Below are 72,089 nucleotides of genomic sequence, written 5' to 3'. Positions count from 1 at the left end.
GGAGCGGCTTTGTCTCATATATCGATATTTTGATAATGTGAGGAATTTCCTTGTAGCCGGGAAGAAATGGGACTTCCCAATTTTGAAACATCTGATCTGGAACGAGTAGACACAATTTTGAGAAATTTCGGTTTTTGAGGATGTACATTGTTGCTTAGGTAGATGAATTTGGACAGGCGGATGTGGTATGTCAAGATTTGGTGGGAGTCTAAAACCTAGCAATTCCGGAAAATATTTCACAAGGAAAAATTAAGAACCTTTTACGAATTCCTTGTCAAGGAACGAATCCAAATCATTTGGTGTGGAACTGAATTCAAATGTTCATATATAATTATTTTGGAAGATAGTTGGTAGTGGATGCTTATCGATGGAATAAATTTGATCTCTTTTTCATCCTTTTTGGGAAAGGTCTTATAGGTTTCCTTTAGATGGGCTCAGGCTGAGTTTAAATTTTAAATATTGTTTACTTCTTATGTCCTCACAGCGTCAGCTTGGTATTGTTCTTGAACATACAATATGGAAGCACGTATATTGCTTTTTTTGAACCTTCTTTAATAATATCCTCTTTTAAAGTACTGGTAAAACACTCTTAGATGACTACTGGTAAAGTTGTTTCTAAATGCTTCTTTTTTGTTGTTTGAACTTTGAACATTTTCTTTGTGTCCTAAAATTCTTAGCGTCTGGTTTAACAAAAGCTACTTTTTCGTTGCAGTACTAGTCTTTCAACATATGAGAACATCAATATGGTCTTTCGCTGTGTCACTTGGTAGATATGATGCGTAGACATTTTGATCGTACTAGACAAAGATGAACGTTGCTGCGCTTTTAACTTCTGTAGGCATTAATGTAGGCCTGTGTATCATACTCTTGTCATTGTATTCTATATTATATTGAGAAAACAACCGGGAAATGTCAGTGTTTACTTTGGGCGGAGGTTCTTTCAAGAACGAAAAGGGAGCAATGATCCTTTTTGCTTTGAAAGATTAATTCCTTCAGCGAGTTGGTTAGTAAAAGCTTGAACGACATCTGAAGAAGAAATCTTGGCAATTGGTGGCTTGGATGCTGTGGTATTTCTCAGATTAGTTGTATTTAGGTGAGAATATTACTTTTGAAGCTTCTAACTAAGAAAAGTTGTCACATTGTGGTTGAGATTACTCCACTAGGTACCCTTAGTTTCAGTGATGTTTACTAAAGATTCTAGCTGTCAATCTTTGTTCTTCTTTAACTATAGATCTAGCTGTCAATCTCTATTCTTCTATAAATCGATAGGCTTTTGTTCTTCTTTATGGTCTTTTATTTTTTTTAATGTTTTTTTTTCTCTGAAATGGTTGTTAACCTTTGAGGCTTTTTACTGTTTTAGCCTTTTAGGATGTTCCATGGCTCTGTTTGTGCCTTTTCTTTTTAAAATATTTCTATTTTGCTTGTGTGTATTAGGCTGTACTTCCCTAGTTAAGTGCATTTAACATGTATTTAGTATATTAGTAAAATTGTTGTCCCAATTATATGAGCTATGAACAATTGGACTATGAACAATAAGTGTTCATAGTCCATACTGTACTATGAACAATCAATGTTCATAGTCATGAGCTATGAACATTCTTTGTTTTATCACAATTGGACTATGAGCGGTGATTGTTCATAGTCCATATTATCTTATGAACAATCAATGTTCATAGTCATGAGCAATGAACAATTTATGTTCATAGTCATGAGCAATGAACATTCTTTGTTCATATCACAATTGGACTATGAACAATGATTGTTCATAGTCATGAGCTATAAACATTCTTTGTTCATATCATTCAAAAAATGAGTTGGTGCAATATTGTCAGCATGCGCCTATATCCCAGGCACTATAAGAGGGTGGGCGCCTATTTGGGTTTAGGGGCGTATGCCTATAGCCCAGACACTATAAGAGGGCGGGCGCCTATTTAGGTTTAGGGGTGCGCCTATATCCCAGACACTATAAGAGGGCGGGCGCCTATTTGGGTTTAGGGGCGTGAGCCTATATCCCAAGCACTATAAGAGGGCGGGCGCCTATTTGGGTTTTACTTTTCAGTTGTTATTTTCGGTGAGTAGATTGTGGGCTTTGTGACTATGAACATTGATTGTTCATAGTCATGAGCTATGAACATTCTTTGTTCATAGTCCACAAATTGTTCATAGTCCACAAAGAACTGTTTCTGTATCCAATTGGCATTCAAATACAACAATAATGAATGAACCCATATAAACAATAGCATAGCATTGAATTATTTTTTACATTGCTGATAACAAAGCTTTAAGTTTACAAAGCTTTCAATGTATACACTAACACACCTTGATCAAATACTTGAAGCTACACAAAACAGGTAACAAAATACAAACCAAGAAATGGCTAGATTTTCTTAATCAAACATTGCTTTTTCTTAATTCCCATAAAAAAAAAAGTTATTTAAGCTCAGCTCAAATTGCAACATGAAACAAGCTTGAGGGAGCTAGAAACGAGTAGAACCTCGAGTAGCTCGAAGTTCACTAATACTTTGTCGGGAAGTCAAATTTCAGCATGTTCAGACTCGGCCCATCTTTATTTTTGTTTTGGTCAATGGTTGAGATTAGATCATCTAATTTATTTTAGATCGACGGTCGAGATTAGATCTAACTATTTTGGTAGTCTTCCACATGTGCACAACTTATACATTGTCGTATATAAACTTTCTCAGTTATATAGTGTTGTACACAGCTTATATAGTGAGGTATGAACATTGATTGTTCATACCCCAAATAGGTATGAACAATCAATGTTCATATGAACAACGACTGTTCATAGCTCATATTGGGGTATGAACAATGTTCATACCCCAAATAAGAGAGGGTACAATGGTCATTTGACTTTCTATTCACGAAAAAAAAATAGATCGACAAAAAAACCACAACCCCATTCTTCTTCCTCCTAACAAAAGTCATCTCTACACAAAACTTCATAGTTTGGTATTGATTTGTGTATAATTCTTCAATTTGGAGATGGGTTTAATTTACCTTGGAGTTATCCTCATAAATATGAAGTGGGTTATCCAGTTATCTGTTGAAGTGAATTCTTTGACTTCCATTGAATCATTGGTAAAGAAATACCTTATATAGTTATAACACATTTTTTTATGTAAACCATTGGAAGGAATTAAATATATGGTTGAGTTGAGAATCTTGGTGAGTTTTTTGTATCTGTTTGATTCTATTGTTGAAGCGAGGAGGTAATCAATTTTCAAATGAGTTCTTCAAACTTGATTGAGTTGGGTTTTAATTATATTTTCCTTTTGATTCTTAAGATTTGATTGTGGGTTAACCGGTTCCATTGAGTTTCCAAGCAAAGTTTTCATGAAAAAAACGTGGTGGTGGGTTTCTCTCAAAAACTTGGTGGTGGGTGTCCCTATAGTGAGGAGAGAGAAAGAGGATGAGGAAGAAGAAAGAGAGTCCGGTTTTACCCAATTTTCTAATCTAATTTGTGAAAGAAAAATAAAATAACTATTGTACCCTCTCATATTTGCTTTGTGAAATTAGCAAGATCCGGACATTGGATTGGGTATAATCGAATGGACGTGATGAGAAATGTTAAGATGGGTCTGTTATTATATATATATATATATATATATATATATATATATATATATATATATATATATATATATATTTATTTTTTTTTTATTCTAATATATACTATATATATTTGGTCAGTTCGGATCGAGTTTGGGACTAAACTGATGACCGAACCAACCCTAACGGTTTTCAAATATACTTAACATAACCAAACCGGTTCAGTTCGGTTTTGTCGGTTCGACCGGTTTTATGTACACCCCTAATTGAACTAACATTAAAGAGTTATTAACGTAGAAATTAGAAACTAGATGCAAATGCAATGAACTAATCTCAAAGACTAATTAACGAAGCATAAAAAAAATGGATGTAATTACACTAAACTAACATCAATGAATAATTAACGGGAAATTATAAATTTAATGCAATTGCATTGAACTAACCTTAAATAACAATTAACGGGAAATCAGAAACTTGATGCAAAGACATTAAACTAACCTCAAAAAATGATTAACGAAAAATCGGAAACTAGATGCAACTGCATTAAACTAAAATCAGATATTAACTAATGAGAAATTAAAAATTGAATGCAAATTCATTGAAATAACGTCAAAAAATAGTTAACTAGAAATCAGAAACCGGATGTAACTGCATTGAACTAACCTCAAAGAATAATTAATGAAAAATCGAAACTTGATACAACTTCATTGAACTAACTAACCTCAAAGAATAATTAATGAAAAATTGAAAACTTGATGCAAATGCATTAAACGAACCCCGAAATATATTTGTATTATATGTATGGAGAATATAATGTCTCGACAAGTATAGTTTTGCATTTTAAATAGTGTTTATCATAATTCTTTTATTATGATTGAGAATGCATTGTTATTCAAGTAGCTTCAATATCATTTTCGCCACATTGGGGATTCTTACAAAACTTCAATTAAACTTCTATTATTAAACCTAACAACAAAAAGAAGTCGATGGATTTTATCAAGGTTTGATGTTTCCTTTTTATAAAGATTAGGCCAAGAAATTTGAATGAGTGATTATTGATTAATATAATTTTCATATCTTATAGCTATGTATAGCTGCTAATATTTTTTAGAATAATTTAATATAACAGTACCCGTTCGTAGGACGGGTTCGAAACTAGTTTCAATTGAATGGCAGGAACCATAGTTGGTATAAGTGGTTCTTAATTGGGGTAGTATCCTAGGCCTGCTCCTACCCTTTTTCATTTTTGTTTAACTTTTTTCATACTAAATATAAAAGGGAAAATAAAATTTAGTGAGCTATGAACATGGGACTCGAACATAGTCAACACGTACACAGTCTACAGGTCATGAGCCATGCAAACTACCACTATACCAATTTCGAAAGAATTGAAAATATTTGCATGACTTACAATTCATTTTAAAGTTCTGCATGTTAGAACCCAAAATGTAAAGTGCCTCTATATCACTTGTCTCCTTAACATGCCTTGAAAAGGCTAATGTGACTAGGGGTGTTTATAGGTATCTGATTATCCAGATACCCTTTTTCATTTTTTTTTAACTTTTTTCATACTAAATATAAAAAGGAAAATAAAATTTAGCGAACTATGAACATGGGACTCGAACACAGTAAACACACAGTCTACGGGTCATGAGCTATGCAGACTACCACTATACCAATTTCGAAAGAATTGAAAATATTTGCATGACTTACAATTCATTTTAAAGGTCTGCATATTAGAACCCAAAATGTAAAGTGGCTCTATATCACTCGTCTCCTTAACATGCCTTGAAAAGGCTAATGTGACTAGGGGTGTTTATGGGTATCTGATTATCCATAACCGAAATAGCAATTATAGGTCCTAATAAAATAAAATGTTGGACCCATTAGAAGCAGGTCTTTAAGAACCGAACCAATAAATAATTGAAACCATTAAAACCGAATAGTAAAAATTATGTGGATCCCCGAATTGAAGCTGGAATTGATTACAGTAGAACCGCGATAAGATAATACTTTTGGGACATAGCAAAACGCATTAATTAAGCAGGTTTTTATTTATTCGGTAAAATAATAATGTATTAATAATTTGATAAAGTTATATGTATTCTTTTTTAAGTATTTTTATCACTAATAATAATGAATTGTAATATTTATATGTTTTTTTGATAAATTATGTGCAATATATATAAGTTGTGTTAATTAAGGATCATATGTTGTCATCGGAATGTGTAGTCCTTATATTAATATATATCTTTTATTTTATTGATTTAAAACAATTTCTATTAGGTATAAGCTAGTTTAGAACATATGTATGGACCGATTAGAGTGATATTATAATATTCTTGCATATGGTATGATAATGGAGTATTTAATCAACCTCTATGGATCAAATCAGCCTATTCTACGACCTACGTACAACACTGCACGTCATATTGTCGCATATGTACTTATTATTATTAATTCTTGTAATAAGTTCGACGTATAGAACTCCACAAAAAAACCTTTTGAAATATATTATCTTACAAAAATTATTAATGTTACGTAATACATTGATATTGGCCCAAATTGGAACCGGACTAGACAAATTTAAATCTATTATTTAAGCGCGATAATTAATTTATCTAGTAGCAAAGTAATGATGTTCTACTGTATTATGATTATGTTATATAAAATTTAGTGTATTATGTTACACTTAAGAAAGGCAAACTCAAGCATTATAGTATGGTATTTTATTTTTTAGGGGCAAAAATCTACTAGACACATGTAGAGCATAATAGTAAATGAGTATTCTTAAGTGTACATTGTACAATTAATGTTATACTTTACACGTATACTATGTATTAAATAATGAGTACTCTTAAATAATACCCTTTTTTATTTACATGTTAATTTTTATATAGTGCAAGCGCACACACTGTAGTACACATATATATAGGAATATAAATACATGTAAATGTTACCAATTATGGTACATGCATGCACTTATAAATTGATGATAATATACGTGTTAAAATTTCGCGTGCGCGTGCGCGTGATAGTTATATTTATATTTATATTTATAGGATGCATGTATGCGTAGTATAATGTAAATGTGCTCAATTAAAAATGTGAATTAATACACGTATACAACTTATGAGATGTATTTAATGCTTTTAGATAAATTTTAAAGATTATTTAATTTAGGACGTACCATCACTTCTTATGAGATAACTAAATTAAATCTCGGCCACAAATATTATTGGTGCACTATAAACCAAATTTAATGTCAATTACAAAATTTAAAACTAATTTTACAACAATAATATAACCCGAATAGGAATTGAAGCCATAACCAAAATAGACTTAATTATATGAAGTATGTCTCTTTCTCTCCCCAAGACACTTTCTCCAACCCGGCCTCCTTTAGCGTGGCATTTCTTAAACCATGGCTATTAACGTAGGTGAAAGTTTTTGTGATAAACGAACAACAGTACCGTCGAATACCTGGCTGGAAGCTTAGTTGAACATGGAATGCACAAGAAGTAATATGGAGTATCAAAGAAGCAGAAGCCAGTCAACAGAGGAGTTGCTAGAACTATATAGTAGGGAAGTTGTCTCATACTGGCAAGAAGAAGCCTGAAATAATTGACCTCCTACCCTTAGTTTCAGATGATATGATGTGTGAAAGCTGCTGCAAGGCTGGTGATTTGAACACAACATCCCAAGACAAGGTAAACTATGCATCTTTGTTTGAGATGCAGGTTGGAGCTTCACCCGAAGTTGACATTCCTATTTTGCCACAAAACCACACTATGCTAAAACAAATTATACCTAAAAGCTTTAGCATTGGTGTCACGGGATACTCATGTAATGACGCTGAGCTCTCGTATATACAAACTACTATGGAACATGTAAAACTTTTACCGGGTGATAAAAGTGATTGCCTTAATTAAGAATAACACGGGGTCTCTGAAGGATCTCAACTACACCTCCATAATTTCTCTTGCTGCTAGTGCTAAATTTTCAAGGACATTTACTAATAACGGTGTGCCATGCATATTGTACTTACAAAGTGACAATCACTTCTCCATCCAACTTGAAGATTAATGTGAGTCCTAATGTTCTTTATTTCTAGTCGTTATAGGAGAAATGAGAAGCAATCTTTTGTTGTTGTGACAGTTTCGACATCGTCATTGAAAGCTTTTCAAATCTACTCAGCTTCACTAATTTGTTATGATGGTGTCTACGTTGGAAGAAATCTAATATTTTTAATGTGTAACACCTTTAACATTCTACCTAGGAATGAGTGTTGTGTCAAGCTATCAACGCCTTTATTTCGGGTGGTCCAATTTATAGTTTTATTGGCAGGATATATTTTTATTTTATTTTAGTTTCGTAGTCTAAGTTGGTTCCTCAGCCAACAAGAAATTAACCCAATGTAACTTACAAATAAACTTTTACCATTCGGGTTAGACAATTGATTTTGTTTTGAGATATGATTTGATGAGTTTAAGATGATTTATTTTAGGAGATGTTTTTTTCTGAATTTTTTTTGTAGTGTTATTAGAGTGATACTAAGTGTCCTTTTGTTGCTTTGCCATTGTCTGGGTAAGTATATGTTTGAAATTTTCAAGTTCCTTTATGCAATCTTGAACTGCGAAATCTATGTGTGGTAGTGGTTCATTAAATTGATATGATGATTATGTGTTTTGTGGAATTCTCATGATGCTTAGTAAGTGTTATTAAATATTTTATAAGATTTGATTGTGTTTATCAAAATAATAATCAATTTTTATAAAAGAATGATAAATATTTAAAATATTTTATTAATAACTCCATATTTGTGTTTTAAAAGTGTAAGTATTAATTAAAGAGTTACAACACTTATGGTGTTATTGGTTACAACTTTATGTGTTAAGGAGAGTTATGGTTATCTCTCTCTTTTTAATTTTATTATTATTATTATTATTATTATTATTTATTTTATTTTATATTTTATTTTTATTATTTTTTTCCGGTTGTTCACTGCCCTTCGAGTGGTCTAAGTCTTGCCCGCCTACCAAGCATTTCTCATGGTAAGCCAGGGAGTAGGCTACCACACCTCATTAATTGGTCAGTCGGTAACCAGATGGTATAGTACGGCGATCCATATCTATGTTTTGTTGGTGGTGGCCTAAGATATATAATCACATGATCGAAAATAACGTGCATATTGTAGAACACATTAAATATAATTAATGTTAATGATGCAACGTCCTATATTGGGAACAAGTTGTAAAATAACAATTTTTAATGTAAAAATAGTATGCAACACAAATAGTAAAGAGTCATGTTACTGCCGGACCCCATATTGTATTGGGCAGACCCTAAGTTGGGCCGTGGTCTGCCAATTGTATTGGGCACAACTTCAAACCATACACTCCCCAACCAAAACCGAGAAACCAGCAATAGACAGTTACCACCCTTCACCCTTCGTCAAATTCACAGAAAATTGCAAACAAACCTACCAAAACCAAAAACAAAAAATTGGCTCGTCGAATTCACAAAAAAAAACCCTACCAAAAACCAAAAATAGCGCTGGTGTTCTCCCTCTCCACTTCAAACAAGCTTCTTCTCGCACTTTCAAACAAAGGTATTTTCATATTGTTTACTCGTCTTCATTTTCAATTTGCACAACCAATATCATTTTGCATAACCAATATCATTTTCAAAATCAAGATTTCACATCATATCAATTTGCACAACCAATATCTTCATAAGAAATAACACTTCCATATATCCCAACCTTCTTTAAGTCCTACTAGTGTTCCATACCATTATTTGGGCACGAAAAAAGGAACTGAAAGAGAAAGTGAGGTCTTGGAATTGGTTCGAAACACTGATTTTTTAGTGCTTGCTAGGAATATGCAGGTATTTTGATGTTTTGTCTTTTGTTTTGCTTAGTATGCAATTTTAAAGTCTCAATCACCCGATATTCATTTTTGAAGACTTCATATCGCGTGTTTTCTGTTGCAAGTATTTTTTAGATTCTAAATGTTGCGGAAAATATGGTGTGGATTATTTTGGACTAGTTTAGTAGGTTTCTAAGGAGAAGAAAAAGAGCATTGTTGTGAAAGTTAATCAATGCAGTTGTTCTTGAAGATGGATGAGCAATTTCATCTCATTGTTTGATTAACCTGACATTCTCTCATTATGTGAATTAAAGAAAGTACTTTGTGGAGGATAATATGTCAATAAGGCTCATTGAGTAACTATTTTTATTGACTATAAGAATTACATTACTGGTTAGCCTTTTAGATTTGTTTGTTCACACTGTTTGTAACAAGAAGTACTGAGGACAAGTTTCTTAGAGTCCTGAATGTTTCTGTCTGTACACATAACTCAATAGCAAGCCACAGCGAAATCACCATGCTTTACCCGGTGTGATATTATTCTTTAGCTTATTGTAGGACCAATTTAATTGAGAATATCAACCTTCGGATGGACCGTATACCTTGGTATTAGGATGAAATGTTTGGAGTTGGGAATATATTTCCACATCTGACTTAAGCAGATATATAGCAAAATCTACTTGGGGGTCCATATGTTAGGATGCAATAGTAGTTACTTCCTTGAGACTCAGGCACACAAGGTTGGGATATATGCAAACTACCCTAGCCCACGCCCCCACCCCCACCCCTGGAAGGCAAGGCTTACTCGTTAACCCTTTTTCTATTTACCTTGACTGACAAAACAGAAAAGATCTCAAGATAGCAACTAGAATAAGTTCCTATGGCCACAGCCATACAGGCTACATTGAGTGGGATTGATATGATTAAGATCTAGCTATTTGTTTCTGAGTTTTCCTTATCAATATTAAGTGAGGAGGCATGAGATGTGAATTTATCATGAGTACTGTTTTGATTATCCAGGTTACATTTGTTTCAAGTGATTATTTATTTTGCTTCAATTTGGTCAAGTAATTATCATATCAAAATACTTTTATTTATTTATTCATTTTTCCAATTTACTTATTATTCATTTATTTGGGTATTTTGTAGCAATGCCTCGAACAAAGAACGTGAATGTGAAGAATGTAGTAAAAAGTGTTTTCACGGGTGCTAAGAAATTGTTAGGTGGGGAGAGTAGTAGTTCGGGTCGCGAGGAGCCTGAGAAAAAGATAGAAAGGGCAACAACCACCTCGATATCAGTTCGTAGAGGGGATCGGAAAGCGGATGATCCCAGTAATGTAGTAAGTGGTGTAGAGTTAGGAAATCAAAAGAGAAGAAAGCGGACAGTTCAGAGTCATGTAGATGTAGATGTAGATATAGATGTAGATGTAGATGTAGATGTAGATTTAGATGAAGATGTAGATGTAGATGACGTAAATATGGATCGTGGGAAGAGTGTAGCTATAGGTGATGGTGAAGAAGATGATGAAGAGGGTGTTGATGATGTAGAAGAGGAGAATGACGAGGAGGAGGAGGACGCGGAGGATGACGAGGAAGTCCCTGAAGTCCCTATACCTGTACCTCCAGTGAATATTGTGAGAAAGTCCAACAATAACTTGGAGTTCTAGAGAGACGTTTATGGAGGTGGCCCTCGTGTGTCACATCTATTGTATGACTATGCGGTGCACGTGGCTCGACGATGTTTGGGAGGGGCAGGTAATATTATCATATATTGTCTATTAGTATTTAAATTTTGTATTACGAAACCTTGTGCATACATTAATACTGAATTTTTGTTGTTTTAGGCGGAGCGAGGGGTGTTGAAGTGTCATGGGCACCTAAACAAGTTGGTACAATGGGATATCGTCGGAGAGTGTTCAGACTGTTCTAATTTTCACATGGAGCTTCAAAGGACCGGCTTATGTGCTCTGGTCTTAGGTGTATATAGGTATCAGGATCCTGTGTTGGTCTCTGCGTTTGTGGAGAGGTGGCATCCAGAGACTAACACGTTTCATTTGTCGTGGGGCGAGATGACAATCACGTTGGACGATGTTTCCCAACTCTTAGGAGTTCCGATCAGAGACAAAGCAGTGACTGGGGACACTAATTTGACCCTGGAATAGACAAAAAGACTCCTCCACAAAGGTTTTGGCATACCCATGGAACTGATTTGACACTGATTTGTTTTGCTTGTAATGCAGTATCTCAACTATTTGCAATTAAGTGTCGAGCTCTACACCATCTTCGCATCGATTTTGGAAGCGGACAATCATCAACAAGTTCAACATGGACAAAATGACATCCATGTACGTAAGCGGTACCCAACACTTTCTTTACTCTCTCAGGATTTGCTTGGGTTCTCAGTGGCGGATAAGATGGCAGTACGTATTTCCTAAATGTACGAGGACGACATTAAATCTCGAAGCAAATAGATATCCAACAAAGGGCATGGTCATCCACTTATTATAGGGTGCCCAACCACATGCATGAGAAATTGTAGGTTTCACAAAACTAACCTCACTGTGAGTGTACAATGTACAGTATAGGGGGAGGTTGTCATTAAGTTCTTGTAACAACTTATTTCTCATCTATGGCCACTCTTCCTGACTTCTTCCCAGTGCAATGCACATTGCTCTATACCCGCAATTGCCATCACCCACATGGTCATCCACTTTAACAATATATTTGTGTAGTTCTTTTGGAATATCCAAACCGTAATGTTTCGGCCTCCTTAGAATGACAATGTCTAACTTTTGAGGTGATTTTTGAGAAGAGTTATTCCGTGGTGTGGTTGTTTTAGGTGGTAAAGATGATTTTTTAGAAGAGTTATTCCGTGGTGTGGTTGTTTTAGGTGGTAAAAGTGATTTTTGAGAAGAGTTCTTCCGTGGTGTGGTTTTTTTTTGTGGCAAAGGTGGTTTCGGAGAAGACTTCTCTGCAGGTGGGTTTGGAGTAGCGTATTTCGATGGTGTGGGTGTTTTATGAGAAGGCTTGGAATTTGGCCGATTGTTGCAACGAGACCCACTCTTCATGCTCACGTTGGGAATGTTCAAAACCAGATGAATCTTGCTTTAAAGAGTTCTTATCCTCAGTTGGAAGCTTTCTCTTGCAGCTACCCTTAGGCCAACCTTTGGTTTTCGCCTCCTCATAAGGTGGTTCTAGCCATGTACTTTCTGGCACAGCAATCTCCATAAGTTTCCTAACCATAACCCTTTGCTCTTTTTCAAAAGCCATTTCATACCTTTTCATAAACATATCCATCGAAGGTCTACAATCGGGACCAACACCCACCGACACACTTGGAAAAACAAACAAAGTTTAACAAAAAAGGATCGATAGCACTCAAAGATATGGAACGTTCTTGCTTTTGAAGTTCAATGATTTCGTGAGCACATGGAAATCCATGACTGGTGCGCAAATAACAGCCACAAATGAACTCAAAGTCCTTAGCAGCACGGCTTACACGGCTATCTAGTTCTTCATAAAGCAAGTCCAAATATTTTCTTGAGACCAGGTTTCTGAGTTCACAAAATAAAGGAATTCGGTGGTGGTGTTGGGTTACAATCAGACTCTTCTCAAACGTACCTTTAATCTCAGACAACTGAATCTCTAAAATCGGGTGGATCAAGTAAAACATACTTAGAAAATCATGTATGTTTGTGTTTCCTAGAACACGTTTCACCTGAGCATGAGACCCTTCGACTCTATTGGTCATTGTACTCCCAAAGTGAATGTGTTGATCTGTCCAACAACATATGAATCGATCCTTGTAAGGCAACCAAGTCTCTCGCAGATAACTAACAAAATTGGATTACTCAACCCTATACTGTTTTTCTAAAGCAGTAATTCTACAGTTAAAGATATCCTCAGTCCTCAATTTCACTATAGTGTTCCACGAGAACTGACCTTTATCTACAAGTTCTGTGGTGGGAAAAAAATCATTGCATTTCTGAAGGATGCACATAGAGATATGCCATCTACAGAGATGCTTGTGCGCGTCAGGAAACATAATATCAGCGGCACTCATCAAGGCCAAGTCCCTGTCAGACACGATCACAGATGGCCTTTCTTCACCCAGCAAGTCGTTAAACTGACGCAAAGCCCACTCATAGTCTATCGCTGTTTCAGACTGGAGCAACACTTGACAGACCGTGAAAGACTTCCAGGTTGAAGTCACCCCCACAAACTGTACAAAAGGCCACTGATACTTATTGGTTTTGTAGGTTGCGTCTATGATGAAAACTTTTGGAAAAGTCCGAGCTATTTTAACACCGTCCGGATGGGCCCATAACAATCCCATTATCTCATCCGTATTCATATCCTCTCTCACCTCCTCGAAATAATGGTTTTCTGCTAACAACTCACGCAATCTCTGCATTTACGAGCGATCGTTCATATCCAATGTCCTCACCTTGTGCCTGGCATTATAGACTTGATATATGCTAGATAGGTTATCAGGAAACCTATGTCTGATGGACTTCAAAACTTCTTTAGGCTTAACTCTATTTTGAGTCATCTCTGACAAGAACTCGAATTGTGGAACAGTCAGTCGAGTAGCAAATGCATGTCCTTCAAGGGTCTTCGCCAATGGATGGTTGTGAACACCATTAAGAACGACAATTTTCCAACTATCGACAGTGCCGCGTTGGAAAATACATCTTAACTTAAATGGACATCCACGTTTCTTGGTTCCCGTATTTCTCTTATTAGCTTTCTCTGCTTTTTTGTGTGAACGATACACGCCCGAACTCTCGCAAACTAAATCCAGCCTTGGTACTTGGTTCCCATTAGCATTCTGCAACTTTCCAATTACCACAACCACATTACATTGTTTTCCCCGAGCAGTTGCCCAACCAATTACGTCATTACGTGTATAAAATACCTAATGATATGAAAGAAAACAACAATCAATAAACTAATATAATTTCATTTAGAAAATAAAAACAAGTGAAAACAATGCCTACTATGTACCTCTTCCGTAGTAAATATTTCTGTTGTATTTATTGAAAGCGGTTGAACATCATCCACGTCATTCGAGTTTCCAGAGTTCTCGAAACACACCGAAGGATCCTAAATGAAGAACAGTTGTTAATTGATGTTTGGCTATGTACCAAATGCCACATAGAAAAACACTGTTCAAATCATAAAACAAAACTTCATATCCCAAACGACATGGATACACCGTTTGGACTGAGTCCCAAATGGTGTGGCCAAGTCGTTTGGGACTTAGTCCAAATGGTGTGGCCACACCGATCAAGAGGCCAAAAAACAGAACTTCATATTTTTTTCAAAGTTCAAATCCTAAACGACATGGCCACACCGTTTAGGACTCAGTCCTAAACGGTGTGGCCATGTCGTTTGGGACTTAGTCCAAACGGTGTGGCCACACCGGTCAAGAGGACAAAAAATAGAACTTCATATTTTTCAAAGTTCAAATCCCAAACGACATGGCCATACCGTTTGGACTGGCCATGTCGTTTGGGACTCAGTCCAAACGGTATGGCCATGTCGTTTGGGACTCAGTCCAAACAGTGTGACCAGACCGTTTGGTGTGCAATACAAACGACCTAGCCGGGTCGTTTAAGCCTTCGAATTTTCTACACATGAATAATTACTACATGTATAATTACTACATGCATAATTACGTTTAATTTAGATTTATCTTATTCTTATTAAATGCATCATCATTCATTCCTCTATTTTCTTCACTTTGAACTTGTTCTATATTTTCTTTTTGAATGGGGTCACTTGGAACTTGTTCTACATTTTCTTCTTGAATAGGGTCATGATGCATTACATTTTCTTTTTCATCTTCATGTTCTAAAATGGGGTTGAGCTCTTCCGTTAGTGTTTAGTGTTAGTGTTAATTTTCTTTAGGGTTTAAGGGTTTAAAGTTTTTGATGGTGGAAAAGAAGAGAATATAAGATAATAGAAGAGAAGGGCTGAAAATGTTGCAACAAGTCAAATTCACTTTGGTTTGGGAGGTGCCTAACACAAAACAACTTTTGGGACCAATGACACATTTGTAATAATTGTTTTTTTTTTAGTAGTATGCCCAACACAATAGGGGTGGGCAATGGGTCGATCGGCTAGCCTTAAAAACATTTAAAGCCGCCGGATATTAGGGGCGAATTGCCTAATAAAAAAAGTCGACATAGGGCCGGTCGGTAAGTCACAAATCTAAATCTCGACCGACCACGACCAGCCCTCTTTAAGGGCTTTAGGGTTTTAGGGCTATATATTTTCTTTTTTTTTTTACTACATCGGTTTTAAACTCATTTATATTACAAAATGTACAATAATCTACAAACTCAAAGTCCAACCAATCTAGTAATAATCCGTATAAGTCCAAAATTTAAAATGCACATCCACAATCTAATGAACTCAAGTACATCGAGAGTTCGAATTTGTTCTTCCTTGTACTTTCAAACCTCACTAAAATTACATTTAACATTGAAATACATAGACAAATAATTATATTATCATTTTAAAGGAAGAAGTAATATAGATATAAAGAAGAAACATAATAGTTTTGGTTAAGGGTCATGGAAGTTGTTAAACTATTTGTAATATCATAAATTATTTCTATAATAGATTCAAACAAATATAATATTACCTTTCTTCTAATTTAAAAGTGATTCAAGCTTTGTATATGGAAATGAAAATATTGGCTTTTGAACAAGTGATGGAGAAAGGTTTGAGATTATAAATGTCATTTTTCCGACAAAGGGTGTTTTGGTTTCTATGTTACAAATTCCGCTCAGATTTTTGCTTTAATGGTGTGGTGTGGAAGTTTTTGTTTTAGACTTGGCTTGGATGTGAATAAAAATATAATTTATAAGAAATAAGTGAAAAAGAAATTGAGAATAATAAGTTATGGACTTTGAAATGATCAAAGGAATAAAGTCTTATTTTTATTAGGCTAATTGTTCTTCATGGTCGCTAAGTTGAATATAAAACAAGTTATTGGAAGTACCACTGGGTGTAAGTAAATTACAAAAGGACAATGTTATTTTAATTGAAAATATTTAACAAACAGTTGAAAATTATGGTATGTGTATTTATAGTGAAAGTATGAAACAGGGCGGTTAGGGCTTGGTTAGGGCTTGGTTAGGGTCGGGCCTATGTTTTAGAATCTTAGCCCTAGCCCCTAATTGTTTTTTTGAGGGCTTTATAGGGCTTAGTAAGGGTCGTTAGGGCCAAATTCCCACCCCTACAACACAATATGGGGTGTAACAAACACCATAGTAAATATATAATTTTATTTCTGAGTCGATAAATTTGCTCATAAGTTCCTTCCCCGAAACACGTCAAACGGAGGATTGTCAATTATATGTGATGATGGGAACAATCCATTTTCTTTCTCAACTAACTAGCGCATACGTAGGAAGCTGATACCAAAGCACATGCCTCAGCTCCATCAATGACTAAAACAGTGGAGGTGCATTCGGAAATCATCTTGTGATACAACTTAATAACTGCTATGGGGGGCTCGATCGGAGCATCGGTGCACTTGTTTTTTTTATATCAAAGGAGAAGTTATATATAGGCCTATATTGCTTTGGTCATTCGAAGCATGGCCCAAAATATCACTGAGATATCTCGGTAAATTGGTATACCGATATCGATATTTCCGATATATATTTACCGAATATTGAACCTCTTTTTTCCCGAGATATATCGGAATTTCCGATATGAAAGTTTATATCGCCGATATAATCGATATATATCAGTTGACTTTTTGACCAATTGTTAATAACTTAATATTGAAATTTTCGAAATATCCGATATATATATATCGGCGAGATATCCAAGATATATCGGTGAGATATCCGATATTTTAGAAATTTTAGACTGGTCACCAAAAAAACCGAGATATCCGATATATCCGATATATCTCGGTTTTTGAGTACACCGATATATTAACCGATATCGAAATTTTGGGCCTTGATTCGAAATCATCTCAAGAAGAAGAATTACCTATGCCCATAATGCCCAGATGAGGGGGCGGTTTTTTCGACTGCTCGATTGTTCACTGATCACCTGAAAAATTCCCACAAAGTTACAATTATTGGTAATGTTTCATGTACTGTGATTTGCTTTAAATTTAGTATGTTTTGACTGGTGATTTGGCCACTATCTTTGTGTTTCCCTTCCTCCAAAGTTATATTTTCTCTGACTTTTAATTCTCTACTCTTTTTGCAGACTATGTGAAATCAAAACAGAAACAAGGCGTTGTGCTACTCATATTAGCAACGGAGGAAGTTTTGTCATCGTTATTTGCCTTGGCAAATTCAAGTGTTTGCTTTATTAGATTTAAACTGAGCTACTCAACAAGTATGTGAATCAAAGTAAAGCATTTCGACCTGTCTAGGTAGTGACAAGCACCAGGATCAAAGGTGACACGTAGTCATTCGTTAACCAAATGTGGTAGCTAGAGGTGCGTGGTAGGGGAGGTTGGGCTAGTTGGTTTGGTGAGAATCCATCTACACTAGGTCTTCCACGCCTCCCATCAAAATGGGCAGATCGATGTGGAGTTTCGTTTTTTTTTTTTTTTTGTAATGATAGTTGATAGTTGAGAGTTGTGATGTTTGAGGTTTTGAGTGGGTTGTTAATTAGGGGTGTACATTTAACCGGAACCGTAAAAAAATTAGGGTTAACGAGTATTACCTCCAAAATGGGAAATTAGGCCCCCAAATACAGACAAATAATTCCTATTTTTAAGAACCATATAGAAGTGCATACTAAATACAAAGGCTATTTTGTAAAAAAATAAAAAAATAAATAAAAATAATAATAAATGCCTCCATCGATCAATAAGTTTTTCGATTTCTCATTTCTATATATATATATATATATTATATATATAATTTGAATGTGACAAAAGCCCAAGTCAACAAGCCTCTTTAAAAAATAAAGAATGGCCTGCTCAATTTATAAAACACGTCCCCCATACCAACTAATTTTTTTTTCATCTTTCACCCTAAGTTTCTCATGGGGGAAACTATTCCACTCTTCCGTGCCATAAATAATTTTGCTAAGTTCTTAGCTTTGCATTATGGTATATTGGTTCTCCATATTCTTAAATGTGCGGAAAGTCATTTTTGAAATGGACTTGCAATTACTGTATATATGCACTTGTTGATAATAGCATGGACATTCATTGAAATTTAAGGAAGACTGCTATTCAGATTAGACAAAATTAGGGTTTCTTCAACGACTACAAGTTTTACAGGGTGTTCAAGGAAGCAAATGGCTGTGCCGATTATTGTTTTGCTTATTACGCAGTCCCCTTTTGGAGATATAATCCTACAACAATACGTGGACTTTTAGTGATAGGTTTCTCTATTTTTGTATAGAAGATAAGATATTATTAACCGACATATATAAGGAGGTCTCAAATTTCCAATGCATGTTTGTTATATAAAAAAAAAGTGAGTGTCTTCATTTTCTTTCGCCATGGCTGATAAATTAGAGAGAGAGATTGATTGGAGAGAATATTTACTTGATTAATTTTTAAGAAGATTAATAGATATTTATATAGATATTACAAGAATCTAAAATAGGAACTAAACTAAAACAGTCGGTGGTGTGGGTTTCTAAACAATATCTTGAGGTGCGCGGTCGCTTCGGGTTAAGCTTTGTCGAGGCCAGGTCGATCAGATTCATCGTTCAGCAGCGTGGTCGCGCTCTATCTGTGCGTTGGCAGAGCGCAGGTCGCGTTCTCCACTATGAAGTGAAGAATAACTTCTAATACTCCCCCTCAAGTTAGAGAGTGAATATCAAGAACTCCCAACTTGCGAATTAATCTCAGAAAGGTGTCCTTGCCGAGAGGTTTAGTGAAGGCGTCAGCCACCTGATCTGAGGATGGAACGAACGTAGGAGATAATAACTTGGCCTGTATCTTGTCGCGTAAGAAATGACAGTCCAATTCGATGTGCTTCGTTCGTTCATGAAAAACTGTATTTTGAGAGAGATGAAGGGCGGCTTGATTGTCATAGAACATGTTCATCGGAAAAGGATGAGAGATGCCTAAGTCAGAGAGAAGATACTTTAACCATTGAAGTTCACACGCCAGAGTAGCCATGGAACGATATGCGGCTTTAGCAGAAGAACGGGATACAGTGCTCTGTTTATTTGTTTTCCAGGATATAGGGCTAGAACCAAGAAAAGTGCAATAACCACTAGTAGAACGACAAGTGACAGGACACCCGGTAATCGTGAGTCCGCGAAACCGAGAGATGTGTAAAGAACTATTAGCGGATAAGAGAATCCCTTTGTTGATCGAACCTTTAGAGTATAATGATGAAAGCGAAATCTAGATGTGGAGTCCGTGGGGACCGTGTATAAAACGGTGAGATAATTAACGAAAAAAGCGATATCCGTGGCGTGTAACTGTGAGATATAAGAGACGCCCAATCAAGCGACGATAGTAGGATCCTGAAGTAACACTACACCATAACAGGCTATTTGCAACGGCAAAAAAGCGTCGCTAATAATTTTCTCAACGCTTTTTAAGCGTTGCAAATATGGCGTGGGTAAAGTGTTGGAAATTTTTGCAACGGTTAATAAGCGTTGCAAACAGAAATTTCCAACGCTTATTAAGCATTGCAAATAGAAATTTCCAACGCTTATTATAACTATTTCGTGCACAAATTTAAAACCTTTGCAACTGTTTTTTATTTCACAAACGCTTTTTAAGCGTTAGTAATTTGTTAAAAATATTACCAACGGTTTTTAACCGTTGCAAAGTTGTTAGTTAATTTAAAAATAATAATTTAAAATGTGTTTGCAACGGTTATAAACCATTGCTAATGGGTTGCTAATAAAAAAAAAATTCTCATATTATAAGCTCATCAAACTTGAAGACATACAAAGCTGAAAGAAAATTGAGAATCACCCATCCGATTTGGACACATTTTTTAGAGAATAATAAAAAATACCAAACATTTATAAATGACGAGGAGCTACTTCTTCCAAATAGTGGAATTCTATCGGAAGGGAAGAGAGACAATAAAACATTTCCATAAGGAAGTAAGAAGAATTTGAAACACCAAAAACAAAGGCGAAGAAATATTATCCCTATTACTAAAAGCAATCTCCTCGTTTCAAACTGGCAAAGCCTTTGAAGTCGAAGCAGATATTCCATGACAAAGATGCAAATCCAACTTCTTCGGTAGCTCAAAATTCATGTATTCAACTACCCTATCAACTCTGCAAATTACCCGATGCCCTGCAAGTCGGAACAAATATATGCAAAAATGGAAACAGTCCATTATGTGCATGCCCAACATATGACTGTATCTCAATTGTTGACATTTTACAACAAGCACATCCCTAAAATCACATTGTATTAGTTTCAAGATTTGACCTGTGATTCTTACACTTTAATAATTCCAAACTTTTTAGGGAATCCAGTTCTACTAATGTTCAAGAAAACAAGCAGTACAGAAAAAGAATCAGGAACAATGTTGAAATTGAATAAACATTCTCATTTTATTGAGAGCACCAAACATGGCATACCTGAGCGAAGCTTCCGAGGAACTTTAGCATGATCTACGACAAAACAATCTATAAATGGTTGAAACAAAAACAACCCAGAGTTTAATTCTCGACAAGTATTTACAATAACTAAACTAAAAAGTAACAAAAGATTCTACTCTGTAACAAGCACCTACCTTGGAATGGAGCTTAAGTTTCTTGCTACTACATTTACTACTTGTTGATGGGGAGTCCTCTTCACCAGCACTCATTCCACTCCCAACTCTCTTGGAATTACTACTCACATTCTCAACACCATTACAAGCTGCAAACCCACCCAAAGTAACAGAAAAACAAACGTACAAATGGGCACTCTTCTCCTACAAAAAAACTCAAGTAAATACCTTGAAGGCTGCAATGGGTTTAGAGAAGAGATATCGCCACACTAACCCACTGAAAATAGTAACAAAGAACAAGTCAGAAGTCAATCATATTCATGAATAAAGACGTTCAAGTATATATCTACAATTACCTATTCCCTGAAGGAGGTACAGAGCAGACAAGGACTGCTCCTACAAGTTGTGTATGCAAATTTCCCCTTCCTATATTTCACAATAGGGCTCCATCAGTATGCAAAGACAAAATGGCAGCTAAGGAAAACAAATAAAATGGCCAAAAGGAGGAATCACCTGTGAAATGTATGTTGGTCATATTTGAAATGTAAGACTGGACAATAAGTCCCCCAAATGAATGTCCTAGTAAAACAGGTGGTGACCTGATTTCTTTTTGTATAAAGTTGGCAACATCCATTGCGTGTGTCTACTGCCATAATTTCGTGATGAACATATAATTAAGAAAGTAAAATGCACACTTCAAACTTCCACTGTTCTTTCTCAACAGCAACAATATTGATAAAATGCTACCGTTATTTCCTTGTGATGGGTAACGATCAAATGATCAACGACTGGAAGCGTTGTTCTTAAACCACAGTTGGTGGGTGACTTGTTTATGTCGGCACTCGTGTCTACTTAAACCAATTAACCCCCAAGCTAGAACCAAAACAAATTTAACCTCAAGCTACTACGGGGATTAGACATAAATAACACTTATTTTATTTTTCCTTCAAAATTAAGCATGCTCCTCAATCAAGTTACTAGACTAATATGATTAGTGGTTAAACCAATCATATTACTAAATATTTACTTTAAAATATATAGAAGAGATTGGTCTACATAACATCAATGCTGTTAAACCAATTAAAATGTCAAAGAACGAATGACTAAATCTAGAAGACTTGCTGACGATCTCCTCAATGTAATGTTAAACCAAAACTCTAACACAACATATAATTTATTGCAGTCAAGACTCGAGAGTAAGTTGGAGTATGAGAACGAGACCGGCAAGATAACATTAACACTGCTAAAAATCCAACCAATATGCTATTAACACAGGGTTCTATTTAATTGGTCCAGCTACATTCTGACATTTAGAACTGCATCGATTTTAAAGAATTTTGGTTTTAGCTATTAAATTCCTAATAGTTTCTTCAGCGCCTAATTTTCTACAGAAGTTACATACACAAAACAGGGAAGCCTACCTGACCCATATCAGTAAGTAAAAGATCACCCTCGACTTCTCGCTCCAAAGCAACACCTACACATTGGAAAGAGAAATTGAAATGAACAATAAATATATATATATATATATATATAAGAACAAACATGGTATAATGTGCTTGACTTCCAAGCAAATCAAGAATTCACATACTAAGCATTGACTGCGAAATATCTAAGCCGATCCACTGGTGCCCATTCTCAGATAATGTCTCACCACTAAGCCCCGACCCACAACCTAAGATGACAAGATACAGTATTTGATGTTAGCTTCCAATAACTCCATGCAAAACTAGATACAAGAATCTGATTGAAACACTTGTCTCCATTTTGAAGACCAAAAAAATGAAGATATACAATACCTATATCGAGGAGAAATCTAGGCACTCCATCTTTAGGTAAAGCTAGAAGCTCAAGTGCTCTCTCTGAAAGCTTAGCCTATAGAAAATGAGTAAAATATTTGATAAAATATTTAGTAAAATCAGCAGTGATATCCAAATATTTAGTAAAAGCAATAGAAGCAATAGGTTCTGTTTCAATTACTTCAGATTCGAAGCAATTTCTGGATGGCTCAATCTACTCCTATATCTAAAGATGCTGAGTCTCCTATTAAATCCTCCACTCTCATACTTGTCTATGTTGTTTTATCCGTTGTAAGTTGCATTTGTTTGTTTCTGAGAGGTATAGTTCAAACAATAGCGGGGTACAAGACGGCCACACTACTTTTCAAGAAAATGCATTTGTGTCTCTTTCGAAATTGATCACTAGAAGAATTGAACAAAATAAAAAAAAATTGAATAACAGCTAGAACAAGGATATTACTTTAAAGTTTTGAAGAAAGAAAGACAAACCTGGTTAATCTACCGAAAATTAGTTTTGAGTGTGAGATCTATTTTTCATAACCGAAAATTGCGGCGGTGATGAATTAGTTTTGAGGGGATGATGATTTTAGGGATACGGCGGTGAGAGAGAGAGAGCGAGGAGAGAAAGAAATTTTCGTTTTTAACTCAATGATATTTCATTTTTTTTTGTTTACCCCTTTCGCGAAATTTTCAAGTTTTTAATTTGTAACACTTCTCCAACGCTTTTTAAGCGTTAGCAATTAATTCCGGAAATTCAACCAAATAAAGTAACGCTTTACAATATTGCCAACGCTTATTTAGCGTTGGAAATTTACTAACGGTAAATAACCGTTGCAAATCAAAAAAGGTGCGTGTTACAAATATCCTATTATGGTGTAGTGTAATGTGCCATCATCGGTATGGAGGTTGATGTTTTGTTCTATAGGGAACTCAGAAATACGACCACCAGTGGTACCACAATCAGACAGAATGTCCAAAAGACATTTGCGCTATGTAAGAAATAATCCTTCTTTGGAACGAGCAACCTCGATACCCAAGAAATATTTTAGACGTCCCAAGTCCTTTATATAGAATGTTGCTTCTAAAATTTCTTCAAGTTCTGGATGAGAGATGGATTGTTGCCTGTGATCAAAATGTCATCCACATATACAAGGACAAATGTAGAATCAGAACCACAAATATTAGTGAATAGAGAATAGTCAGACTTAGACTTAGTGAAGCCGGTAGTGATAAGAGTGGTAGATAGTTTGGCAAACCATTGCCGAGAAGCCTACTTGAGTCCATATAAGGACTTATTGAGGCGACATATCCTGTTCTCCCCCTGATTGGCGAATCCAGGAGATAATATCATATAAACAGTTTCATCCAAATCGCCTTGAAGAAAGGCATTGTGGACATCCAGCTGATGAAGAGTCTAATGTCTAATAGCAGCAATGGAGATAAGTAATTGAACAGTGACTAATTTTGCAACTGGTGCAAAAGTGTCATGATAGTCTTGGCCTTCAATTTGATTGTAACCCTTGGCAACAAGACGAGCTTTGTAACGTTCAATAGAACCATCAGAATAATATTTAATCTTGAAAACTCATTTACAACCGATAGGCTTATGATGAGAGGATGACGGAACAAGAGTCCATGTGTTATTTTGTTCCAAAGCTGCAATTTCAATAACCATAGCAGCTCTCCATTCTAAAATTTTGACAGCTTGAGAAAAGGATGTAGGAACAACTGAAGAAGACACTTTAGACCAAAAAGCTTTATGACAAGGAGAAAAGTTAGTGTCAGAAACATAAAAAGCCATAGGGTATGGAGTGAAAGACCGTGTTACCTTAGAGTCCGATTGGAGGAGGTTGGCCGAACGAGAGACTGTAGGTGCCTTGGTGAGAGTAGGACAGTGATAATCTTGGATGAGGAGTGGTGGGGGTTGTCGGACTTTAGTAGATCGAGTTGAGGCAAGAGGATTGAGGTGGGATGGCTGAGGATCTTCCAAAAGGGGGGGTGACGGAGCTGGAGGAGTGGGAATATTGTCCGGAAGAAGAGAGCGTGGGTCACGCTCGATTTGGACTGGAGCAGGTCGCGCTCTATCTATTGGAATTACATGAGATGATTGAATGTTGAAGGTTTCATTGTCTGGGATGGGTAAGGGAGAAACAGGCAGATGTGATGGGGAAGATAAATGTTGATAGGGGAATACAGTCTCATGGTTACAGGAAGTATAAATTTTCTTGGAAGATAAATCATAAATGTGATAGCCTTTTTGAGCATAAGGATAACCAATGAAGATGTCAGGTTTCCCGCGGTGATCAAACTTATTTTTAATGGAAGTGTTGTGAGCAAAACATAAACAACCAAAAACACGAAGATGGGCAAGAGTGGGAGGTGTTGTAAATAGAAGCTCATGAGGTGATTTGTCATTTAACAAGGTGCTAGGAATTTTGTTAATGAGATAGCCTGCGGTGAGAATGCATTCACCCCAGAAGGATAATGGGAGGTGAGCTTGGAAACGTAATGCTCATGCAACATTGAGTAAGTGACGATGTTTTCTTTCAACAAAAGCGTTTTGTTGGGGAGTAGTAACACAACTACGTTGGTGGATTACCCCATGTTTTGAAAAGAATTGTTGCATGTTATGGGATATAAATTCAGAGCCATTGTCGGAACGAAGGACTTGGATTTCATGAAAATGGTCATCAATGGCTAGATATGAGTGAATGTATTGTAGAATGAAATTGAGTATGAACCATGGCAAAAAAAGATTGTAAATGCATGGCAGTTTCAGATTTGACAGTCATAAGATAAATCCATGTAGCACGACTAAAATCATCGACAATAGTTAAGAAAAAACGAGCATTGGAATATGATGGTAAATGAAAAGGACCCCAAATGTCACAATGAATCATTTGAAAAGGTCTAATAGTTTTTATTGAACTATGAGAAAAAGATAAACGAGTTTGCTTCGCTTGCGGACATACAATGCAAGTAGCATTATTTGAACTAGAAATGAAAGGAAACTACTTAGCTAAAATCTGAAAAGGCGTGGAAGATAGATGTCCTAGGCGATAATGCCATAAATTATTTGTGGTGGAGTTGTGGGATGAGCAAACGGAAGCTAGTTGGAGATGGTAGAGTCCCTCATTAAGCAGTCCCAATCCAATCTTCTTCTTCGTTAACTGGTCCTGAAAAAGGCAAGAATCATTAGTGAACGTGACAGAGATAGGTTGAGACTTGACTAGTTCACTAATGGAAAGCAAATTAAAATGAAATGTGAGAACAAACAGAACGTTGTCAAGACACAAAAGGGGGGAGAGAATAACACTACCAACATGAGTAATTAAATGGTCTGTTCCATCCGGAAGTTTAAGAGTAGAATGTGTTAAACAAGTATGATAATGAGAAAACATATGTAATGAAGAACATACATGATTGGTAGTACCAGAGTCAATGATCCATATGGATTTAGAAAAACACGAGAGAGATATAGTCAGGTTTGCTTGTGAAGAGGTACTACCTGAATCAAGCAAACTGAGAAGTTGGTTGTATTGTTCTATGGAAAAAATAGGAGAACTGGAGTCTGTAGCAACCGAATTAGCCTGAGCAGGCTTGGGTGGATAACCGTGCAGTTTGTAGCATGTACCAATATGATGTCCAACTCGGTTACAATGGTTGCAGAATGGACAAAGCGTGCTTTCGCTCTCGGGGGCCACAGATCGAGGGCACGCCACGCCGAGGTCATGGGCGAACCACCGTGTCGCTATGGAGGTTTAGACGGACCTGATTTCGAATAAGAAGCCCAGTTGGTCTTCTGAAAATGAGTACTCAGGGCAGCAGCGTCTGGAGCAGAAGGGAGAGAAAGTGCATGAATCTCTTGTTACTTCTCCTCTTGTCGGATTAAAGAATAAATCTTGGACATACGAGGAAAATGATCCATCAAGAGAATTTGACTACAGATGGATTGAAAACGAGCATTTAGGCCTTGCATGAATTTTATAGAACGATCGTCTTCAACCTCTTTGGCAAAAATAGATGTATGACCACAAGTACAAGCAGGCATAGTATATAAAGAACTTAATTCATCCCAGAAAGATTTAAGTAAAGTAAAATAAACAGATAATGGACGATTGTCTTGCTTGAGAAGAGTGACGGAATCCTTCAGTTGAAAAACCTTGGGTGCATTAGTTTGTGAAAAACGATCACCAAGATATTTCCAAATTTCGAATGCAGAGTCGGCATAGAGGATGCTGCCAGGGATATCTGGAGTAACATAATTGAGAATCCATGAAGCAACAAGGTCATCACATTGCGACCACTTGGATTTTTCTTTGGGAGTGCTGGGAGGAGTTACAGAGCCATCGACAAAACCAAACTTATTTTTCGCTCGAAGGGCTCTAGAGATAGACCGTAACCAAGTTGGATAATTGTCCCCGATAACAGAGGAGATACGAGGATAGCCGTGGGACTATCGGAGTGGTAGACATAGAAAGGATCATCAGAATCTGGAGTAGAGTTATTATTGGGAGTGGAGGCGTCGACCATTGAGAATTGAGAGGAGGCGGAAGCTGATAGAGTTTAGGATTAGGGTTTGGATCAATATTAGGCTGATACCATGATAAATTAGAGAGAGAGAGATTGATTGGAGAGAATATTTACTTGATTAATTTCTAAGAAGATTACAAGATGTTTATATAGAGATTACAAGAATCTAAAATAGGAACTAAACTAAAACAGTCGGTGGTGTGGGTTTCTAAACAATATGCGAGGCGCGGGTCACGCTCGGGTTAAGCTTTGTCGAGCGCAGGTCGCGATGTATCTACTGTTCGCAGGCTCGGGTCGCTCTATCTGTGTGTTGGCAGAGCGCAGGTCGCGCTCTCCACTATGAAGTGAAGAATAACTTCTAATAATGGCTCTCCCCAAAATCTCCCAATCTCTATCAATTTCATCCACCCACAATTTCTCTCTTACTCCCGGCCTCTCCTATTACCACCACCACTACCACCTTGTTCTCTTTCTTTTCCTACACGTACCACCATCATTATCTTCGATCTTCTTCTTTTCCTCCTCCTTCCTCATTTCTTTCTAACATCGGTCTGCACTACATAGTGGTTTTCTAGTGTATGATGTTGGAGGCCTATGTAAACCTAGGATTGTATATATGTAGTCCAATGGTTTGGTGCTCCAAACCACAATAACACATTAGCACAGTGTATAGAGTTAGCGTGATGGCATTTTGGACCTAATACAACCAAAATAGAACCATAGATAAATATGTACAAAATATAAAAGAGTAGCTAGGGATAGAAAGACAATTGAACAAACTAAATTCTTCAAAATTAATTTGGTCAACTTTGGTAAAGACACATTTTCTAGTCGTTATATATTGTGAGTGGCGTGTGGGAAATGTTGAACCAAATTCTGGTCGCTACTATGTGAGGTAAAGGTGGGCAATGGGTCGGGTCGGGCTAGCCCGGCCCTAAACATTTAAAAGCCTTTTAGATATTAAGGCCGGATCGGCCCGACTCTAAAGTCAGCATAGGATCGGGTCGGGCCAGGTCACAAGTCTAAATCTCAAGCCCTGACCCTACCCTAAGCCCTCTTTAAAGGCTTTAGGGCTGGGTTTTAGGGTTAGGTTTTAGGGCCGGGCCTATATATTTTGGTCGTTTTACAAATGCCATTTTTCAGACAAAAGTTGTTTTTTTGGTTTATGTATTACAAATGTCTGCTCTGTATTTTGCTTTAATGGTGTGGACGGAAACCTTTAATTCTAGACTTGACTTGGATGTAAAAAAATATAATTTATAAGAAGTAAGTGGAAAAATAAATTGAGAATAATACATTCTAGACTTTGATTTGATGATCAAAGGAATAAAATATTATTTTTTTATTAGACTAGTGCTCATTGTTCTTCATGGCTGTTAGATAGGTTGACAAATTTTTGTTATATAAGACAAGTTATTGGAAGTATCCTTGGGTGTAAATGATAAATTACAAAGGACAATGTTATCTTAATTTAAAATATTTAACAAAGAGTTGGACAATTATGGTACGTGTATTTATAGTAAAAATGTGAAACTATAACTAGGGTTGAATTATGGTCGGGCCTATGTTTCAGAACCTTAGCCCTAGTCTTGCCCTAGAAGGCTTTAGGGTCCGGTCTGCCCTGCCCTAAATTCTGTGAGGGCTTTATAAAACTTAGAGTCGGGTCGGGTCGGTCAGGGCCGAGTTAGGGTCGTTAGGACCAAATTCCCCCACCTGCCATTCGTACCAGCAATGTAGAGCATATGCCATGTCGCCATCTTACTAAAACTCGTGTTATAGACATCACGCACATCACGCTATTGGACTCAGCATTAAGCCAACTTATTTCTTATTTCTGATAATAATAAAAAAAATAATAATAATAAATAAAAAAGGATGATGCAGGTCACGTGACATAGTTTGATAAGAAAGGAGAACACGTGGTTCAACTTAATAAGCCATTACCCGCCAAATGCCAACTAAAAAAAATCTAGCCTTCATCTATTTCTTTCTTTCTTTCTTTCCAACCCTTGAAAAAAAAAAAAAAAAAAAAAAAAAAAAAAGTCTCCCACTCTCCCGTCAAACTCAACAAACCCATCCTTAAAATTTACAAAAGTTTGTTTATTTTGTTGATTAAATAAATGACTGGGGTTTTGAGAACATGTCTACAATCGATCTTGAAACTGGTGAATGCAATAATAGGAATGGTTGGAATGGCTTTGATCATTTATGCTTTATGGTTGATTAGAGTTTGGCAAAGACATATGGATGGTTTCTCACGTGACTCTCCTCACTCTCCCATTCCTTGGTAACAAAAAATCACTTCTTTCCCATCCTTGTAAAAAAACAATTTAGCATCTGCCCTAATTTTTTGTGTGTTTAAATTGAGTTTTGAAGGATATTTTGGACCTTTACCATAGTTATTTTAATATTATTGCTTAATGATGTGGGTTAGTTAAGTTGGTTTATTTGAAGTAGAGAGTGATTCAAGTTAGTTATTTCAGTATATGGCATAGTCATAATGTGACATCAATGATTATTGTAATACCACCATAATAACAATTTATGTTTTCTAGCCTGCTCAACCCAATATAGGAAAATATTAATTTATGTACTAAAAACTAGGTAGAGATAAACTAAATGAAAATCCAAAACGGGAAACAATAAAAATAAAGAAAGGGGAATATTTATCTATTTTAACTTGTAAGATAGAATAAAAAAGAAAAATATAGTAAAAGTGGGGCAAGGAAACTGAAGAAAATGAAAAATAGGAAAGAAATTACAAACATTAGATGTTTACCTTGACTTGCCAGTTCAAGACAAGAGCGGGAGAAGTAGACCTTAGGGCTCCTATGTAGTATTTGAAAGTTATTGTTTCTAAGAGTATAACCCAATCTCAGAAATACTCTTCCAATGGGGGATGTAAATTGTAGGTAATATAATATAGCTATTAACTCCTAAACGAAGTGGGGAATTCTCATCCCGGATACATGTTGGTAAAAGGCTCAGGCGTCACTTGGAGTGACGTGCGAGTTTAAAATAAGTCTAGGTGACGTTCCTCTTATTTCTAAAAGTGGAGACTTATGATGTCACTTGGAGTGAGGTCCCTCTTTAATTCCAAGAGGGGTGTCACTGCCCGAGTTTAAAATCCAAATCTTGTACATTTCTCCATTGGAAACTATCAAGTGGGGATATTTTCGTTCTATACATTAGTGTGTAGTGAGAGTCGTAAAAACCTAATGGAACCTATGTGGAGCTATAATTTTACAGCTGCATTGGATATGCTCTTAAGAGGGAGAAATATGTAGACCTCTGGCATTCAGTATTCCTATTTGTAGTACAGAGAAGTGGATTAAATGTTTATCTGCATTAAATATTTTTGCAATCTTAAAATTGAACACCAGTTTCCAAGTTTCTCTTCCGCATGTTATATGAACTTACATGTCACTTTTTAAGGAGTGTTGAGGGCTCCCTTACCCGATTATCGAAAAAAAAGAGAGGACTCCCTACCACGAGGGGGAACTGAGTGATGTGTTTTCTGTTGGCAATACTGTCTTAATTGAACTTCCTTTTTGTGTATACAGGTTCATCTATGCTTCTCTTGGTCTTGGAGTTTCCTTGTGCATGATAGCATGCTCTGGTCATGTTGCTGCAGAGACTGCAAATGGCCACTGCCTCTCTTGCGTATCCTATTAGTAATATGATTAGCATATGCATTTGTGTAGTTGTCTAGATTGTTGTTTGATTTTGCAGATTTGTGTTTACATTCAGTAAACTTGCTTCTTGATAGCAGATTTCGTCGCCTCTTCTAGTGCATTTTTTTCTTACTGTAAAATTTTACGAGATAAATGATTTCTTTTAGTTCCATAAAATTCTGTTCACAATTAGATTATTTTGTATGGCTGTTTTTTCTTGACTTTAAATGGGTGTAGTACATGGTGTTTATCATGTTACTTACCCTATTGGAGGCTGCAGTGACTGCAGACATATATCTAAACCACGACTGGGAGGAGGTATATTTGACTTACCCTATTTATATATATTTGTTTCCGATAAACTTTTCTCTTTCTATACTGTCTTAATAAATATCATGCAATTTCTGCCTTGATCTTTAAGTTGTCTTTGATCTTCTATTAGGATTTTCCTTATGATCCAACGGGGAAGTTCGATGATTTCAAACACTTTGTCAGTTCAAATTTTGACTTCTGTAAATGGGTTGGCCTGTCTGTTGTGGCTGCACAGGTATGTCTGTATCTACATTATAAACTGTATGACACTTTTATGATGTATTGTTGTATGCTATTGTTGGGTATTATAAACACACACTGCAACCTTTTTCGTTCGATAGATAAAATGAAACACACAGCGAATCTAGTGTCTCCAAAAACCCACAATGCTCTTCATAATATGTGGAGACATACTCTGACCTTTTAGTTGTCAGAAGGAGAAATCAGTCGAATGCTAGAAGACTAAAATAAGAAAGAAACCTGAAGTCGTAACCAAGTTATAGCGAATGTGTATATGGTCTTGAAACTCGGGCTGAAGTAGTTTTTGGTTGATATGAAATTCTGTAGTGGGTTTTAGGATGTAGTTTTGCTTGACTGCAGCTCCTTGTTGTTTGCACTAGAACTTTCCAACTAGCAAGTTTACACCAGAAGTGTTCTGTACTTTGTGATTGCCTTATACAATATCCATTTCCCAAAACCAAAACAAAATCATAACCAGAGTTTGTCATGTTATTTTGGTTGTTAACCATGTGGTTTACCTTTTCTTGTGCAGGGATTATCGGTCTTATTGTCCATGGTTCTCAAAGCCCTTGGGTCGGAGCAAGGACAATACTATGACAGTGATGATGACTATGCTCCTGCAACGCTCCCACTCTTGGTAAACCAAGTGCATCCATCTCCTTACATTGTCGGTCAGCCTCATCTCACCCCTAAGAATGACTCGTGGAATATAAGAATTCATGAGAAGGTAGACATGGTTGTTTTTCACCTTTGTGTGTTTTACTGGTTGTGTTATTCAACCTGGAAATAGTCAAACTGTTTTTCTTTTCTTTTTAGACAAACAGGTAATGAGAAGCACTGGGAGCAAGTTTTTTGATGGAAGGACGTTATGAAAGTACAATTACACGTCAAGTAATTGAAGACCTCTCGCCCCGAGTATGTAACTGAACTTGAAGATGGCATGTACCTTATAATGTGCTTTTGTACAATGTTAAATAAAGATGATGAAGTCCAAGTTCATGTATAGCTGCAAAACGTTTGACTTTGAGAAACCTTAAAAACATGGGTAGGTTCTTGTGTTCTGTTTCAATGTACATTCCAACTAAGTGAAATGCATTTGATCAGGGATCAATGACAGCAAGGATCTAAAGATGGGCTTATCTGTAGAATTCTGCTGAATACTGCGCATCAATGATCTAATGTAGTACTGACCTAGTGTAGTTGATAGTGTTGTGCATAATTAAGGTGGTTCAGGTGGGGTGCTCGGATTCTCACACTGACATGTTCCTTTTCTTGTAATCTAGTATAGTTCATTCCAGGTTTGGCTGTGCCATTGATATTCAAATGCCTAAGTTGCTGAACTGGTAACTTGAACACATTTTGAGAGAAAAAGAAGTCATTCAGAGCAAGTATGTGGGCGATCATAGAATCTTAAGTGTTTACCTTAGTTTCTGAGAGATTTAAAAATAAAATTAAGGGTTAACTAGTATTACCCCCCCTACTAGATGAGCCAATTAGGATTTCTCCCCCACTAGATGGGAAATTAGGGTATCCCCCTAAATACACACAAAAAAAAAGTCAAAGTGGGTTGACCAAAAAAAATTTGTGTGTATTTAGGGGGGAAACCCTAATTGGCTCATCTAGAGTAAGGTGGGCGAATACTAGTTCACCCTAAAATTAATACCTTATTTATGTTTGTAAAAGATGAATACTGATGGAAAATGCCAAGGGCAACTGTACTGTATCTCTTTATCACAAAATTATTTTTAAACATTTGCATAACACATGAATCATGACCCATGCTCTGGTTCGGATATGTGCTTGGATTACATGCTAGCTGGTCTCTCAACCAAAGTGGAGTTTCTATTCTTTCTCCCCTTTTCCCTTTTCCCTTTTCTTTTTTCATAACAAAAATGTAACACTAGGTTGCCTTTGCGAAAGTGGAAAGGTTAGTTTTAAAAAATGAATGAAATTGTGTTGTATATACTATTAACTGAATGGATTTAAAAGATGGGAGTATCTCTCAAGATCCGAAAGAATTTTGAACAGAAAGAAAGAGAATTGTTGCACTTCTTTTGAGTCTCTTTTGATGGGGCATGAACTGTTGTCAAAGCTAATATACTGCAAGATTTTGCTTTAAAGAATTTATAATTGTTTTTAACTACCCAAATCACCTTTTAACGACACTAACCGTTGTTTGTTGCGCGAGTTTTTCTTAAGCATGTGGATTATTAAGGTATGGAAGTGGAATATTGATCACCGGATTTGTTTTCTGTTTTCTGGTAAATTGATCCCTTGATTGTTCGCAGTCCACGACATCCCAACACAATTCATATAATGTTAAATACTGACAATCAAATAGTTAAGAGAACAGAAGAAGCCAAAAAGAAGTGATGTGTAAGCACATGTCGCACGTCAGGTTAGTCGAATCATTATCAATAATTCTCCACCATTAAATTACAATTAAATCGTGTAAAAATAGTGTGAAGTTCGTGGATTTGCTCATTTATTTCATATATTTAGTAACTTTGTATATAAATGTGTTGAAACAGTGTGAGAAAGCCAAAATGGTTATATATTTGACTGAATAGAAGATACGTGCAGACTGCAGATAACCTTCTTGCCGACAGATACGAATATACGATACGCATGGTCCAAGAATTTGCTTATTAGAAAATTGGAGCAATTCCATCACAAAAACAAAATATGAATTAATGCAATGCAAGATTGCAAGATATAGAATAATGTAGATCTATATATCTCATTTTTCTCTCTTCATTGTCTTTGGGCATTGGATTTTGCATCTAACCGAATATATGAAACGATACCAATTCAGAGAATCTATAACAAGTAAAATACATTAACGATCATGGATTCATGTTAAACATAATATATGGAGATGGAAAATCTGGTGAGCTTGTTTGAACTTTGAATATATGGGAGCCTTACCCCACATTGGACACACATGGCCTATGGAATCATGGATAGGACCATAGTACAAAATATTAGGATATGGGAATTTATCGATATTCAATTTCTAGATATGTATCGTGGATATATCCCCTTTTTTGGAGATATTTGACATTGTTTCACATGCAAATATCGTGGATATATCCAAAATATCGAAAAATATCGTGGATATTGTGGATATTTTTTGATATATCATGATACATTATTTATATTTATTTGAAATATAATGGTAAATATTAAATAAAATTATTATATACACAAAATATCCCCAAATATCACAAATATCGTTGAAATATCACCGATATTTGCAGTCGTATATATCTCTTAACATATCGTGATATTTATATATCTTTTTCTGAAATATGGATAGATATCTCCAAATATCGAGATATATCGGGATATTTTGTACTATGGATAGGACTACTTACATTGGTGCGCCAGGAATTGAATGTGCGTATGCAGTCAGGGAAGTTGGGCTGTTGAGGAAGGTTAGTATGTTTAGTAACTAATCATTTGCTCCTCACCCTCTATAACTCTACTCATGGTAATTAATCTTGTTACTCTTGCACCCTACAGAGCACTAACAACTTATTTTAGGCTTGGTCTCTTCTTTCAAAGCCAACTAATTACTGGGTCCTTGTTGGTGCCCTAGTGTACAAATATCCACATTATTGATTTGCTAAGCTCGACTTTCTATCAATGAGCATATCTTATTAGATTTGGGCTACCACGAGAATATCCCTATAGGGATGCGGGTTCCGAGACCGTTGGGTCTCGGATCCAACGGTCTGAAAATCAAAAACAAAAAGGAAGAGAGAGAATGTGAATATGTTTTTGATTTTCGGACTGTTGGATCCGAAATCCAACAGTCTCGGATGGCGTCCCTATGAGGACATCCCCGGGATAGATGAACTCATCTTATTATCACCTTTAGATAATTTTGTTCTTAAGAGCATAAGTACATAACGCATCTGGGGATCAAATACCAAAGTTTATTCCACTGACTCTTTATGGAAAGTACCCTTAAATAAAGGTTGTACAACATAATTTAAAACACAAAAAGAACTTAAAACAATGAAAAATATAGAAAGCGAAGAAAAAAGAAAAAAACTAAGAACAAAATGAAAACTTCACCCACTGATCTGTATACTTATTTACTTATTTAGTCATGATCCATTAAAGCGATGAAATGGATAAATATTTTCATACCTTAGGCTGAGTCCAATGGTCAGCCACCCTTTATCCCTATTCCTCAATAGCACAGTGGTATGAGGATAGAGAGTAGGTTTGGTCGAAGCAATGGTTTGAACCATCCTACGCCAGTTCAACTGGCGCGGTTTGAAAAAAAAAAAAAAACCATTCCACGCCACTTCAACCAGCGCAGAATGAAAACCCACATTTTGTAAAAGACGAAACTGCCCTGCAACTTTTAACCTAAATTTTTGTTCTTCTTCAAATGAAGGATACATCCGTAATAAAATAGAAATAGTGGGGATAGTGTAGTAATTTCATCGCTCTCATAATTACCATGTTATCCGGTGGGGACACTTTTGCAAACCACTCCACGCCTAAAATGGCGGTTTGAAATTGATATTGCATTCCACGCCACTTGAAGTGGCGCCGTTTGAGTTTTTACAAACCACTCCACTTCAAGTGGCGTGGAATGCACTCTCTATTCTTCCATTTCACTCTCTATATATGGAGAGTAAAATAGAGATGGGGGGCAATGACCACCGCCACTCCCTCCAATTTTGAAGGAATGGGGTGCCATTACACCCAGCCTTACTCATAGAATATGGCGGGGAAGCCGTAATTTTTTTTATCTTTCTCTAAATAATTATGATTTCCCAACAATATTTGCTTCTACAAAAGCACAAACGAGGACAATACGACCATGTATATAGAAGAAGGAATACCACGTTCTGAAGCTACTACTGAGTACTGAGTGTAGAGTAACTCTACCTGGAGGAAGTGAGGAACCTGCCAAAAATCCCATTGGTCTTCATTCATCAGTTTCTCAGACTCGTCACATGCAAAAGGGTATTTAAGTCGTTTACACAGTACATTCAGTCTTTACATTTTTGTCAATTTCAGCCGTAACTCACCAATCAATGTGTTAACCGTTCACATGCTTTCTCTCTCTTTATTCAAAGGTCCACCACTTTGTCCATTTTTAATCAAGTAAAAACAAAAATAACGGAAGAAACATCAATTTTCATATTGACCAAAACACCCCTAACATCCTACCCTACTAACCTAACTAACCGGAATCAACTCCCTTAACCGTTGGGAAGTGGTCCAAACTCCAAACACAATTTTCACTTTCTCAAGGGTAAATCCGTCACATGAAAACCAAAAAGTGCATTCCCAGTGTTCCTCTATTTATTCTATATTCTAGCTCCTCTTCTAAAACAAGAACACAACTAACTGAAGACTCTGAGAGCTCTCTAACTGTGTCGGCAGAGTTCTCCAACTCTCTTTAAGCTCCATTTTCCCTCTCTCCTAATATCTCCCACAAAATGCAGCTCTTCCCTCAATTTCTTGCTCTTGTCTTGGTTTCCATGTTTTTCCAGTGAACCCACTTCCTCAGTTAACTGACTTACATTGGAAACCTGCTACTGCTACTTGGTATGGTAGTCCTGAAGGTGATGGCAGCGATGGTATGTATACATGCATTCTCCTCTCTTCAATTCACTCACACATTTTTAGCTCAAAATATGTACATAATATTTTTCTACTACTTGTTCTATGTTTTTGCACGCGTGTACAGACAAAAATGTTAAAAAAATAGAAAAATTCTAATAATGTGTGTGTAATGTGTATGTATGTATACATGTAACATGTTAATGTACTTAGTTATGTGTTTTGAATGTGCAGGTGGGGCATGTGGGTACGGGCCATTAGTGGATGTGAAACCACTAAAAGCAAGAGTTGGTGCTGCTAGTCCAATTTTATTTAAGAATGGAGAAGGATGTGGAGCGTGTTACAAAGTAAAGTGCTTAGAAAAGAGCATATGTTCAAGAAGAGCTGTTACTGTGATAATAACAGATGAATGTCCGGGTGGGTATTGCTCATCGGGTCGTACCCATTTTGATTTAAGTGGAGCGGCTTTTGGAAGGATGGCTGTTTCAGGAAATAGTGGTCAACTCAGAAATCGAGGCGAGATCTCAGTCATCTTTAGAAGGTATGTCATTGTGTGTTTTTCTTTTTTGTTGTTTTAACGGTCCTCTTCTTTTTTGTTGTGTATTGAGGGAAATTATTAGTTTTCTGCAATGGTTGTTGCACATTTTTTTCTCTGGATATTTTGTTGGTTACTGACGTGGACTATTCGGATTTGACCACCTGCACAGTCCCATTATCCATTTGTGTGCTTAATGGGTCTTCTAAAATCTGAATCACCTGAAATGAGTGGACCATCACTGTTTTTAGTTTTTACACAAATTGACTGAAAGAATTAAGAATCAGAAAGCATGGAATGAGTGAATGACCAAAGGGTACTTCCCTAAATGGCAAATTTAGGCCTTTACCATCAATCGATTTATTTAGTTTGTTTACTACTTGCATAATTTATTATGCAATTTGTATAGGTAAAAAAACATGATTGCTATACTCACGTGACAATAATACTATATGATGATACATATCTAATTTTATCTAATTATTAATTGCTGTCATGCTGCAGGACTCCATGCAAATATCCTGGAAAGAATGTTGCATTCCATGTGAATGAAGGATCAACTGAGTACTGGCTGTCGCTTCTTGTAGAATATGAAGATGGGGATGGAGACATTGGGTCTATGCACATTAAACCGGTATTTATTTCGCCTTTCTTGGATTGTTTAAACTTTCAAGCGTGCAATAAGAGTTCATATGGAAAAAAGAAGCATCACAGAAATGAATTAGAACTTATAAGGAGTAGAACAAGATCAATTTTATGTGTACCAAAATGTATTTATTTTTTAAAATTTAGAAGTCATGTGAATTCTGAACTTCTGGTATTTTGCATAGAAAATTTTAATTTGGATATATTTACTGTGCAAATAAGATAGCGCGCAGATGTAGACCCAATTAGCGCATTTTTAATGTTAAGATGTACATGAGCCAATATTTTGTGATAGAATTACAACTCCTTCAGAAGGTTTTTCGTGATATAATTATTAATTTTATATTTTATATTTTATATTGTGTGGCAGGCAAGCTCCACTGAATGGCTGGAGATGAAACACCTGTGGGGAGCAAATTGGTGCATTATTGGGGGACCTTTACAGGGACCATTTTCAGTGAAACTAACTACACTTTCAACAAGCAGAAGTCTCTCTGCAAGAGGGGTTATTCCAAGAAACTGGTCTCCTAAGGCCACTTACACTTCCCGCCTTAACTTCTACAAGTGATGTTATAAGCCCAAGAAACGTAAAGTTAAGACTATGAGACCTTCTTTTAGCTAAAGGCCCTTAGTCAACAAAAGTAGCAGTCGTTGGTTTGGTTTATTACAAGAAAAGAGAAAGCCTTTGGGAGTCGGGGATTCAAAAGGCGTCCAAGGCTCTTTGTGCTTTGTTTCTTCGTTCGTCTTTAGTATGTTCTTTTCTATCTTTCTTTTTTTTTTTCGTTTTTGAAGTGTTCTTATGTGTAAATGTTGTAGCCATCTCCAAAGGAGAGAGTGCGCCTTTATTAATGTGTGCAAGTTTTTGGGGCCCTGTCGTTTTTAATGAAGTGATCTGTTTTGAGTGCATGTGCTGCTGTCATAGTGTAATTGTTTGTCTTTAATAGAATGCATATTTTTCTTTGTTAGGATGTATGGATCTTGTTGTCATATGAACTCATGAGCATAGGAACTATATTGAAACCCAACTATTTTGAGCCTTAGCAATGAGTTCTAGCCCATCTATCAGCACAATTTGAGCTCGAGCAGCCGTTGAATTGATGCATTAATTTGATTAAAATGATGATGATGAGAATCAAAGCTAGTATTGTTTTGATTGGATGGTGGGTCTAAGAGTTCCTTATAAATGGATGAGAATAGCATTGAATTTAGAAAGCTTCAATGGGATTGCTGGTAGATTGGTAGATAACTTGCGTTTAGGTTTCTTTCTAGAAAGCGATTTCAGATTTATTCAAATCTGCAAGTGACTTCACTTCCTTAGAGTTGGGGATCCACAAACCAAACATGTCAGGCCCCCGAAAAGAGAAAGACGTTCACATCCACATGCACTTTGTTTTTAAGTCTTGCAATTGATATTTTGAGTGGTGGCCAACAGTGAAGACACAAGACATGTTATCTGAGAGTATGCCTAACGAAGTATGTTGATCTGTCTTCTTTGGGCCGTTCTTATTTAGGTTGTGATAAATGATGAAAGCAACATAAGGCCCCAATATCATCACTGTTTATGCTTGTGACGTTTGAAGCATGGTAGCTTTGCACATGCTTTCTCTGCATAATGTTTGGATATGGTTAATATGCTCCTCTCAATTTAACGGTGTTGTTAATAGGAGAATGCGCTAGATCTGGCCTGCCACTAGTTCACGGATCCAATAAAAATGCTTTAAATTCATCGTGCAAAAAAATAAACAAAAGAGTTCTAAGATTTTAATGTTGGTGGATTGGTACACATTATTTTTCCATTTTGACATTTGAAAAAAAATAAAAAAATATGGAATAAGAGTTGTATTTATAAACAGCACTTACAAGTTGAACCAGTTTCCCAACCCAATTGTCGAAAATTGGCTTGCAATTTGATACAGGTGGTTTGTAGTAGCCTGGTGTGCAAAGATGGGACTAAGTCCGCGATGTATAGGATAGGGTGCAACATAAGCAAGAACAAGAAAGAGCAGCGAATCAAGACCGCGGAACCCTAGTCCACGGGTGTCAGGTGTACGGTCAGCAAGAGGGTCGTAGGATGGTAAGACAAGTGGACGGACCAGATGAGAGGAAGAAGGATATAAAAACGAGAGGATGAGGAGAGAAAAAGAGGAGGGCTGGTAGAGAGAAAAGAGAGAAAGTGAGAAAAGAAAGAGAAAGAGGAAAAGAGAGAAGATTGTGGGAGAGGGTGAGATTTACGGTTCATACATTTGGCGCCGTTTGTGGGGACGGAGGAAGGCAATTTAGAAATGGTACCGAAGAGAGCAGTGGGTAGACCAAAGAAGGTTAGGGTTCACGAGCCAACGACGGAAGCGGTGATTGAGGAGGAGAAGAGAAGAAGAAGAGGCGAAAGCAACGGAGGAAACACGCGATCGCGGGAGAAGATTGAGAGGTTGAGAGAGGAGAACGATGAGCTGCGGAAAGAGAGAGAGAAGACGGAGGAGGAGGCCGGGGAAGAACTAAGCGAGGGGTCCGAAAATGAGGAAGGGGCCGGACTGAATCTAGTAGAAAACCCGGTAGTGGGGTTGACAATGGAGCAAGTCCAAGAGATTATAGACAATGATAGGGAGGCAAACCGGCGGCAGACGAAGGAGCCGCTGGGAGCGGTCAGTGGTGGTCGGGTTGAATTGCAAACCCATTAGCAGATGACATATAGGCCTCAGAGGTCCCAGCGGTTCGCCAAACCGAGGTTTGAGAGGTATGACGACAAAGGGATCCAATGGACCACATTCACCATTTTCGAACGCTTGGATGCCACTCGGCAGAGGCTAGGTATGACGGTTTACGGTGTATGATGTTCCCGGCTAGTCTTAAGGGAGGGGCGTCGGATTGGTATTACCGATTGCCGGCGGAGAGCATCAAGAATTTCCAGGAGTTGGAGCAGGCGTTCATAGATGACTTCATACATCAGAAAAAACGAGTGGTGGACATCGCGACTCTATTCAATGTGCGACAAAGGTCCACGGAATCAGTTAGGGAGTTTCTGTGTCGATTCAAGGCAGAGACCCTGAAAGTTGAAAATCTGGATGGGAGGATAGCGGTGATATCCTTTGAGAGAGGTTTTCGCCCAGGGACAGGAGTGCACCAATCCGTGGCTAAGAATGAGATTGCGACACTACATGAGCTGTATCCACGAGTGGAAAAGTATATAAGATATGAAGATTATATGCAGAAGGATTCCAAGAGAATGGGGAAGGCCGTGTTGTCCTTCGAGAAGGATCGGGAACGTCAGAAAGTGGGGACATCGGAGAAAGAAAGTGGGAGATACCGCGGATACGGAGCGCGAGCAGAAGGAAGCCGGGAAAGAGTCCAAAGAGAGTACAGAGAGAGGAAGTCATACCACGAGATGGAACAGACTCCATTGAACAAGTCGCTCAGTGAGATCTTGCCCCAATAAAAAGACCGCCGGTATGAAGGACCGCGAACCATGCCAATGGAGATACCGGAAAAGCCCTTCTGTGCATATCATCAGATAAGGAATCATGAGACAAATGATTGTTACGCTCTAAAATGGTTGGTTCAGAGAATGGTGGCAAAGGGGAGGATGGGAGAATTTGTGAGAGACAGTCGGAATGAGGAGCACATGCCGCCGCAGGGAAGGATACTGGGAACCATCAACGTGATTTACAACGGGGAGGTTATGAGTCATAACACTCATAGAGACAAGATACGGCGGACCGCGAGCATCCAGCAGATTAATGAGAGAACGGATAGGCCTCGGCAGCGAGCTGGGACAGCGGCAGAGAAGGATAGAATCGTGTTTAGCGACGCGGACCTAAGAGCAGTGGACTCACCACATGAAGACACATTGGTCATTACAGTGGCAATGGGGAATTACATGGTGAAAAGGGTATTGATTGATTGTGGTAGTGCAGTAGATCTGTTGTTCAGAGGTGCTTTGGAGGAAATGGGAGGTGATCCTAAGCAGCTGTGTCCTTCGCGAACTAATTTGTATGGATTTAACGGAAGTATGACCGAACCCATGGGGGAACTTTTACTACCAGTAACAACAGGGCCGGTGACAGTCTTCACCCGTTTCATGGTGGTGGATTTGGCGTCACAATATAATGCAATCTTGGGAAGGCGGTGGATTCACGAGATGAAGGCGGTCCCATCAACGTATTATCAGGTAATACGATTCCCCACCCCTACTGGCATGTATGAGGTTTACGGTGATCGAGTTTCGCGAAAAAAGTCATCATCGAACCGCCGCGAAGAGGGCGATAAGCGGGATAGAAGGAAAGGCTTCCAATCCTAGGAGGAGGTTGGCATAGCAATTACAGTGCACTTAAGGGGAAGAGGAGTGTGAGACGGCGTCGGGCTAAAAACGCTCGATGAGATAGAAGTGGTGAATATTGGGATAGGGGAAGAGGAAAAGTTCACATCGATAGGATCTAGTTTGCCTAAGGAGTGGAGGGGTAAATTGATACAGTTCTTGTCAGAAAATAGAAAGGTCTTCGCTTGGACAATAGAGGATGTTACTGGGTTGGACCCCGAGTTCACATGTCATCACTTGCATATGAAAGAGAATGCCAAACCCGTAAGGCACAAGATGCGCAATATTAGGCCAAAATATGCTGAAGGGATCCGGGAAGAGGTCACCAGATTGAAAAAGGCAGGAATAATCCGAGAGGTAGAGTTCACGGTCTGGTTATCTAATATAGTCGCGGTACCAAAAAATAATGGGAAAGTGCGTATGTGCGTGGACTTTATGGATGTGAATCTAGAGTGTCCAAAGGACAGCTACCCCATGCCGCGAGTAGATGAGTTGGTGGACAGGACGGCCGGGTTCAAGATCTTTTCCTTCATGGATGCGTCGATGGGGTATAATCAGGTCGCGATGTATGGGCCCGATCAGGAGAAGACTTCGTTTGTGGTGGAGGGGTACTTACTGCTATACGACGATGCCGTTTGGTTTGAAAAATGCAGGGGCAACCTTCCAACAGTTTGGTGAAAAGATGTTCAAAAGCAAGATTCGGAAGGGAATTGAGATTTATATAGACGACATGGTGGAGAAAAGTATGTCAGAAGAGGAACATATAGAAGGGTTGTGAGAAACCTTCGGGATACTACGTAAATACAACTTGAAACTGAACCCAGAGAAGTGTACTTTCGGGGTGACTACATAATTTTTTTTGGGATATATCGTTACTCATAGGGGAATTGAAGCTAACCCCGAGCAAATAAGGTCCTTGATAGAGATGACATCTCCGCAGAATGTGAAGGAAGTACAACGGTTAGCAAGAAGAGTCACAGCTCTGAATAGATTCATCTCCAAGTCATCCAACAAGTGCAAACCGCTGTACCGATTGTTGAGGAGCACACCGAATTTTATATGGACCGCGGAGTGTGAAGAGGCATTCCAGGAATTGAAAAAATATTTGGGCAAAGCGCTTTTGTTGTCGCGACCCGAGACCGGGGAGAAGTTGTATTTGTACTTGGGGGCCACGGAGTATGCAGTCAGTTTGGTTCTAGTTCGGGTGATAGACAAGGTGGAAAAGCCGGTATATTTTCAGAGCTAGACTTTGTTAGACGCGGAGACGCGATATAGTAGAATCGAGAGGTATGCCTTGGCATTGGTATTTTCAACCCTGAAGCTAAAGCCCTATTTTGAAGCACATGTGGTGGTGGTGGTAACGAATTTGTCTCTGAGACAAGCACTGAAAACGGAAAAATCTGGTAGAATGTTGAAGTGGGCAGTGATGCTGAGTTCCTATGAGATACAATATCAGATAAGAACCACGGAGAAGGCACAGGCGGTGGCAGAATTCCTGGTAGAGTTTCCCGCGGAGGATCCCACGTGGGGAGAGGAGATGATTATGGAGCCGGAGCGGGAGAGCGAGCCAGACCTTCTAGACCCATGGGATAAGAGGAATGGGTGGAGGGTGTTTGCGGATGGATCGGCTACCGATGAATGCAGCGGCATAGGAGTCGTGTTAGTTATACCGGATAATAGCAGAATAGAGCAAACCATGAAACTCGGGTTCGCGGCGTCTAGCAATGAGGCGGAGTACGAAGCGGTGATTGCTGGATTGAGAATGGCCGAGGAGTTGGGAGTGAAGGAGCTGACAGTCTATTCTGATTCAAACTTAGTGGTCTGTCAAGTGAACGGAAGGTTCGTCGCTCGATGTTCCAGGATGGCAAGATATTTGAATGTGGTGCGTAAACGAGTTGAGAAATTCACGAAAATCTATTTCCTTCACTTGGGCCGGGGAGAGAACAGACACGCCGATGCCCTAGCATATGTAGCGGTACCGCAATTCCCGGATCGGAAGAGAGAATAATACATGTGGGAAGGTTGGAGAAACCGAGTACCGAGGATGAGATAGAAATTTGTCATGTCGCAGAAGAGAAGGAGGGTTGGATAGAGCCTATTAAGGACTTTCTGGCGGGAAAGGAATTCATAGATAAAAGGGAAAGAAGGAGATGGGAGCAGACTTCTCGGAGATACGTTTTACTGGAAGGAGAGTTATATCGGAAAAATTTTAGTGGACCACTTCTAAAATGTTTGGGTCCGCGACTATCCCAGGAGGTGTTAGCAGAATTACACGAGGGAGATTGCGGGAGTCATTCGGCGGGTAGGACAACGGCACACCCGACTCACCGACGAGGGTATTTCGCCCCCACATGAAGAGGGATCTGTGGAATTTGCTAAGAGGTGTGACAAATGTCAGAGATTTGCACAGTTGATATTCGCCCCTGCTGAACCCCTTCACAATGTCTCAAGTCCGTGGCCTTTCGCTATGTGGGCAATGGATATAGTGGATCGCTGCCCATGGCTAGTGGTAAAAGGAGGTTCATGCTTGCGACCACAAATTATTTCACAAAATGGATTGAAGCCGTGCCCCTGCAGTAGGTGAAGGAAGCACAAGTTATCAAGTTTTTATGGGAGAATATCATCTGCAGGTTTGGGTTGTCATACACCATCATAGCAGACAATGGAACTCAGTTTACAGGAGCAAAGGTGGCCAGATTCTTGCAAGCCTACAACGTAAGACAGTGGTTCTCGGCACCTTACAACCTCGAGGGCAACGGACAAGCAGAGTCCTCCAACAAGACCATCATGAACAACTTAAAGTGGAAGTTAGAAGATAAGAAGGGGGCGTGGGCCGATGAGCTTAATCATGTATTGTGGGCCTACCGGACCACACCTCGGTCGTCCACCCAAGAGACTCCATTTTCCTTGGCTTATGGGGTGGAGGCCATGATCCCGTCGGAGATGGTGGCAACTATAACACGGACACAGGTCGTGGAGGAGGGTTCAAACTGGAGAATCTTAGCAGCAGATATGAATCTAGCATAGAAAGAAGAGACATGGCCCGTATAAGGCTGGAGGAGTACCACCAGAGGTTGCAAAGACAGTACAACATGAGGGTCAAGCCAAGGCAGTTCCAAATAGGTGACCTGGTGCTCCGCCGAGTGACACCTAGTACCAGAAAAGAGAAAGATGGAAAGTTGGGTCCAAATTGGGAGGGACCTTATACGGGGGTGGATATCGGAGGGGCGGGCACCTAGAAATTGCGGACACAGGACGACAAACTGGTAGAGAAGCCATGGAATGTGAGAATGTTAAAAAAAATTCACACTTGAATGTAATGGAAATCTATTGCCTGAATCTGGGGCTGTATGTAAATATATAATGCAACAACACTTTTGAGAAGAAATCATTGTTTATAGAGGTAGGAGTCCAAAATAACTACGAGACGGGAATTGCCAACGAGACCACGGAGGGATGAGCCCTTCGCTGACACAAGGTCAAATTTGGACCTGTGGCAAGGCGAGGCCCCAATGGCTTTCGGAAGCTAGGAATCCCGCGGAGAGGTGCGAGTAATGCAGGGGGCCTAGAGCCTAAAGGGGGAGAGAGACAGTGGAGGGGATGAGCCCTTCGCTGATACGAGGCTAGAGAGGAGTCGGGGGCAAGAGGCCCCAAGGGACGTGCTGAGAATACAAAACCCGCGGAGTGGGATGAGCCCTTCGTGGGGGAGCAAATCGCACATGGGGCATGAAACCCCAGCGTGGAGGGAGACAGCGGAGGGGAAGAGCCCTTCGCTGACAAGAGGCTAGAGGGAGTCGAAGGCAAGAGGAGTTTCCCCATTCGACTCACTGAGGTTATAAAGTCCGCGGAGCGGGAGGAGCCCTTCGTCAATTATAGAGACTAACGCCATGTGGGGCATGAGGCCAAACATAGAGAGAAATAACGGGAAGTTGGAGTCCTTCGGAAGCAATAGCAAAATCAAGAGAGGAAGAGATGACAAACATGCTGAACAAAATCAGAATTCACAGAAAAGAGATTAATATTCAAACAAAAGCCTAAACATACATACGGATGGGAACATCTGTTAACATTCAAACATCAACAAAAGATAGAAAACAAGTGTAATAAGTGGCTCAGATGGGACAAAGGGACTTATTACAACGAAGAACAAAATACGAAGAGTAATTCTATTGCTTCTCAGATGGGGGTGCGGTGGTGAGGGATGCAGTAACATGCTCCGGGGTCCCAGGGTGGGTCTTTTCGGTAGCCGCGGCGGGGAGGGAGTTCTCTTCATGCACCGGGGAGCGGGGAAGTGTCTCGGTGGCGGTCGCTTCTCCATGGGCGTCTCCAGAGGGGGCTGCAGCTATGTTGTAAGACTTTTCAGGTAGAAGTCGTCCCTCCTGGGTGAGTCGGGCAAGCTCCTCCTGGATCTTCTTGGTTACCCGTTTGTCAGCAAGAGTCTTGAAGCATTCGCGTAGAGTAGTCATGTCGTCTTGGTGTTGCTAAAGTAGAGCGGCTGTAGCAGCTTCCTGTTCTTGACGGATGGAGTCGACGGCAGCTTGGTGTTGTCGGGCTAATTCAGATAGATTGAGTTGATGATGTTTAAGGAGCATTTCCTGCTGACTACTAAGGCGGTCATTCACCGAATCCATGTAGGCCTGATAAGATGACTCAGTGGAATGCAGTTTGTCCTGGGCCTTGAGTTTGGCCATGTTAGCAGCGGCTAATTCGGATTGAAGCCTTGCATGGGTGGCCTGTAGTCCCCCAGGGCCGTTGACCTCTTTCTCCTAGGCAGCCAATTTGTTCTTGGTGCTGAGAAAACCGCGGATCATGAAAGAAATGTCTAAGCTCACCTGGAGACAGAAATAGAGAGAGTAAAAAAAAAAAAAAAAAAAAATAAAAAATAAAATGGAAGTGATGAGAGATTGGAGCGTACCCGTTCCCAGTTAGTATAAAAGGAAGTACGGTGGGTATCAAATGAACCCCCATCGGCATAGGCAATGTCCCTGGGCAGGTGGGAGTTGTAGAACAGGGAAGAGGCTACCGCCGCATTGTCGAGGGCGGAGTCAGCGGTGGATACTCGTGGTTGCGAACGTTGAAGATGGGGCAAAAATCTTCTGCAGGAGCCAAGTCAGAAACATGGGCGGCCGGTGGAATCGGTTCCTTGCCAGCTCGGTGAGCGCTTGGGGAAGAGACTGCAGAGGGGAGCGAAGAGTTGAGGGGGGCAGGTGCTTCAGATACAGAGGTCCGCAAAATGACAGGGACAGATTCTTCAGAGGTTGAGGTCCGCTGCCTCTTGGACGGGGGCATTTTAGCAGGAGCCCTCATTGCGGTCGGAAACTACAGTCACTTCATCTTCCTTGGAGTCACTGTCAAAAAGTTTTTTCTTACAAACATCCATGTCGTCGGTAGGGGAAGGCGGGGAGGTATACTGGTCGTCCCAGTTGGAAATGGAGCGATAGGAGGGGATGTCTTCGGGCGCGGAGGTGGCAGGAGAGTCACGGGATCTAAGGGGCTGAGAGAAGGTGTGAGGATGACGGCGGTGGGAAGACGAGACGCGGGATCTTTTCCGGGTGGGGGGAGACGCTCTGGGTTTCCGCTCTTTGGGAGGAGGAGGATTGTAGAAGGGAGCTGAGAAGCCACAGAAAGTGTGCAGACTGGGGACTTGTAGCAGGGGGGTAGCTGTTGTAGGATTGATGCCTAAGTAACTGGCTTGATTGTGTCCGAGCTCGCGGAGTCTTTGAAAAATAGGACAAGATACGCTGGAATAGAGTTAGGATTTGGAGTCTAGCCGCCAACCTACAGAACAAAGAAGAACAACGAGTTAGAGCATGATGGCAACAATACAGTAAGGCAGAAAGGAAGTATGAAGACACTCACCACAGGTAATGAAGGCGAGGTGGTTAAGAGTTAAGTCTGAAGGAAGGTCTGCGGACAGAAATTGTCCTGATACATATAAAGGGTAATGGTGCCATACTTTGTCTGAAGAGGTAGTATGGAGCAAGAGGGGTAGCTTCGAGGGGCGCATACCGTAATGATGGGGTAACCCACACTGACATCTTTGGTGCTTTTCTTAAGGAAATAGTGGGAGAAGATATCGCAGCTGGTGATTTTGGGCTTGCCGGTTCTATTGTAAGCGTTCGCAGCATACATAGTTCTCCAGAAGTTTCCTATACCTTGGCAGGGGGGGATGTTGAAGTGGTTGCACATCTCGACATCCAAGAGAGTGAGGGGCAATTGCAGACCGGCAATAATTTGTCCCACCGTAATCACAAGGTGCCCGGGACGACGGGGAACTAGGTGAGGGTAGTGGGTGATGGATGGCACATGTTCTAGGGTTATGTTGGTTGGAATGCCATAAGCAACCCTAATGGCGTCTAGATTAGGACGGCGACATCGTGAGGGTGGAGGTAGCAAGGAAACTGGGCGCCCGAAGGTGGATGGGGCAGCTGTTGGGGCAAGAGGAGGCGGGGACACTATTGGGGGTGAGCGGGAAGTGGAAGAGTAGCCGGAGTTAGAGCCCAACATCAGAAAAACGGAGAAACAGGCGCAGAATATTGAAAGAACTCACTATTTAGTTTGATCAAAAGTAAAGCAAGCCTAGAAAATGTACCAAAGAGAGCAAGGAGAGTGGTTACACTTGAGGTGAGGTCCGAAAGGATGAAAGAACCGCCAAGAAACCAGCATAGTGCACGCAAACCGGAGGTTGATCGGAAGGGAGTGAAGGAGAGAGCAGTGGAAAACCAAGGGAGAGTGAAAGTGAAATGAGGAAGAGGGAGAGGGAAGGGTGTTTAAATAAGGAAAGGGCAAAAATGTAACTTCATGGGTTATGGAGCTCGAGGAGTCAGTTGAGTAGCCCAGCCAGCGCTGGACACGTGGAAGAGCAAAGAATGAGGGACGGCTAAAAACGCGCGTGATGATTGCAGTAAAGTTCACACGCAAACCAAGAAAAAAAGGTATGGGCGGCAGAAAGAGTAAGACGGTGAGGGTTCTCGACCCCAGATCTCTTAACGAGATCGCGGAGTCGAGAAGGGGCATTTGTAGTAGCCTGGTGTGCAAAGATGGGACTAAGTCCGCGATGTATAAGATAGGGTGCAACACAAGCAAGAACAATGAGGAGCAGCGAATCAAGACCGCGGAACCCTAGTCCACGGGTGTCAGGTGTACGGTCAGCAAGAGGGTCGTAGGATGGCAAGACAGGTGGACGGACCAGATGAGAGGAAGAAGGATATAAAAACGAGAGGATGAGGAGAGAAAAAGAGGAGGGCCGGTAGAGAGAAAAGAGAGAAAGTGAGAAGAGAAAGAGAAAGAGGAAAAGAGAGAAGATTGTGGGAGAGGGTGAGATTTAGGGTTCATACATGGTTGGTGTTTTTTGGTGAGCGAAGGCTGCTTGCTCCCCCTGTATGCCGACTTTAGCTTCCTCTCGCCTAGGCCCTTACCAATTTATTCCTCATGAGCTGATAAAGCATGGCCATGTCAATACAAATCTTGCTAAGTTGCTAGGTATAGGCGTATAGCCCATGTCAGCTTGACTCATTCAGGAAGACCCAAAACTTGAGTTGAAATCTAATGTTATGTACCCCAAGAAATCATCTGCCATCTTCTTTTTGCCCAGAATTTCAGAAGTGACGATGTACTATTCCGTATGGACTGGTTGTTCAGCAAAAAAATAATGGATTAGTATGGACTGGTTCAACTCTTCAAAGGGTGTAATTTTCCAGAGAATAGAATTGCTTGATTCTATTACAGTTGATATTAATATGTGGAACATGATGGTGTAGTAGTGGTATAGAAAAGAATTTCAGTAAGTATATTCTTCTCATCACTATGGAGGTATATATATACAAAAATCCCTAGGATATAAGTAACATATAAAAGGAAACAAATCACAAATATATTGCAAAATATAGGTCCTTAACACTCCACTGCAAACTCGACTGTCCTAGAGAGACGAGATTGGAGCATAGCAGTTGAAAACGGGGCTTGTGTAATTCTTTGGTGAAAATATCAATTAGTTGATCAGATGAGAGAACGAACTGGACTCGATGAGTCCCAACAATAAGACGCTCTCGAATGAAGTGTTAGTCCAACTCAATGTGCTTGGCCCGACCATGAAACACTGGATTGGCAGGCATGTAAGTAGCGCTTATCTTGTCACAGAAAAGAGTGATAGGGCCTGAAACGAACAATTGGAGCTCTCGCAGTAGGTGAGAGACCCAAGTAGTTTTAGCACACACATGAGCAAGAGATCGGTACTCAACCTCAACACTGGAACGTGAGACAATATGCTGCTTCTTTGCAGTAGTCCAGGAAACCAGGGTGGAACCCAAGAAGACACATAAACCAGTAGTGGAGTGGCGAGACCAGAATCAGGACACCCAGCCCCCATCAGCATCAAAATAAGCACGAATCGCTAGGGGAGTAAACAAACAACGGATTAGTAAGCCACGCTCTAAAGAAATCTTAAGGAATCGGAGAATACGCTTGGCCGCAATCAAGTGAAGAGTACGTGGAACACTCATAAACTGGGCAACATGATGAATTGCATATGTAATGTCAAGGCCTTTTGAGGTAAAACCCCACACCCATGGTTGGGCAGACTTTTAGCCACTAACCGAGCCTTAGGTCGTTCAATAGATCCATCTGATTTTAGCTTTAGTTTGAAACCTATTTGTTTGGAATAATATCATGATCTTTGGGAGGAGGGACAAGAGTTCATGTCTTGTTCTTCATAAGAGCATTAAATTCATTTGCCATCGCCTGACGCCATTCAGGAAACCGAACAACCTGTGAGTAACAAGTGGGTTCCTTAGTAAAGGAGGTAAGCTGGGCAGCTAGTGCACAAGGAATAGGGTACCGAACGGTCTGTCGGTGAATGTTATCCCTGTGACGAGTGACCATAGTATGTCCCATGGGAGGAGACCCAAACCCTGTATCAGAAGAGTACCCATCTATAGTGGCGATGGACAGCTGAGAAGAGCCTGAATTAGTAGCCAGAGAAGAATTACCAGGCTCAGAAGAGACTGGCGGTGGTGCAGTCACTGTAGGAAGATTATGAGCAAGTACTGGCTCTGTTGGCTCAATCACTATAAACATCAGGATCAGTCACTGTAATGGGACCAATAGCAGGATTGCTTAGGGAAACCTACTAAGAAGACTGTCCGATGGCTGAATTAAGTATTACTGGAACTAGAACCCAATCTGTAGGTGTAGTAAACAAATCCGAAAGTGAAGACGACTGAAAAGGAAAAATCTGCTCATCAAAGCGGACATGCCGAGATATGTATACTCTGCCAGTAAAGCAGTCAAAGCACTTGTATCCCTTGTGTTGCATGTTGTAACCTAAAAATACACACTCAATAGTTCTTGGCAAAAGTTTGTTTGTCAGATAAGCTCCTAAGTGTGGATAACATGCACAACCGAAAACACGTAACTCAGAGTAAGAAGGGGACTTCCCATAGAGGCGGGAATAAGGTGATGACCACTGAAGAATAGGAGACGGGAGACGGTTAATAAGATATACAGCAGCGGAAACAACATCAACCTAATGAGTCAAAGGAACATGACTAGTGAATAAGAGAGTACGAGCCATGTCAGCGATGTGGCGATGTTTTCTTTCTGCCAAACCATTATTTTCTGCCGTGTGCAGACAAGAAAAACAATGATGAATGCCAAGGGGGGAGCAGAGTTGCTTGAAGTTACCATTATCAAATTCCACTCCTCCATCACTCTAGAAATTTTGAAGTATAGAGGAGAACTGAGTTTTGACGATATAGGAAAGGAAAATTTTAAAATGACTAAACACCTCGGATTTATGTTTCATAAAATATAACCAGGTAAAGCATGTAAAGTAATCAGTGAATAAAACATAGTACTTGTAGACAGAATGTGACACGGTAGGAGATTGCCAAATATTAGAGTGGAGAGTGGACAAGAGTAAAAGGTGAAACAGTACTTATATTGTTAGAAATTTTAAATTGGAGGTATGTGGATTTACCCATGGCACAACCTTTACAAAAAGACGTACTGTTTATACTTAAACTCAAATGACAATAATTTATTCGACCCTAAAAAAGACATAACTTTGCTAGACCGGTGTCCTAACCTACTATGCCACAATGACGAAAATTGGTGAGACGCATGTAAAACTTGGAATCAAAGCGGAAGCTAAGTGAAGGTAGTTTATAAAGACCGTCTTTACATTGGCCTTGAAAGAGGAGACAACCATTAGATTCATCAAAGACATAGAAGTGGTGAGAATCAAATGCACACAAGACATTATTATCACAACAAAACTGAGCAATAGATAATAATTTTTTTGTGCATAGAAGGAATAACATAAACATTGTTAATACAAAACTTAGATGAGCCAATAGGAAGTGTCATGTTACCCGTGTAAGTAATAGGGAACTGGTCACCATTGTTAAGAAGTACAGAGTCAGATCCAATGTATGATGTACACCTATGAAGCACGAGCACTCCTCTAAGGGCAACATATCTGTCACACCACGAATTTTGACAAAATCGGAAAAACAATATTTGTTCCCGACTTTTCGATTTTCGTGGTGTGATGCACTCTCAATTTCCAAAAACCCATTATCCGTTTAACTATTCCAATAATTTGAAACCAATAAAAATTTTAAATAAACAAAAGTCCTCTTCATTACAAAAATTCACAAATATGATTAAGTTACAAATTTCCTTTCAACAACTCTTTAATTATAATTACAACTAAAAATACAAAGAAATATTCTCTCAATTAAATTCTATTGCACCTCAAAGGAAAACAAAACATATCCTGTAATGAGACGCTAGCGCAAACCACAAGCAGCAATCAACCTTCTTCAACACTAATCCTGTCAAGACTCATCAACTATGTTCATTTTATGAATACACCCGATAAGCAAACATGCAAATCGGGTTAGCATTATAAACAATGCTGGTATGAGTAGCCTTAAAATACAAAATATATTTATACATATATATACACAATCCATAAGGCAGTTAGTTCCTCCACCGAGGAGCTTTAACTTCCAACGACTAATACAACATTCTTAATTACAATAATTAAGTCAGGTAGTTCTTCCATTGAGGTGCCTTAGCTTCAAACTGTACTAGAATAACTGCATATAATAACAAAACTAAAACTTACTCTTTATACTTATACTTGTGTAAGCCTAATCACAGAGTGGGTTACACCTGCATAAACAACTAATTCAACCCACCCTTCTGCAAAACATTGTGAATGCAACATAACTTACAATAAATCATTTATTACCGATTTAACGTACACTTTGATATATCATCACAATTATTGTTTAGAGTTTTTTCAAGTGTCTCTAGAATCACGTCGTCTCTATGTCTTACCTAGTTTCCCTAGCTACCACAATCGCTCCCCAACACCGAACATGTACATCCACATGTCTCCTCTCACATAATGAACCACTCCGTGCGTAATTACCCTAAGCGGGATATCACATACTAGGTAACCCCCACACGACCATCATTACGTGGGTACTGCCACTATTCGGCATAAAATATCGTGTGTCTCGTTCTAATTTTGTGAACGGAATAATCAAGTCACTATTCAGCTACGCCAGAAGGGCCATTCAGATTTACTGAAACGCCTCAGATTCACTGAAACGCCAGAAGGGCCAATCAAATCACATACGCCCATCACAAGGGCCAAATCACATGAGTTATGGTAGTTAGGTTCTAGGATTTTCGTTACGTAATTTATTCCGGTGTCATATATTTATATCTCCTAACCATTTCACTTTATCACGTGCATGTCAAATAAATTATTGCACTAAGCCACAATATTTAGAAATATCTCAATACATCTCATAACGACTTTCATTCTTTCAAGTGCCAAATAAATTATTGCACTAAACCACAATCCTTTAGAAAATATCCACAAATATTATACTACCTCATAGTAGCATCTCACAGATATAATGATGGAGCGTTTACATTTATTTCTCCAAAAATATTGCATTTAATACATATATCCCAACATATCATATAATGTCACAATTGCTTCAAACGTATCGCATAACTGTTTTATAGCGTTTTAGGAATATCATGTTTCCTAAAATTTCATTCTTGTCACGTGTCAATAAATACACAATACCAACGTCAAATACACAATACCAACGTCAAATCTTTATCATGTGTCAAACAAGTTTATACAGGCTTCCACAACCTTCTATCATTGGACTTGTCCAGTTATCGAAAAAAAAAATCATTGGACTTGTCCAGTTATCGAAACAAAAAAATCATTGGACTTGTCCATATAATTTCCAACATAAAAAGTAACGTAATTAAATAGTCAATAGTCCACAATCAAGGTCCAAAACCAAAGTCCATGAGTCTAAACATTTAAAGACTCACCTTGACCCATTTTAAGTCAAATGAGTCAGCCCAAAATAAAAATGGAAACTGGCCCAACACACTAATTAGTTTGGCCCAAAACAAAAGAAATAGAAACTGACCCAAAACAACTAATGTGTCCGCCCCAAAAAAAAAATAGAAACTGGCCCCAAATAAACAAAACTAGGTACATCGTTTAACATATTGTAAATGACAAATGATATGATGGTTATACCATTTTATGAAAACCAAGGGTTTTGATATTGGAGACACTACTGATACCTAGCTACAAGCTTTAAATGAGAGTGACTGAAGTCTTTTTATTACAATCAAAATGGATGAAAATGTGTTATTCGGTTATGCTTAGGAAGCAACAGTGCGTGATCTCATAAATCATTGTATATCATTCCAAACTAACTTCCATTCCTGTTGTATAGATTGGGTGAGGTGACATGCGGACATTGAGCATGTGGACTTGAAAGAGATGAGACCACCACCAACAGACGGCCAAAGCCCCCCTCCAAATGCCTTTATTTTCCACAATTTTGCTCTTCATACAACTGATGGTAAATTTAAACAAGCTGTTAGATGTCTATTGTAGTAAAATGCATTTGACTGCTATAAAATCGATAGAAATTTATTTTCCGACAAAGATGTCACTAATTTCTATAGGTAGCATTATGGAATGTGACTTGTTTATGTCAAGATTGGTGGAGAGAATGAATACTTAGAAAAAAGATCATTAGTTAGTTTATTTGAAGTAGGTGTGTATGACCTATGTGGTATACCATAAACCAAAGAGGATTATTCCATGCAAACAGTGCACGCCTCTCTTTCTCCTTTCTCCTTTTTCCCCAGTCAAAAGCAAAAATATGGAACCATTCAATTTGTTGCTCTCGCGATTCTCAGGTTGGTTTCATCATCACTTATGGTTCTTATGTCTCTCTTTCCCTTTAGTGTTTCAATTTTATTTATTTATTATTATTATTATTTATTATTTATTATTTTTTTGTGTTTTATGATCACTTAGTTTGAGTAATATCTCCTCTTATATTAGTATGACATAGGCATGTAAGCCAAGTGACAGTAACACCACATCTTTGCTACATGACATAGCTAAAAGACTTGAGAAATAAAGAAAATCCCTCACAGTATCAGTTAAGAAAGCATAATGGTCTACTGTTATGCCATGAAAACAGAGAAGTTAATGATCCACTTAATTGAGCCTTATATAACTTAGAGTCGCATATTATATAAATCAATAGATGTTTGTTTATTCGTACATCAACTAAACAACATTTTGATGTATATGTATCACTAAGAATTATATATGTGTGCTTAGCTAGCTAGCTGTGCCTGTTAACGTGCATTGCAGAGAAAAGTTTTAAGGTGCAAACCTGGATGCATAGGGAGAGCAAACAAAATTCTGGGGGCATTGGATTACATCCTGACCACCCATATAATCCTAATATTTGGGTTCAAAATTGACAAAAAAGACAAAGTATAAGCTTATTAACCACTGAACCATTTTGGTATACATTATAGGTCTACCTGATGCATATAGGAAGCATCTCTTCCGTTTGCTCACCACCTTCTATTCTGCTTGCAAAGTTAATTTGGTTGCCCTTTTTTAGTATAAAAGTTGAAGCAAATAGATGTGTCACAACTTATTGGGCATAAAGAATGTTTTGTAGCATATGTGATTGTGTAGTCTTTACTATTTTTAAGTCAGTAGCTGTAGTTCAATTTGATATAACTACCGGGCTTGAAAATTGAGTTTTAAGGCCTTTTTTGTGCAAAAAGCTTCTACCGTACCACTTTAAGTTTCAATATTATGGTTCTTGATGCTCACCTTGCTATTTCTTCAACATTTGATCCTGCTTTTGGACTGCGCATATTTTTTTGCCAACTTAAATACGTACACTTCTCATTCAGGACAATTGAGACATTCTATTCATCTGTAGTTCCAAAGGGATGTGCAAACTTCCATCTAAGTGTTCTTCATTTCCATTTTTTTACTAGCGCCCATGCTTAAGCTACAAAGTGCTCATGACTCATGATTACATTTTTTTTTCATTAAAGATGCAAGATTTGGACTGTGTCCATAGTTTAAGTGCTTAATGTTACTTGACTATTATGACTTCCCAATGCTTATAGCTCCATTGTTCATATAGTGCACACTTTGATGACTTCATTGGGATTACAAATTTTCTCTGTATAATACAATTCATAACTTTGGAAGAGAATGTGGAGATTTTAAAGTGTTTATAAAGTTAATTTTTTTGCATACACTCTATTGTTTCGCAGGATAAAGAAATCAATGTGCACCTATTGTTATACAGGTTGTTTTACTTAACTTTGTTGTGATGTGCACCTATTGTGCTTATAGCCTAATATGTAAACTTGAGAAGCCTTCATCACCACTAAACCAACACTGGAAAGGTGCATTAGGAATAAGTAAGGTATACATTCCTTATTCTCTTCTTCTTCTTTTTTCGAAACATAATGATTTCACCATGATATAGCTTATGTAGCTACAATATTAATTTGTACACATGAAGTCATGAATGACTATACTTATATGAACTTTTGTATAACATGGGATCATTAGAAATTCAAGCATTATAGTATCCCAAGCATTGACATGGTCGTCCATTGTCTAATTCTTCTTTACCCCCTGTATATTTTTCAGTGAAAGAATTGGAAAAGGCCACCTCATGTATTTTTTTAAATGAAAGAAGTGGAAAATGCCATGAAAAGCCTAGCAATATGATAGGAAACAAATCAGGTTAACATAGCACCTATGCTCAATTATTGCCCAAACTAATACCCAATTCCAAACTAACAGTTTTATTGTGTTTGCTTACCTAATCTCATTATCAAAAAAAAAAACCTGATCTCAGGCACCGACTATGAACTTGAATCACACCCTGAACCCTATACTATTGAAGCTCAGGGTCCTTCGAATGATATGACCTAATAGATTAGCGACATACATATTCCATTTGCATGGAAGGATTTCCTGTCATGCTTTATGTTACTATTTCCATTTCATGATTACTTCCTAAACTTATGTTGCTCATCAAAACCTCAATTAACGATGTAGCCATTCCGGCGCTGATCCTTGGTCGTCCGGAGTCATAGTTGCTAAGTGTTATACTATATGCACTTGCATAGAGTATAATGGTATTTCTTTGGATTAAAATGAGTTGATTGCACAATAATCTATATTGATTTGGAGTTGGGTATCATAGCGAGTACAATTTAGTATGTAAGAGTTTCCTTTTCGAAATTTTGGACCAAAACAAAAGACTATAAAACCCCAGTGAAAAGAAAAAGATTGTATAAAGATTTTGAGGATCTTTTAAGAACTTCTACTGTAGTGAAAGATAAGGATCGGATTGTTGAGGAGGTTATGAGGATAAAAAATCTTTTGTACCCGAAGAGGTATATCAAATAGTATTAGTCTACAAATCTTTGTTTCCATCCAGAATATGGTATTTATATTAATCATGTATCTATATGAAGGAATGACTTTCACCCTTGATCTTGGTTACTGATGATGAGTTCCATAGCATTCCACACCTGGTGCAAATGGTGATGTCAAAACAATATCCAACTACACACAAGTAAGCATTCTCTTTCTTTAGCTGGATGCCCACTCTAATCTACTCACATACTATACATCTGAGTATTTTATATTGGTGTGCAAAAATTGTTCACGAATATGATATGTTTTTAATAGAATGTGATTCTATCTAAACTGTAGGAAAAACCTTATGTTCTTCAAAATTACTCCGACAGGCCGGTCTATAATTATAATGGGATTCTCACATGTACCTTTATACTGCGAGAGATACACTAGATCACAGATTCTGTATCAAAGAATAGATGAATATAAGGAGATAGTGTTCATAAATTGAGATTTGAGAGTAGTGACATGGATGTTAGAGCTCCTTAATGAGAAGTGTGCTTTTTTTCCTTCTAAAGAGCGTTAGTGCGTGTGATACGTACAAGAGAACTATATTTTACATAGGCTTTTATTTATTTTTTCTTATTTCTTTTCATATTTTAGTTATGATCACTATGCTTTGTTTCATTTGATTGGGATCCATTTTAGATATTGTTTCATTTTATTGGATATTGATGGTGTTTGAAATTATAAGGGTTGTCACCATGCTAACTTTTTAGCCATTTACATCAACCGTTTTCTTAAATAATGCCTTATGATATTTATTTTTGTCTTTATACCTTTCACGTATTATTCCTTTGAACCGGAAACCTTTTGTACAAGCAGTGAAACCTATGGTAGCTACCATGTAAGGCATTACCTTGAACTTGAAGCCAATGCACGCTGCCTAGCTATTTTAAACCCATTGTATTACTTAAGTAAACAAATTACCTTAGATGCATCATCTCTATCATATATGTGTAGGTATCCTGATGCAAGTTCATCAGCGTATCGTTTAATGGCTTAATTTTCTTTTGTTGGGATTTGAAGGAACAACTAGACTAGAACAAGCTAGAAAAGTGATTGGCAAGCACTACATTAAAGCAATTATGTAAAAGACTTTTTGAGGAGCTCTAGGCTTGCAAATCGTTTGTGCACTTGGTAAATCGCGAGTCCAAATTCTAGCCATGTCAGGTACATTCCCCCATTTTTTTTCTTTGGTACATTAATGTGACAAATTCACATTTTCCTCTTAATTGAGTACCAATAGTTTATAGGTCAACATATTTGGTTGTGATTGTATTTCTTTAGGGAAGTAGCTTTTGGGTAGTTTTATTGAGTGTCATTACAATATTGAGAGCTGATGACGAATTCTGTGTGCTTCATCTCACTTTTATGCAAAACAGTTAGATTCAAATTACAAGTGGAAGATGTCAGTCACATGCCATTCAGTCATATTACCTTTTTTGTGAGCATACATTGGAAGTAATGAAAACTAATAAGTTCATTATTTTTCCCTGCTTCAAATTCAGTACAGGTTGTACTAACGGCAACACACACCTGGATTTTGTTATGAACTATATCCATCTGGTGGACAAATTCTCCCACGCAGAATGTCAACCAGAGGTTATTTAGGTACTACATTATAATTTTTTAGACGTTATATTGGAATAAATGGCAACTCAGTTAACCGCCCCCCCCCCCGAACAGCTCTCTTGAGTTTTTGTGAATTTACATGTTATCATATACTTACAGGTTGTCTGAAGAGTTGGAAGAAGGTAATTCTGAATCTAGGTGTGAGCAGGCAGTCAGAAAAGCTCTACAAAAATATGGGAGCTTATTAAGGTGGGCACTGGGCAACAACAGATGCAAGAGGTCATGATGAGGGCACGACAACTGCCCATCAGGCGCAGGATGCAGCAGTATTGCCACTTCTGTCAACATGGCTTAGTGGGGTGATGGCCTTTGCATCTTATCAAACATGGTTCTGTGTTTTGCTTGCTTTAATACATGTAATAATCTAAGGGATAATCATTCCAGATGTTTATGACCTTCAGCAAGGGATACCATAGAACAATTTCTTATGATATTTGGTCTACTAAAATTTGGAAAATAATATCAGAGCATCTTTACAAGATAAAGGGAATGCAGAATTTTAGCTCCAAACTGACGAACATAAATTTTAAATTCAGCAGTAGTGTGCAACCTGCATTTACTTTTAACGAGGCATGCATATTAGAAAATTCTAAACTCAGGTTGGTTCCTATTTAAATACATGAAATGTAGCAGCAATCTTTCAGGCCCCCTTCATCAAGAGTGATCAAATATGGAACATTGTATGCTACAAACACTAAAACTCAAAGAAAGCAAGAAAATGAGATTGTTGGTCTTCTTTGCATCTTTATTATAGAGAGGTGGTCAGTTCAGTCACATCTTAAAGTCTGAAACAACTTGATCGTAATCTGCCTGTAGTTTCTCTTCCTCTTCCTCGCCCATTTCCCCCTTTGTAGGCTTGGTTAGCACCAACACACATCACGTAGGCCTCTTGGTGATCATGCTGTTGTGAGATCCTACATAAGTTCCAAACACCGTAGTATATATTAGTGATACGCCTGATCACCAACTATTTTTACATGTTCAATTTTTTTTTTGGGTTAACGAGTATTACCCCCTCCCCAACCTTCTTTTGAAGTTGAGGTTTTTTTTTTGTGGGTGTTTATCAAATTGGTTTATCCTCCTCAAGTGTATTTGATGACGCCCATTTCTTCTGTAAAAGGTACTGCCCATTTCTTTGCAAAATCGAATGTTTTTAATGAATTGAATTGCTTCTATAAAATCAAATGCTTATGGGCTTCTCTTCCAAAAAAAATATTCTATTGTTCCCATTTTTATGTTAGTAATGGTATTTGACAGTCGATCGAACATATAAGGTATGATATTATTATTTATTGTGTTCTTATTGTTTTTGTGATTTTAGATAATGAAAGTTTCGCTTTTTAGAAGCAGTACTCATCCTAACTCTGTTTTTATTTTACAATAGAAGAACTTTGACATGTTAGTTTTGTTTTTTATTGGTCATTTTATATTACAATTTAGTGAAATTGTTTATGCAAATCTATTGAGGAAATGAGTATACAAATGAGTATAGATAGTGGTTATATTAGCAATTCCGCTTGCAACATGCCAGTGGAGCTCCTTCGTGCCAGTCTTCCGACACTAATGACCAACATCGCAAGTTTTTACGTTTTAATAGATTTTGCTTAGCGTTCTATTGTTTAATACCCATAACAAATTATTGGCATTGTCAACTTTGATCAATTAATTTACCGTATGAGTTTCAATATAGTTTGGAAGTAAGATTTTTTATACATAATAATAAAATGAAATATATATATATATATATATAAACGGTCCCCGTTCGTTGAACGGGTCCAAAAATCTAGTCTATTCTAATAAGAAAGCAAACTCCCCAAAATAACCGTTTTTTGGTTCAACAAGTTTAATATTTCGAAAACTTATTACCCCGTATATCGGCCGAAAAGGCAAGGCTCTGGAAAGGCAAAATACCTTTTCGAAAACGCCTCCTCGGAAGACAAACAAAGAAAACTTAAAATTTGCTTGAAACAGTGCGCGCTTTTTCTCTGACACTCTCTCTTAATCAGATGATTATTACTTCAATCAATATTTGAGATCTCTACGACTTTTGTTTCATATCCAGATTTTGAATATGTTATTTTGAAATAAGAATTCTTGAAATTTCATATTTTTATAAATGTATTGTTCAATTAAGGGTCTACATTTTTTTCATCAGTAATGGTGTATCCTTCTTCATGACCGTTTCATGATTGCGCAATTAATGATTGTTGAGCCGAATGGGTGGATCCCAAGTTCTGATTACTACAATGCAACTACTATTCTCATTCTTTCGGTTTCATTTGAAGAGTTTGGGTTTCTGATTTAGTTTTAAAAACTCTTTGTAACATGTGTTTATATGTATTTTAGTGAATAATGTTAACGCGAGGAACAAAGATATCTATAATTCCCCTAATTTGTGTTGAAAGGTTAGTCTCTTGAATTCGGCGTAAAATTGATTGGATTTAATCTTATTCTAGGACTTTTAAAGTTTTAATGTGTTTAGCAAGTTGTCAATTCGAGCTATTTTGCAATTCTAAAGTTTTTTTTTTATATTGTTTCCAGGACTTTTTCTCTTTGAAGAAACTTGTATAAATACTAAGCCAGAGGGAAGAGCGACAAGCATATAGACGTGTTCACAACACGAGCAATGACGGTTTGTGATTTTGCTAATTGGGTTTGTTATGGTTATTTGGCTAATAGAGTTTGTTATGGTTTATGGCTTGCAAAAACTGAAGGGGTTTCCTATATATGTGCATGATAGCCATTTTGCTTGAGATGCTTGGCACATTCATTCTTTGAGTAGTTTGCATAAGTTCCACTTCCAAATTTATATGTTTCTTACTTGATGGTGACCGTGTTTCTTTTTCCGTCTAACAATTGAAAGTGGTTGCAAACATAAACACGACTTCAGAGTCCAGGGGAGTTAGGAATGGAGACTTTGACATACATCTAGAAGAAGAAGTTCTTTATGAAGATTAAGGAAGGGAGAAATCCCTCTTTCCCCATATTTTTAGTCCTTCTTAGTGAAAATACCACTGTTATTAGTTTTACCACTATAAACTCAGCTTTTCTTACAATCCCAAGTGTTAAAGTTTGGTTATGTTCTCATACTTGATACAGTTGGGTTTTACAGAACAAGTACACAAATGACCTAACTGATAGTCCATGAGATTGGTAGATTATAGCTGTACATAAAGCATTTACAAGCTCTTATGTAGTGATTAGCGAAGAAAGGGAGGGTTTTATTTGGCAAAGAAGTCATATTTGCAGTAAGCAATAGTGCAATGCTTAGGTTAGAAACGAATAATTGTGTAGAGTGTAGTCAGAAATTAAGTTTTGTTTAGAAAAGTTGGTGAGTGAAAAGGTATTGGTTTGCTGCTCCTTTCTTATAATGCTGTAATGGAACAAATTTAGCCTCCTGAATGGTTGAAGAGTAATGAAAGTGAATGTAGCTGCAATGGTCCAACTCAACATTTTGATTGGTGTTCCTCACAATTGGTTACATATTGTTTTGCATTAATTTGTTTATGTTATTGTAATGAACAAGTCGACTTTGTTGTAGATACTTTTATTGGGTTTTCTTGAAATTAACATATGTTATTGCTTTTTGTTGCTATAGATGATCATGCCAACACATTTTATAGAAGAAATAGATGGTCAATGAAGAATGGTGGTAGTGGTAACAAGAGAAAACCAATAGCATTTTCATTTGGCAATGATGATCAGTGGGATCCATTATCCATGTTCACAGTATGTAACACTTGTTTCCTTCCTAAAAAAATGGAAGTCTTAAGCTACCAATGTTGTCAGATTCTCTGTGCATGTGTTTTGACTTCTATTAGAAGGCCCATGTATTCTCTTTGGTGTGGCTTTGGATTGTATCCTAAATCCTTTAAAATTGAAATCAGTTCTATTGGGGCAAATGTTGTTCCATTTGTTTAATGCTCTTATTTAATTTATTTTTTTCAAAATTAGTTTGAACAATTAGTTTGTAAATTAATTTAGGATATTGGACACTAATTACCAATGCCCCATCTAGGCCATAATCCAAATATGGGTAGAATGTTGGGTAATGCAGAGTATTAAACTACTTTACCTCAGTTTGGCTTTTACAGTCCATGCCATGCTATAATATTGAGAGAGAAAATAGTCGAAACTATATAACCATTTAACAACATCCTAAACTAGAAGAAGACACAATGTACAAATTGTTAAATTGCAAATATGGCAACCTCTCCTAAGCACCTGTGTAAATTTCAAGTATCTACTACCATTTGTCTGAAGGGTCATATATTTCACAATCTTTACTCCATGTTGCAGGCGCAACATGCCGTGCTTATTTGCTAGATTTTAGAATAAGATCAACCTACCATGTTTTGCTTACAGGTGTGTGTGTGTGTGTGTGCTTGAATGGCGAGAAGATGTTTCTTTATTACTACTAGCAGAAATGCACGTGAATAACAAATAAAAGTTACCGAGTATAATATATATATATGATCGTTTATATATGAACATACACAAAACACAGACAAAATTTATTAGATACGGAAAGTTATGGTGCGCTATTTAAATGTTGTCAAATCTCAATGAAGAAAATTAGATTACAAAACTGGCTAAAATTAACGCAGACTATTCACAAAATAATTGGCAAAAAACTCAAATCCTCTAAACGCGACTACCAAACAAACGCCTCGGTCTATTCACAAAATTATCAACAAATCCTTTTACAAAATGTCGTTAATCAGCTCTGCCTTTTGTCCAATTCAGAATCAAATTTGAAACTGCATGTTGTAAACAAAAATAAATAAAATGTAAGAACAATATATAACTTAAAATCTAAAATAAGTAATAAACATATCATTTGATTTGATTAAATCTTAAACTCTTGGTTACATCTGTTTGCACCAATAACCAGCATTTAAGTCTAAGTGAAAACAAAATTCATAGAGAAATTAAACTCATTGATAGAACTTGAAATGGACATTCCTTTGAAAAGCATAGATGGCTTGTTGTAAATTTTTGTTGACAGTATGATATGTTATGGTAAGAGTACATAGTTCATATTCTATAGATTCTAAACTTTCATTGACATAATCTGAAAAACAATAGAAGAACATTAGAGAGCAAGGGATGTCGAGCTACAACATGCATTTCTATTGAGCAAGGATTGTTTGGGTTTATGGGGTGTCAACTCTTAGCTAGAGCTTTTATCATAACTGACATCCATATATGGTCTGTTACCAACGGCCATAATATAGATACCTGGTTGTGAGACGGTGACAAAAACTTTGTTAACATGAGAATAGGTAATCTAAATTGCCAATTAATAGAAGATGACAGAAGAGAAATACCTTTAAGATTGTACAAACATTAAAACATTACTTAGATATCACTCTCCAAACTATATCGCTGGATCAGCCACCTACAAAAACACCATATAGTTCTCAAACTCCAAGTTCAAAAATAATGTCTATACAGCACAAGCACACACTGATATATAGTTGATAATAGAGCTCCCTAAGGTCCTTCATTATACAATCCAAATATAATTCCCCAATACCCAAAATAGCGTGGTCCCTTGATTCTCCAACTTGGTTATCACCAAAGGGTAACTTTTACTGATCTTCTAGAGAACCTTAACCATTTTTAGTAACTTGGTCGGGTTCAAAGGCTTTGTTGCCATCTTGATAACCGAAAGAGTACTGAAAAGCAAAGGCCTCAATATGTAAACCTCTTCGTCATACTTCACATTGCAAGGTGTAGTAGTTTTCATTATTGAAGCCTCAACCCCTTCAATTAGTACCCATGAACCAGCAGGAGCTTTGGCTATAGGAACGCGGTAACAGGCTTTGTTACTTATTTTATAGTCATGTCTTCTTGGTCTTCATGTGAATAACCTTAACCCAATACACACACAGTTGGTCCAGTCTGAATCTCACCTCTATAAACTCTACCGAAAGCTTCAAATCGCTACACTCAGACTTGGGATGAAGTTTGGTTATATTAACCATGCGACGACCAAAATTAGCACAATCCATTCCTTAAAAACTAAAGAGTCTTGCTGAGGTCCTATGTATATACAATCAACCTTTTTAGGCGCAGCTTCCTTGGCAGAAATGATATGTTGAACCATCATATCAGTGAAGCCTGTTCCAAACCCAAAAAGAGAGCTGCAAGCCAACCCTATAGAGGCTGAACATTCAACCTATATGCTGCATTACTAAGAATGACACCAAGTTCTGCAAGAGTCACCTCCACACTCTTATGCTCTCCAAATACTTGGTTATAGAGGTTCAAGGACAAACTGCACAAATGATATTTCCCTTCCATTCATGCTAACTTTTGGCTATTACACTCAAAAATGTATTCCACAGTTCCTGAACAATATTACCCTGCTTTCTTTTTTATTTTTTACATCTTATTTTCTACATTTTCGGTCTTTCTGAATTAAGTCGGACTAAACAAAATTAGATGGTCATCTAGGAAATAAAAACAGTATGGTTCAAATTAAACAGACATAAACAAACAAAATTATCAATATTCCCAAAAGTTGTTCCACAACCCAAGATGAATGTAAGTTCATCAGTTCAACCACTAAAAAGAAAAGTCTTCTAAGTGTAGCTTAATTAGTAAAATTTACAACCAAATAGAAAACAATAAAAAAAATATATAGGCTCATATCCCACTTAAACGTGAATATGAAATGCACGTTATAGTCATTTAAGATGGTATAACATAAACCAGGAGTTGCAGGTATAATAAATAAGTTGTATGACATTTTATCAGAGAGGATATGCGAGAATTATCACTTCGAGGCCACCAGCCTAAACGTGTGAGCAACTGTCTATCTTCTTTTTTTGTTTGGTAATCTATTCTAAATAGAATGGTCAAAACCTGGTGATGTAAAGGAACTACTCCTGCACTATCCACACCTGAACACCCCAGTAAAGCAAAGCGTACATTGCAATCTGTTAGCTACTAACAAATAAGCAAATGAATATATAAGCTACACTAAAATTGTTAACTTGCAGTGACTAAGTCACTACTTAACAGTATAGTTTCCAGCTTGTAACAATGATTAGATATCACTTTCTAACAGAAGAGGACCCTGCACTCACACAGTCTGGAGTAGATCAACAGTAAGGAAAGAAAGTGTTCCTTCAACATCCTGATGCCCACGACGTTTAGGTTAATAATTTATTTTTCCATTAAAGCTTTCCATGGTTTCCACATGCATAACCAAAAACAACTAAATAACCTTCAAATTGCAGGTGGTTTATTTGGTAAACAATCAGCTCCTTTGGGCTTGCTTATGTAATATAAAAGATTTAAAAAGCATGCTAAAAATACTAATATTAATACACCTCATTTACATACCTTCCTTCTGGATTCTGATGTCCAACAATGCTTATTGTCGATGAAAGATGATTGGGGGTTGTCGTTATCCAAAAGTCTATCCTATAAGCTTGAGTCAGAGCCCAAAGCAGAAGCAGCTTGATTCTGACTTGAAAGAAGTGTCCTTCCCCGCCCGGGGAACCTGCTATCTTGTGTTGACTGCAAGTTTTAATAGCAAAGCTATCAGTTCAACAAAACAAATAAATAATTAACCTATGCATTAACCTAAAAGAACCTCGGAACATGGAGCAACAATTGGCTTGCTTATAAATAAACATAAAACTTGGAAAAGCTATGTCATTATTGTACAGAAAATATCTACAACCAAATATCTTTAAATTTGTAATTATCTTATAAATATTGATTTGTAGGTCATAGATGCACTACCTGAGCAACCGTTGTTTCTCTTTGTGGCATCCAGGAGGAAAGGTTTTTCCATATATTGCTGGAAATTAAACTACTGCATGATAAAGATTAAAAAACAGGTAACTATATAAAGCTCAACGGCAAATACACATGGCTTAGTCAGCATAAGTCAAAAAATATTGCTGGGTAAGATTTCAATTTTCAAATACTTTGAAACCAAATTCATCTTATTATATTTATGTGTTTAATTAAGATGCGTATCAAGTGTGCATGAGGCTAGTGACATTAATCCCTCCTTCCATCCAACTCCATCCATGTCGTTTGTATTTTTCTTTTCCAAACTCTTTAACGACATCCAAGTTATCCAGAACATGGATGGACACATCACTTCTATTGTAGCAAACTAAGAACTGATAAACTGTATCTCTTTTGCTTTTATCTCGGCAAATAACCTTTAAAAGAGCAACTATACCTAATACTGCATTGACAAGTGTTAAATTTGTGCATACCTTTGCTCAAAGATGCCATGCATTCCCTGCCATTGCGAGGGAAAGGAAAAACACTCTCAAAATATTTAAAACGAGTTTTTGACCCAACATCCGGGGTAGAGTGCACATGACAGTTGAGTCCATACTTTTACCTGGAAGCAAATCACTAATCAGTTTCTTACCAAAATTAAGTTCTAGCTTGAGTAGACACCAAAATCTTTTCATATACAATCTCCAACAATAGTAATAAATACCAATTGTCCACACTGCAAACAAAAAATTAAGCTTACTCACATAGAGTAGTCATTGAATTCTTGCCCAAGAGTTAAGGGTGTTGCATTTTGAGTGTGCATACGACCAATGTTAACGATATCCTTGAACTCAAGAACCCTGAAAAACATAGAAGTGAATCCTCAATTTTTGTTAGCTAAATTCCATCTTAAATTTGTATGATAGTGTGCATGGTAGGGATGTATAACAATGACCTAAATTCCATCTTAAAGTTGTATGGTAGGGATGTAGTAGGAATACCAGTATAATGTTTTGAACTTCATACTGAAAGATCGGCTATCGACTATAGCACTTAACCTCACAAACAACTACCTCGATGTGATTGCAACTCCTCAATATTGATGTAAAGCGAGGCTCTAGAGAATCCAACCTTGTTACCCACAAAGAGCAAATATTGGATGACGTAGCCTGGGAATAGTGGGACACAGTAGGGAAGACGCATCGAGAGAGATTAATTATTCATGAAAGATCATTGTCAAATCATTTTAACCTAAACAATGTAAAAGCTACTTGATAACAGTTTTGATCAAATACTATTTTTTTTACTTATTGCACTTATTTTTCATTAATCAAATACTTGAATGTCATAACCAAAGACAAACTTCAGTCATTCATTGTGACAGATTAATGACTTGACAAAGAGCTAATTGTAACCTCAACAACAAATATTATCTAAAAAAAAAAACCCTTAACAACGAAAACCATACATACCCAATAAGTGGAAGATTGCACTAAGAATACAGAAAAAGAAAACAAACATGGTCACTCCTTTTAGAAACATGGCTCGTTCAGTCACTTGAGCCCTAAGAAATCCAGTTAATGAAACAAACATCTAATTGGGATTGTGAAGCATATTTATCAATCAACAGAAAACCTCAACCATATCCTAAAAACTTCAAAGCTTCACGAAACATAAGCATGCAACATCACTAATATTTAAGGTAATCAGGCTACACTTGAAAAATGATTCTTAAAATGGAAATGATCTTTATTTACTATAATGCATCAGCGTACAGATAAATCAAATGTATCGGGATGCATACGGAACAAAAACTCTAAAAATTAACAATACCTTGCTGAAATGGAGATGAACCAAATGAAGTTGATTTTCAATGTTTGTGATTCTCCCTAGCCGCCTTGAATATATACAACCAAATCAAACACTAAAATGAAAACCCAAAACCAAGAGAGGATTAGACTTACCATATATTTGTACTCTAACAACTTTGTTCAAGAGAGGAATAGACTCACCACCCCATCGTTCAATATATAGTTGAAGAAGTAAACTTGAGAAAGAGAAAACAACTCCAAATTCTTAAACAATGGTTTTGAGTTAAGAGTATTTATTTGCAATTGTCTCTCACATAATCAAAGTTTAATATTTTGCATTTTTGTACATTAGGCATGAATAAAATGTGAACTTCAAAGCTTCATCTATTGATATGATTATTTTTTTTAACAATGATAAACAATTGATTATGTCTAAATGAAAAGGAGCTAGATCGTACTAAAAAAAAGGCTAGTGAAATCACGTTTAAGGTGCTGCAATGCAAATTGTAATCTACAACCATCTGATTAGCTTTGATTTACCTTTATCCAACCTAGAAAGAGATGAACTTAGCAAAGTAGATTCCATAATCCAACCAATGATCGAAATTCCAAGGATTGACATCGTGGATACAAATCAACAATTGAATGAGGCTTCTATAGAAAACTGTAATATGTTTCATTTAGTACCCAATCGCCTCTCTGAAGCATCGGGAATTGGGTAAAAGGCGCCAACGTGAATAAATGAAAACCAAACTGGTTCCCTAATTAAAAGAATAAAAATACGACTATTAATACAATTGAAAAAATTAATCTAGCCTCTTCCGTATGGAGAAGAATTTTTTAGACGAAAAAGAGATATCGCGTGAATTGAGAAGGAGAATATGGGGAGAGACTGGAGTGAAAGTGGCCATGTATTATGCAGTATATAGAGCGTACTTCAATATTGTTATTCAAAACATTATGGCAACTCAAGTTTGAGTGGAGTTCCTGCAAAAATGCGTTAAGAACGAAAAAGAGATCAATGATCCCATGTACATGAAACTACGAAAACAGAGATTAAAAGAAGAGAGGGTTCAAAGCTAGAGGAAAAAAATTGTTGACTTCAATTCAAATTACAATTCTAAGCACACCTCATCGACATTTAAGAAAGTAAGTCGACTTCCATTCAAAGATTGGATTCACATACATTTTCTACCACAACCTACCAGATTGTTCGACATGAATGGAGGGTGGGATTTACTATGGGAGTGCAATTCCTTAATACTCAGCAAACCCACTAAATCAGCACTGCACAAATAAAAATCAATTGCACTTTGCAGTCAAAGTAGCAATTAAGATGCATTTGAAAAGGTCTAGCCAGCATTGCACTTGGTGAGGTCTTGACTGGCACTATCAAAGGAGATAACAATACCAAGAGCAAAAACAGTAAAGTGTAAAACTCGTGCCTTCATTCTAAGGCCTAAACTAAGTTACGATAAATTATGGCAGAAACATGCTTTTTGACGTACCACAATTTATTCAAGCCGATTAATCATAATCTCTTAGATAATTCAATCGATGAGAACTTAACTAAGTACCAGACAATACTATACTAAAAACAAACTGATGTATCTTGTTGGCGGAAGCTTCAACAATGGATGAACATCAATAAGATTTAATAAATCAAGCAACTAAATATAGGGTTTAAACCTTCAAACATGAAGAACAATTCACAAAGAATTAATAATCAATAATAACCATTCAACAATGAAGGCCTAGATGCCTTTATATAAGAAAACAACTACTAAACCTAATTGGAAACCAAATAGGAAACTATTTTAAGTTATATTCCTAATTGAATTAGGAAACCAAATAAAATAGAAACTACTAATTAATTAATAATCCATGCTCATGCCTCATACTCCCCGGCTTGAAAGAAACTCGTCCTCGAGTTTGGAGTTATAAAAATCCATCAACGCACAAAAACTCTTCATAGTCGTATACGTCACCCTCCCGTGGTGGTAGAAAATTCGACCTCGAATTTTGCCCAAATATCGGCTCAAACAAATAACATGGCACCAAAATACTGCTAGTACTCTTGTCGAGAAACACAACGGATAGTGGAAGTCACGAAAGAGACATTGAACTGCTTTGTAGGGGCAAGCAAAATCCTCCTCGAAATTGGATATATACGAATCCACATAATCAGTAGAAAGTTTAAGTAACTCACTACAATTCCCATATCTTGGAGATGATGGAAGTGGGGTATTAAAGTTGACACACAAATTAGCAATTTGAAAATCAATCCCAT

General features: G+C 37.7%; 4 protein-coding genes and 1 long non-coding RNA gene across 13 annotated transcripts; 3 read left to right on the top strand and 2 right to left on the bottom strand.

Moving 5' to 3' along the window:
- Positions 1 to 20,553: 20,553 nt before the first annotated feature.
- On the bottom strand, positions 20,554 to 23,596 carry LOC147476158 (uncharacterized). 7 transcript variants are annotated; one of them, XM_086583074.1, is made up of 9 exons: positions 23,422 to 23,596; positions 23,114 to 23,334; positions 22,933 to 23,008; positions 22,725 to 22,808; positions 22,555 to 22,610; positions 21,647 to 21,776; positions 21,490 to 21,559; positions 21,155 to 21,337; positions 20,554 to 21,057 (listed from the first exon to the last, which is right to left on the bottom strand). In XM_086583074.1, the coding sequence occupies exons 4-8, from the start codon at positions 22,729 to 22,731 to the stop codon at positions 21,259 to 21,261; spliced, it is 342 nt and encodes a 113-aa protein (XP_086439200.1). In that variant the 5' UTR covers positions 22,732 to 22,808; positions 22,933 to 23,008; positions 23,114 to 23,334; positions 23,422 to 23,596; the 3' UTR covers positions 20,554 to 21,057; positions 21,155 to 21,258. The 7 variants fall into 7 exon arrangements, with proteins under 7 accessions (XP_086439200.1, XP_086439201.1, XP_086439198.1 ...); XM_086583075.1 differs by lacking the exon at positions 23,114 to 23,334 and adding an exon at positions 21,362 to 21,410 and having other exon boundaries at positions 21,155 to 21,282; XM_086583072.1 differs by lacking the exon at positions 23,114 to 23,334 and having other exon boundaries at positions 20,554 to 20,813; positions 21,000 to 21,057.
- Positions 23,597 to 29,399: 5,803 nt separating this feature from the next.
- On the top strand, positions 29,400 to 32,752 carry LOC147476157 (Tetraspanin family protein). 2 transcript variants are annotated; one of them, XM_086582241.1, is made up of 6 exons: positions 29,400 to 29,752; positions 31,029 to 31,128; positions 31,377 to 31,457; positions 31,582 to 31,686; positions 32,224 to 32,418; positions 32,508 to 32,752. In XM_086582241.1, exons 1-6 carry the CDS (start codon positions 29,586 to 29,588, stop codon positions 32,517 to 32,519), a joined length of 660 nt encoding a protein of 219 aa, XP_086438367.1. In that variant the 5' UTR covers positions 29,400 to 29,585; the 3' UTR covers positions 32,520 to 32,752. The 2 variants fall into 2 exon arrangements, with proteins under 2 accessions (XP_086438367.1, XP_086438366.1); XM_086582240.1 differs by having other exon boundaries at positions 29,436 to 29,752; positions 32,516 to 32,752.
- A 4,297-nt stretch (positions 32,753 to 37,049) lies between these two features.
- LOC147476156 (expansin-B3-like) lies at positions 37,050 to 39,369 on the top strand. 2 transcript variants are annotated; one of them, XM_086582243.1, is made up of 4 exons: positions 37,050 to 37,300; positions 37,518 to 37,824; positions 38,323 to 38,452; positions 38,834 to 39,369. In XM_086582243.1, exons 2-4 carry the CDS (start codon positions 37,760 to 37,762, stop codon positions 39,029 to 39,031), a joined length of 393 nt encoding a protein of 130 aa, XP_086438369.1. In that variant the 5' UTR covers positions 37,050 to 37,300; positions 37,518 to 37,759; the 3' UTR covers positions 39,032 to 39,369. The 2 variants fall into 2 exon arrangements, with proteins under 2 accessions (XP_086438369.1, XP_086438370.1); XM_086582244.1 differs by lacking the exons at positions 37,050 to 37,300; positions 37,518 to 37,824 and adding an exon at positions 38,057 to 38,149 and having other exon boundaries at positions 38,834 to 39,173.
- Positions 39,370 to 41,923: 2,554 nt separating this feature from the next.
- LOC147476155 (uncharacterized) lies at positions 41,924 to 42,754 on the top strand. Its single transcript, XM_086585643.1, has one exon. It carries the CDS (start codon positions 41,924 to 41,926, stop codon positions 42,752 to 42,754), a length of 831 nt encoding a protein of 276 aa, XP_086441769.1.
- A 25,727-nt stretch (positions 42,755 to 68,481) lies between these two features.
- Positions 68,482 to 70,602, bottom strand: LOC147476154 (uncharacterized). The gene is made up of 3 exons (XR_015209558.1): positions 69,822 to 70,602; positions 68,753 to 68,848; positions 68,482 to 68,610 (listed from the first exon to the last, which is right to left on the bottom strand). It is a non-coding gene; the product is annotated as an uncharacterized LOC147476154 (long non-coding RNA).
- Positions 70,603 to 72,089: the final 1,487 nt, after the last annotated feature.

This window comes from Coptis chinensis, chromosome 9, assembly GCF_015680905.1.
Source record: "Coptis chinensis isolate HL-2020 chromosome 9, ASM1568090v1, whole genome shotgun sequence".
Taxonomy (NCBI): Eukaryota; Viridiplantae; Streptophyta; class Magnoliopsida; order Ranunculales; family Ranunculaceae; genus Coptis; species Coptis chinensis.
The sequence above is the reverse complement of the archived record's forward strand: the minus strand, read 5'-3'. Positions and strand labels throughout refer to the sequence as shown.

Coding starts and splice junctions, on each gene's coding strand:
- LOC147476156 (XM_086582243.1), top strand. CDS start 37,760: ATGGCTGTTTCAGGAAATAGTGGTCAACTCAGAAATCGAGGCGAGATC. Junction 37,825..38,322: donor ATCTCAGTCATCTTTAGAAG/GTATGTCATTGT, acceptor GTCATGCTGCAG/GACTCCATGCAAATATCCTG. Junction 38,453..38,833: donor GGTCTATGCACATTAAACCG/GTATTTATTTCG, acceptor ATTGTGTGGCAG/GCAAGCTCCACTGAATGGCT.
- LOC147476158 (XM_086583074.1), bottom strand. Junction 21,560..21,646: donor GACCAACATACATTTCACAG/GTGATTCCTCCT, acceptor TGTGAAATATAG/GAAGGGGAAATTTGCATACA. Junction 21,338..21,489: donor GTACCTCCTTCAGGGAATAG/GTAATTGTAGAT, acceptor GTTTTTTTGTAG/GAGAAGAGTGCCCATTTGTA.
- LOC147476155 (XM_086585643.1), top strand. CDS start 41,924: ATGCCAATGGAGATACCGGAAAAGCCCTTCTGTGCATATCATCAGATA.
- LOC147476157 (XM_086582240.1), top strand. CDS start 29,586: ATGACTGGGGTTTTGAGAACATGTCTACAATCGATCTTGAAACTGGTG. Junction 31,458..31,581: donor TAAACCACGACTGGGAGGAG/GTATATTTGACT, acceptor ATCTTCTATTAG/GATTTTCCTTATGATCCAAC. Junction 32,419..32,515: donor ATATAAGAATTCATGAGAAG/GTAGACATGGTT, acceptor TTAGACAAACAG/GTAATGAGAAGCACTGGGAG.